This window comes from Musa acuminata, chromosome BXJ2-8 (assembly GCF_036884655.1).
Source record: "Musa acuminata AAA Group cultivar baxijiao chromosome BXJ2-8, Cavendish_Baxijiao_AAA, whole genome shotgun sequence".
Classification (NCBI taxonomy): Eukaryota; Viridiplantae; Streptophyta; class Magnoliopsida; order Zingiberales; family Musaceae; genus Musa; species Musa acuminata.
This window is the reverse complement of record NC_088345.1, coordinates 18,890,157-18,962,245: the sequence shown is the minus strand read 5'-3', so window position 1 is coordinate 18,962,245 and position 72,089 is coordinate 18,890,157. Positions and strand designations below refer to the sequence as shown.

At 36.9% G+C, this 72,089-nt stretch overlaps 3 protein-coding genes across 5 annotated transcripts; 1 reads left to right on the top strand and 2 right to left on the bottom strand.

The window, feature by feature from the left end:
- Positions 1-15,825: 15,825 nt before the first annotated feature.
- LOC103974105 (calcium-dependent protein kinase 16) lies at positions 15,826-37,823 on the top strand. Of its 2 annotated transcripts, XM_009388858.3 has the most exons (7): positions 15,831-16,661; positions 18,358-18,501; positions 19,199-19,351; positions 33,574-33,689; positions 33,802-33,969; positions 37,135-37,365; positions 37,442-37,823. In XM_009388858.3, exons 1-7 carry the CDS (start codon positions 16,007-16,009, stop codon positions 37,589-37,591), a joined length of 1,617 nt encoding a protein of 538 aa, XP_009387133.2. In that variant the 5' UTR covers positions 15,831-16,006; the 3' UTR covers positions 37,592-37,823. The 2 variants fall into 2 exon arrangements, with proteins under 2 accessions (XP_064977281.1, XP_009387133.2); XM_065121209.1 differs by lacking the exons at positions 37,135-37,365; positions 37,442-37,823 and adding an exon at positions 36,716-37,023 and having other exon boundaries at positions 15,826-16,661.
- Positions 37,824-38,330: 507 nt separating this feature from the next.
- On the bottom strand, positions 38,331-38,699 carry LOC135620376 (cysteine proteinase inhibitor 1-like). Its single transcript, XM_065123306.1, has one exon. It carries the CDS (start codon positions 38,697-38,699, stop codon positions 38,331-38,333), a length of 369 nt encoding a protein of 122 aa, XP_064979378.1.
- Positions 38,700-41,120: 2,421 nt separating this feature from the next.
- Positions 41,121-45,606, bottom strand: LOC103974106 (protein transport protein Sec61 subunit beta-like). Of its 2 annotated transcripts, XR_010489368.1 has the most exons (2): positions 45,193-45,606; positions 41,121-41,303 (listed from the first exon to the last, which is right to left on the bottom strand). XR_010489368.1 is itself a non-coding variant. In XM_009388859.3 (1 exon), the coding sequence occupies exon 1, from the start codon at positions 45,567-45,569 to the stop codon at positions 45,243-45,245; it is 327 nt and encodes a 108-aa protein (XP_009387134.2). In that variant the 5' UTR covers positions 45,570-45,603; the 3' UTR covers positions 44,957-45,242. The 2 variants fall into 2 exon arrangements, 1 of the variants encoding a protein (XP_009387134.2); XM_009388859.3 differs by lacking the exon at positions 41,121-41,303 and having other exon boundaries at positions 44,957-45,603.
- Positions 45,607-72,089: the final 26,483 nt, after the last annotated feature.

The window sequence follows — 72,089 nt, the reverse complement described above, 5'->3', positions numbered from 1 at the left end:
GTTAAACAATTGATATGTTAGACAACTTAGATTGCTTGTATCATAATTATTTTTGCCTTACCTATTGTAGTAAAAACTTTAATTTGAGTTAATTTTGGGAGAAATTATACTAACTCAATTAGAGATCAACTGGGCCCAAAATAGGGTTGAATTGGGTCGATTGGATGGCCCATTCTGCCACTTGGAGCCACGTTAGGCGATGGCATCGCCCAGACTAGTCGGTAGAACCACTTGAGGCTCGGCCTCCCAGGTGGTCTAGGCAGTGGTATCGCCAGAGCCTAGTTTCCGAGGGTCTGTCAAGCGGTGGTACCGCCTAGACTGGGTGGTGGTTCGGCTCAGTGTCAGTCTGCAAGCGGTGATACCGCCGATAATGGCAGTGGTACCGCTAGTGCCCCAAAAATCGAAGATGTGACATTTTTTGGCTCTATTTTTTAAGTCATTAGGGCCTATAAATACCCTACTCTTTCCTACATGAAAGAGCAACGAAAGTGGAAACAAAAGTCTTGAGATTTTGGGTTATAGAAGTGTTGAAAAAGTGCTAAGTATCCTCCTCGGCCTTCTTTAGCTTTTTGATCATTCTAAGAGAGGTGTAAGACTTGTAAAGGTTATCTCCTAAACCTATAAAAAGAAGAAAGAGTTATAAGAGGGTAGTTGGACTTTACCTATTGAAAAAAGACCATTAGTATATTGAAAAATCTTGGGGGCGACATCACATGCGCAATAGAAGAACAATAAAACAAAATCTCCAATTTTCCAAAAAGATATTCATCATCATGCGAAGATTGGTGCACAAAAATCTGTAAAATAAACTGCATATAGAATAAATTATGTTACCTACGGAGATCGTATATCCCTAAATCCATGCAGATCTCTAGGAGAGGGTGAAGGAGGTCAAGCGTCCTCCTCTCTAGCGGTGATCCACACAGCACGGCTGCGATGACGCTCCTCAAAACTCCAGACCTGCTCTGAGGTGGAGAGGGGGAGGAGAATAGGAGAGGCAAGCAAAGGCTCTAGCCTATGAACCACTGAATCCCTCCTATTTATAGAAGTCCCCTGTCAAACCCTAATGGATCCTCCCCTATTGGGTATTAGATCTTCATTCAATTACACAAGCATCTTAGATTAGTAGATCTCTATCTAATAATCTCTTATAGGCTCTTATTGGATCTCATCCATAGGATCCAATAATTCAGGGGCTTATTGGATATCCAATAAGTTAGAGTCTCTGGCGGATATTTCATATTCGAACCTCTACTCATCACAACGCCTACCACATATGTGTGACCCTCTATGCCCAATATCGAGCTGACCGTGAGTCATACCTATCAGAACTCCTTCTAACTCAGTGAATTATTATCTCCAAATAATTCACTCGACTCATCGACTATGGACGTACTAGGCCACTACGCCATAGTCCCCAAACGATATAAGGGAATCAAATCCATTGGACATGTCTGTCCTCAGCTACCGTGTACCTATAGTCTCTCATCCATCTAATATCCCAGAGACCATATATCGGGTACGGTGCTATCAGACTCATACGGTTTCTGCTCGAGTATTGCTCTAATCGGATTCTCCCGGAGAACTCTTTCTCTCTCAATCCGAATCACCTTGGCTAGGGATTTGTTTGAGCAAGAACACATAGGATATTTCTCTCATGATGCCGAGAGTGAATGATCCTCTATCAATACTCAATAGCCCTCGTAAGGTCTACTATAACTCCCAATGACCTGCTATACTAGATCTGGGACATCTAAACCTATAAGTCCGGTATTAAAGAATGGAGCACTCATACAGGACATCTTGGTGTCTCAAGTCTAAGGACCAGATACACCATTGAGACTACGAAATCGTTGTCTAACAGTAAGGCATCATCAACCATCCAGCATTTCGTAAGCCGATCAATCAGTGAACTCATTCTCCAATGATCACCTATACTGTATCCCTAGTGTCCCCACACGAGCAGCTATGAGACCAACTGCATCCATCATATGGACGGGTATACAACACACCAGTCTATCCGGTTATCTTGATGTCCCTCTCGAGTAACCTATGACCGAGATTATATAGGATCTATATTTAAAGATGAATCAGTCTCATTATCGTGTTCTCATCACGATCCGATTCCCATTGCACATATCCAAGGGCATCATAATATATACATGCATATATGCAATAGTCAATATAAAGTGATAAATACCAAAATATAATAAGCAAAAAGATTCCGTGTCAAGTCACACGTGCCATCACTCACGTGATTGGCTTGTTGGGCACCTATGACTAGCATAGTAGACACCAGTGGCCTCAACGGAGGAGGAATCGAGAGTGGACATAGGTCATGACGATCGAACCACTATAAATCTAGTTTGCACTTTCTTTCTATATTTCATTGCTATTACATTCTGAGTTAATTGCTTAGTTCATTTACTCTAAGTCAATCATGCTTTCATTATCATTTTAATCGAACGAAGATTTTCTAAAACCAACATTTTTATTGAAAGTACTAATTCACCGCCCCCCTAGTGTCGACTTGATCCTAACATAAGTAGCTTGGGTAGTTGGATGAAGATCTAATACCCAATTGAGTAAGCTCTATTAGGGTTAAATTAACAAATGACATCTATAAATAGGAGAGAATCAAAGAGCCATAGGCAAGGCCTCTTTTGGCTATCACCTCCTATTCTCCTCTCTCCTTCTCCTCCTCAGCCAGCAGCATCTGTTTGGGGCGTGTGAACAATAAGAAGGGCCGGCCTTTTCTTAATTGCATGGTGCGCACAATAAGGAGATTTGAGTAGCGATTTGAGGAGTATCTTCGCAGCCCCTACCATGTGGATCACAATTAGAGAGGAGGACAATTGACCTCCTTCATCCTCTCCCATAGATTTATAAATTTTCAGGGATATATGATCTTCCTAGGTAGTACATCTTTCTTATATGCGTAGTTTTTGATTTCGTGGGTTTTAGCACACTAATCTTCTCACGACGATAAGAGACTATTTTTCTGTGAAAATTTAGGATTTTTTATTTTTATTCTTCTGCTGCGCATGTGACGTTACCCCAGATTTCTCAACAAAAATAACCTCCACTCTTTGGCTTCCTAAATTTTCCTTGATCCCCTTTGGGGCCAAGATGATTCTCCTTGTTTTGCTTACCTTTGTTGGAATTCTTAGGTTGATTCACAGCAATTTTTACCTTTATTGCAAAAGAGTTTTCACTCGTGTCTCTCATCCTCAATTCCTCCTTGATTCGAAGATGTTTTTGAATTTGTTTCAAAGTAATATTCTTGGAGTTATATAAAATCTTCTTCTTATGAAAGCAACTTGACTATTATAGCCCCTACTTAAAAAGATTCAGTAAGTTCAATTTTTTCAATCTTCAATTGATTAACAATGACATGCAACACTTTCACTTGTGTTAAGATTGGCTTATCATCCATAAACTTATAATCAAAATATTTAGAAATTAAAAATTTCTTTGTACCTTCCTCCTCAACTTGATACTTGAATTCCAAAGCATTTCAAATTGCTTTTGCAGATGATTCTTGTTAGGATCAAGAGCGACACTAAGAAAGGGAGGGGGCGAGGTGAATTAGTGCAGCGAAAAAATTACGTCAATTCGAAAGACTTCTTATGATAAAAATCGGTTTCGACTCAAATCATTTGTTTCACTTTGAATAAGTAGAGAAGAAAAGGTTGGGCAATTAGTAATGTAGTAAAGTTGAAAGCAGTAAAGAGAATTTGCAGTAAGGAAAGAACACATCGGAATTTATAGTTGTTCGATCAGTGTGACCTACAACCACTTCCGATTCCTCCTCCGTCGAGGTCATCGGCGTCCACTAATGGTCTTCCTTTAATAGGTGAAGACTAACCGCCTCTTTACAATGCATTTTCCTTTTCACAGGTTTAGGAGATAACCCTTACAAGCCTCACACCTCTCTTGAATGATCTCAACTCTTAGAAAGGGAGGAGGAGGACTCTTACACTTTTACAACACTTTAACACCATAAGAATTCAAGATTATGTTAACACTTTCGTGCCCATTCATGCAGAAAATGGTGGGGTATTTATAGGCCCCAATGACTTTAGAATTGGAGCAAAAAAGTGTCACATCCCCAGATTTCAGGGTACTAGCGGTACCACCGCCATTATTGGGTGGTACTATCGCCTGCAGGCTGACACTGGTCGGTACCACCGCCTAGTCTGGGCGGTACCATTGCCTAACAGAGCTTGAGGACCGAGCTCTAATGGTACCACTACTGGCAACATTAACTGTCGACGGTATCATTGCTCAGACCACTTGGGAGATTGGGTCACCAAGCGATGCCACCGCCGGCCGTGACTTTAGGTGCTGAATGGGCTGCTTCAACCGGCCCAATTCAGCCCTGTTAAGGGCCTAGTTGACCCCTAACTGAGTTAGTGGGATTATCTCCCAATCTTAACTCAACTTAAGTTCTAACTACAATAATTAAGATATTTAACAAAGTATTCTTATTCCGGTACATCAATTGTTCTTCTGGTGAGTTTCCGGCGAATTTCTGACGATCTCTCAGTAATGTTCCGGCGGACTTCCGGCAAGCTCCTAGACTTTACGATGATCTTCTTAGCGAGTTTCGATGAGCTTCTTTGGCAAGCTCCATAACTTCTCGGTCAGTTTCGGCAGAACTTTTGATGAACATCCGAACTTCCAACGAAGTCTCGAACTCCCAACGAAGTCTCGATTTTGATTCCGGCACAACATTTGCTTTATGTCTTACTGCTATCGTAGTTGATCCTACACACTTTTCTCAGCATATAGATTAGATCAAATAATTTACAATTGATTTCATCATCAAAATCTGAGATTCAACAATCTCCTCCTTTTTTATGATGACAATCAATTGATGACGGAGTCAACCTTAACTCCCCCTATCTACATGTCATACTTGAGAAAAGAGATTCTTGAATTTAAGGCCTTTAAATTCAAGCATTAAACTGATAAATTATATTCATTTAAACTTATCAACATGCACATCATGATACTTATCATGATTTACTGATTTCAAAATACGATGTCACGTATTTATCAATAAAAATGATGTCGAGACATGATATCCATTTTCAAGTTAACATAGAAAGATGATAAACAATCATCATTTTTATATATGATAGAAATTTCAAATATGAAACTTTCCAAGATTCAAATTTTAAAAAATGACGATTCATCAATTCGAGGCATGATTCCAATACGAAATAAAGCATGGTAATTTGCATATTTCATCACAATGAAAGACATTTATCATTTTGATACGAAGTCAAGCATGATACTAGGAATGAAACATTTATAAGTAATCATGCTGCATTATGGTACATTTCAAGCAAATATTTGATATTTTTCAAGTATTTGTATTTGACGATACCAATCATATTTCAAGCATTTATGATAAAATACAAGCATTTACGATAAAATACATTGCATATATTTACAATGTCAATGCCAATTGGTCATCAATTTATCATATTTTAGTATCATTTCTCCCCTTTTATTATCAATAAAAATGAGAACAATTCAACAATGCAAGTGTGGTAAAAATTCAAGCAAGTTTCACACTAATTTATCCAATCGATATTGCATCGTTGCATGGTAACATTCAAAAGTTCTTAACATCAAAAGTTATCAACATTAAAGCGATCACAACAACATCAGAAGTTCTCAACATCAAAAGTTATCAACATTAAGGAGATAGATTCTCCCCCTTATCATCAAAACTTTGCATAAAGAAGAGGAAGAAAGGTAAGGAGGGAATCCATTAAGAACCAAATCAAATCGCCATTCTTGCAAGTAATCATCACACACTAAAATTCATCTTTCAAGGATTAAGATATTCATTGGAATTCATAAAATTCATCTTTCATGAGAAGAATAAGGAAGAATTCATGGGAGAGGAGCATCACATGAAAAATAAATTCACGAATAAAACTTCATAATTCAAATTTATTAAAAATTCATAAAAATAAAATCCATGAGAGATGTATTTGTCAATGAATTCCATGAGTGAAGGGACTAAGTATATCAAAAATCATTAAGTGATAGAGCAAGGATACAAAGTAAACTTGATATCAAAGAAGATAAAAACGAAATAAATTCATGAAAGCTCCATTCATAAAATACTTTAAGAGAAAGATAGTCCAAAAAGAAATACAATAAATTTATGCATTCGGACAATTTAACATCCCTAACTCTCTTCTAATGAAATCAAATTATTCTTCATTTAAAGGTTTTATAAAGATATCGGCCAATTGATGTTTCATATCAATGAATTCTAAAATTACATCATGATTATTAACATGATCTCGTATAAAGTGATGCTTAATGTCAATATGTTTAATTCTAGAGTATTGAATAGGATTTTTCATTAAATATATTGCACTCGTATTATCATATTTTATGGGAATGTTCTTAAGGCGAATCTTATAATCTTCTAATGTATTTTTCATCCATACAACTTATGCACAACATACACTCACCGCTATGTATTCGGCTTCTGGTGTAGATAATGCAACCGAGTTTTGTTTCTTGAAAGACCAAGAGACAAGTGCATGACCTAAGAGTTGACATGTTCTGGATGTGTTTTTTCTATCTAATCGACATCCAGCAAAATCTACATCAGCATAAGTAATTAATTCAAAGTTTTCGGATTTTGGATATCATAATCCTAGATTAGTGGTTCCTTAAAGATATCTAAGAATTCTTTTAACTACTTTAAAATGAGATAGCTTAAGGATTAGATTGAAACCTAGCACAAAGTCCTATGCTAAACATGATATCCGGTCTAGTTGCGGTGAGGTATAGTAAACTACATATCATGCCCCTATAAGCTTTTTAATCAAAGATTTCTCTACTTTCGTCAATATCTAACTTAGTGGAGGTACTCATAGGAGTATTGATAGCCTTTGAATTATCCATATTAAAATATTTTAGCAAGTCTAATGCATATTTTGTTTGACTAAGAAAAATATCATTACTAAGTTGTTTGATTTGTAAGCCTAAAAAGAAGGTTAGTTCACCCATTAAGCTCATTTCATACTCTTGGCAAACGATTCACATAGAGATTTATTTGTAAAACCAAAAATAATATCATCAACATAAATTTGAACAACAAGAAAATTATTTTCAAAAAATTTAATAAACAATATAGTATTGACCTTGCCTTTAAAGAAATTATTTTGGATAAGAAATGAGCTAAGTCTCTCATACCAAGCCCTTGGGGCTTGTTTCAATCCATAGAGAGCTTTAGTCAATTTAAACACATGATTAGGAAGGTTATTATTATTAAATCTGGTAGGTTGTTCAACATAAACTTCTTCGGAAATAAAATTATTAAGAAAAGCACTTTTAACATCTATTTGAAATAACTTAAAATTATTACTACTAGCATAGGCAAGGAGCATCCTTATGGCTTCTAATCGTACCGCAAGTGCGAAGGTTTCTTCATAATCGATATCTTCTTTTTAGTTGAAATCCTTGGCCACTAGTCTAGCCTTGTTTCTAACCACGATACCAAATTCATCTTGCTTGTTTCTAAAGACTCATTTAGTACTAATAACTAAATGGTCATTTGGCCTTGGAACAAGCTTCCACACCTCATTTCTCTCAAATTGAATCAACTTTTTTTGCATTGTGATAACCCATGAATCATCTTTCAAGGTCTCGTTAATGTATTTAGGTTTAATTTGAGAAATAAAAGTGGCATTGACACAATAATTTTTAAGAGAAGAACGAGTTTGAACCCCTTTTGATGTGTTTCCTATGATTAGCTCTTTAGGATGAGCATCTACTTACTTGCATTCCTTGGGTAAGGATGTTTCGGAAGAAGATGCATCCAAGTTGCTAATTGAAGGAGAAGATTCATTTAAATTCAAAGCATCAAAATTAGGATCATCATCAAACACATTTTTCTTAAATTCAGAAATTTTAGTAAAGACAATATGAATAGATTATTCTATAACAAAAGTTCTTTTGTTAAAAATACGAAAGGCTTTAGAACTAAAAGAATAGCCAAGAAAAATCCTTTGATCAAATTTTGCATCAAATTTTCCTAAGGCATCTTTTTCATTCAAGATAAAATATTTACAACCAAAAACTTTAAAATATGAAACGTTAGATTTTTTTTTGTTCTATAATTCATAAGAAGTTTTGGAAAGTAATGATCTTACTAGAACTCTATTCATGATATAGCATGCTATATTAATGGCTTCGGCCCAAAAAAATTTGGGTAAGCTATGTTCGTTCAACATGGTTCTTGTCATTTCTTTTAAGTTTATATTTTTTCTTTTTGCTACTCCATTTTGTTGAGAATTTCTTGGAGTAGAGAAATTATGGTTGTATCCATTAGATTCACAAAATTTTTAGAAATTATGGTTTTAAAATTTGCCACCGTGATGACTCTGAATTTATGATATCATAAAGCTTTTTTCATTCCGAACAGGTTTACAAAACTTTGAAAAGTACCTAAAGCAATTACTTTTGTGTGCCAAGAAGTATGTCCAAGTATATCTACTATAATCGTCTACAATTAGAAAGACATATTTGCTACCTCCTAGGCTTGATGTATCAATTGGTCCAAACAAAAATCTATATAGATCAATTGCAATGGTCTAGATGTGCTTATTTGATTCTTTGGTTTGAAACTACCTTTTATTTGTTTTCCTAGCTGATATGCATCACACACATTGTCTTTAATGAACTTAATGTTAGGAATACCTCTTACAAGTTCTTTAGATGAGATTTGAGATATTAGTTTCATGCTAGTATGACCTAATCTCATATACCAAAGCCAAGCATTGTCATTCAAAATCGAAAAATATGTTTCATTACAAAGATCGTTAATATCGATAGTGTATACATTATTTTATTTTAAGGCAATCATATATATGTTTTTGTATGATTTTTCAATAATGCGAGCATTGGATTCAAATCTAATGATGTATCCTTTATCACACAATTGACTAATGATCAAAAGGTTATGCTTTAAGCCATCAACCAACAACACATCTTCAATAAAAAAGTTGGATTTGTTACCTATGATTCCTTTGCTAATGATTTTACCCTTGTTGTTGTCTCCGGAGGTGACATATCCTTCGTCTAGGCTAGTGAGTATAGAGAATTGAAATGGATCTCCGATCATGTGCCTTGAGCATCCACTATCAAGATACCATCTCTTGCTCCTAGCTTGTGATGGTAAACATTTCTATAAAAAATGATGATTTTTAGGTACCCATTTGACTTTGTGTGCCTCAAAAATCGATCGACTTAACTTATCATTTTGCATAAAGTTCTTTACGGTTCCTTTAGGAATCCAAATCAATTTGTGTGGAATACATCTCTTAAATAGACATTGATAGGCAATATGTCCAAATTTGCAACAAAAGTTATATTTATTTTGGAGTGAAACATACAAAGTTGGGTCTTTAACAAAGATGGTTGGATTTTTATGAGTGTTACTCACAAAGCTGATTCCATCTCTTCTATGAACATGATTCTTGCTTGCAAGAATCATGTTTAGGGATTTGCTACCTATTTCAAATTTTTCTAAGGCTTCATGTAGTTACAAACTCTCCTTTTTAAGTGCTTCTAATTCATCATATTTTGTGCAAGGAGCTAAACTATCATCATGCTCAATTTTTAATCTATCAAAATCATTAACAAGAGAAGCATACTCATTTTTTAACAGTTTATATTTTTTACTAATTAATTTATATTAATCAAATAAGTCATGAAAAATATTTAATAATTCATCAAAATATAAATTTGCATATAATAAATTGCTTACCTCATCTTCGATAGCCATTAGTGCGTAGTGAGCAATTTGCTTAATGTTGGTTGGCTCCTCTTCTTCGGATGCACTTGAGTCATCCTAAGTTACTTTAAGAGTTTTATTCTTCTTTGGTTGCATCTTCTTTGCTTGGGGATATTCGCTTTTGAAATATCCCGGCTTCTTGCATTCGTAACATATAACTTATTCTTTCTTGGGTTCAAATTTATTTTTAATATCATTTTAAAATTTATTTATTTTTATGAATTTTTTGAACTTTCTTGTCTAGAGTGCCGAGTCATAATCATAGTCTTCATCACTTGAATTTTCTTTCAAGTGGTCTTCATAAGTTCTTAGTATCATATCCTTCATGTTCTTTGGAAGGTTGTTCTCAAGCTCTTCATGAGCATTGCAAGTCATCTCATAGGTCATTAGTGACCTGATAAGTTCTTCGAGAGGAAAGTTATTTAAATCCTTGGCCTCTTGAATAGCCATTACTTTAGGGTCCCAACTCTTTAGAAGGGATCTCAAGATTTTATTAACAAATTTAAAGTTCAAAAAACATTTACCAAGAACTTTTAAACTATTGATGACATCCGTAAAACAGGTGTACATGTCGACAATAGTCTTACTTGGCTTCATCCGAAAAAAATCACAAGTATGAACTAAAAGATTTATCTTCGACTCCTTTACTCTATTAGTGCCTTCATGAGTGATTTCGAGTGTGTGCCAAATATCAAAAGTCGTTTCACAAATAGACACTCGATTGAACTCGTATTTATCTAAAGCGCAAAATAAGACATTCATAACCTTGGTAATTAAAGCGAAAGTCTTCTTCTCCATCTCATTCCAATCACTTATGGAAGAAAAGACTTTTGAAAGTCATTTTCTACAAGGTTTCATAACTCAAAATCCATTGAAATTAGAAAAATACTCATTCTAGTCTTCCAATATGTATAATCCATCCCATTGAACATGAGTGGACATGTAATTGAATGACCCTCTTGGTTGTCGGCAAATGTTATTTCTCTTGGGTTTCAAACTAAATGAGAGTAACATTGCTCTGATACCAATTATTAGGATCAAGAGCGGCACTAAGAGTGGGGGTGAATTAGTGCAACGAAAAAATTACATCGTTTCGAAAGACTTCGTACGATAAAAATCAATTTCGACTCAAATCGTTTGTTTCACTTTGAATAAGTAGATAAGAAAAGGTTGGGCAGTTTGCAATGTAGTAAAGTTGAATGCAGTAAAGAGAATTTGTAGTAAGGAAGGAACACACCGAAATTTATAGTGGTTCAGCTAGTGTAACCTACATCCACTTCCGATTCCTCTTTCGTTGAGATCATCGGCATCCACTAATGGTCTTCCTTCAATAGGTGAAGACCAACCACCCCTTTATAATGCTTTCTCCTTTTTATAGGTTTAGGAGAACCCTTACAAGCCTCACACCTCTCTTGAATGATCTCAACTCTTAGAAAAGGAGGAGGAGGATTCTTACACTTTTACAACACTTTAATACCCTAAGAATTCAAGATTATATTAACACTTTCGTGCCCTTTCATGCAGAAAAAGGGTGGGGTATTTATAGGCCTCAATTGCTTTTGAATTGGAGCCAAAAAGTGTCACATCCCTGGATTTCAGAGTAATAATGGTACCATCGCCATTATTGGGTGGTACTACCACTTGCAGACTAATACTGGTTGATACCACTGCCCAGTCTGGGCGATACCATCACCTAATGGGGGCGGTACCACCGTTGGCAGCATTAATTATCGATGGTACCACCGCCTAGTCTGGGCGGTACCACCGCCCAAACCACTTGGGAGACTGAGTCACCAGGCGGTGCCACCGTCGATCGTGACTTCAAGTGTTGAATAGGTTGTTTCAACTGGCCCAATTCGGCCCTATTAAGGGCCCAATTAACCCCTAATTAAGTTAGTGAGATTACCTCCCAATGTTATGACGATCTCTCGCAATGTTCCGACGGACTCCCAGTAAGCTCCTGGACTTTACGACGATCTTCTTGGTGAGTTCCGATGAGCTTCTTTGGCAAGCTCCTGGATTTCTTGGTCAGTTTCGGTAGAACTTCTGATGAACATTCGAACTTCCGATGAACTCTCGAACTCCCAACGAAGTCTCGATCTTGACTCCGGCATAACATTTGCTTTATGTCTTACCGCTATCGTAATTAATCTTGCACACTTTTCTCAACATATAGATTAGATCAGATAATTTACAATTGATTTCATCATTAAAATCCGAGATTCAACAATTCTACTATATACAAATGATAAAGCTAGTCCAAAAGAGCATTAAGCATGTATCCTCTACATATAACTTCATCTTCATTTCTTTTCTTTCATTCAACCTTGACTTCATCGGTTTCATTGTTAGTTGAATCAATAATTGGCTAAAGATTTGGATCAAACACATAGAAAATCTTTAAAGTAGCCAACATGAACTTCATCTTGTCTTGCGAACGAGTAAAATTTGTTCCATCAAAATGATCCAAATGAACAAAATCTTGATTTAACAATTTGATGGTATTTGTGGTTTCTATCGTAAATTTGTATAAGCTCAAAAAATATCATTTATAAATTATTAAAAAATATAACAAAGAACAGGATGAAAAACACTATGGAATCCAATAACAAATACAACAATAACAAATACATTATAGGAAATATATTTAAGCTTGAAATATATAAAAATATTTTTAAAATATAATATTTACATTCTCTTCTCGACAAGATTATTATGGGTTTGATGTAAATAATTTTAATAGATATGACAAGCTTTTAGAAGATCTGTATTCAACAAATAATAAAGAATCTTCAAAAAGTAATTAAAAAATATTTAATATCTTCAAAAAGTAATTAAAAATATTTAATTTAATCGAAGAGTTATCGAAAGAAAAAAAATCTAAAAGAGATATTATTTATAATTTACTTTAAATACCCATTTATAGATATTTTTATAAAAATATAATATTTCAAAAATAACTATCAAAATAACTAGAAAGAAGATCACCTTTTCAAACAACTCTTTTGAATTTTTTTTTTAATTTGAACAATTTATAACATCTTACCTACGACCTCCGCTACGTGCAACAAACTCCATGCATCCGTCGTCACAGGTTTGAGTCCTCATCGACTGTAACCTTATCAGGCTTTCCTGTCAGATTTCTTGCCACTGTTTCTTCTCATGTTCTAAACCATTAAATGGTTGCAGGTATATTGAGTTGATGCTGTTAACAGAACCATGACGAAGTCACAAAAGCTCATAGATAGCCAGTTCTTAAGCCGCATGAAGTTAATGAAGACGTGAAGAACATAAAGATATCTGAATTCTAGAACCTGGAGTGAACATGGAATTCCTGGCTTCAGAGAGTGAAAGAAGAGAAGCAGATAGTAGAGTCCACCAAACAGTGAGATTACGCTGCACAAAAGCCATGTTCTTTGCTACCCTCTCTCTCTCTCTCTCTCTCTCTCTCTCCCTCTCCCGTTACGTCCCTCGAGACAAGAACACCAGTTCTACTATATATATTTTCCTTTGGCCTTTTTTCCCTCTATTAAGGACAACTCCTCTATATATATATATATATATATATATATATATATATATATATATATTCATGAGCATTCGGATATAATCATAAGTATGATTCGATTTCGTTGAAGTGTTCTAGAAGATGATCTGATGATAAATAAATGAGAGGCATTTGGGAGAAAATAGAAGGTTATAAGTGTCTCTCGTTTATACCACTTTTCCTTGGAGATTACTACTTTAAATTTTTTTTATGATCTCATCTTATGTTAAAAACTTTGAATATTTCTATATTACTCTTTTATAAATAGATATATATATATATATATATATATATATATATATATATATATATATATATATATATATATATATATATATATATCCTCAGTTTATAACTGAATTATAATAAAAAATTTCACTTCTTACCTATAATTTCCTTTTTTTTCCTCTTTTTTCTCTTCTTTTTCTCCTCTTCTTAACCATAGAGGTTATTTAAAATAATAAAAATTCAACATTCTTAAGGTTGTATACATTATATAATAACTTAAAATATATCATCTTTTAGGTCAGTTACATTAACTCATAATATATTATATTTCGAGCTTTTATGAATTGTTTAGTAGGGTGCACAAATAGTAGAAAGAGTGAACTGTAAGAATGAAGCTCTAAATAGTAAATTCCTTGATTTTTGTAAACAATAACTTATATTTTACCTATTAGACTCTAACCTCTTAGAGCGACGTTCGTATTTTGAATTTTTTTAAAAAAATAACTTAGAATTCAGCTAGAAGTCTATATCCTGTTATTTTGAAAAATATTCTTTATAAAGTCAATAGAGACCAATAGTCTTGTTATTTATTGGAACTTTGAAGAAGGGCAGGTATACAATACCTTTGAATTCATTAGTCAAAGATTTCAATATGATTTTGTGTATGTAAATATTGACTTTGTACTATCATTTTTTATGTCAATTTTATGATATTTAAAATTTATTTTCAGAATCTTAACAAGAGAAATAAAGTCAACGGATCAAAACAGAAAGTGCCACATGCTTTAGGGAGGACAAGTGGTTGATTGATGAAAAGGTAAGCAAAATACTCATTAACATTAGATTATTTTTATAATATTATCTTTTATGTTTTGTTAGGAAGAAGTTAGCTATAAATGATAATTTTATTATTAGTCATTGAAAAAAATGAGAAAATAATAATAGATGTGGATGCAACTATGTATCACAATTGGTCTTTTTATTGATTTTATTAATTTTTTAATCTTAATTTTTTATTTATTAAGACTATGTTTGTTTTTATTATAAGAACAAATGAAGAATCTTAGAGGAACTCACAATAACTAATATTTTAGTAAGTGACGATATCATTTTTCAAGTATTAGAACCAGAGAAATCAGGATGTGTTCGATATTTCGTAGTATCGAGATCATATTGTTTAAGATGTATCGTCACATAGTCTCAGAACGAGAAAGATGAAGAAATTCAACAGCTAAAAGAAATTTTTATAAAAAATATTAAAGATATAAAATAAATGCAAACTATATTTTTGGATCAAAGTTTATCGAACAATTAATATAAGTAAAATTAAAAAACTTCTTTTATCATATGATTTTATAATTATATTTATGCATCTAATTATTATTATTTACGTTAACTTTGAGAGAAGATTTAGTAAGGATATCTTTTATTTTATTTTATTTTATTTTATTTTTTTGATATCGTGCTCTTAAAAGCCTCTAAAAAAAAGTTGCTTTGTTTGCATTTGTATATAACATCGGATGCAGTCGAATATTAGTGCTATGGTTTTTATATAAATTGATGTGATTAATGGAATAATACTGCCTTTGAATTGTGAGCTACACAATCATTGTGGTTAGTGTATCATACATAGTATTTTGTGTATTATTATGGTTGTCTTTCTTTCATTGGATAAAAGTATCGATTTATGTAATTAGATACTTTTGCTTTGCTCTTTTGCTTGCAATCCACCCTTGGTAATGCCATGATTCTCTCTCACTACAACAAGAGGAAACTAAACTAGTCTCGTCGGATATGTAAGCGGTTTTAAACTACAGAAACATCAATAGCAAAGCCATCATCATCATCACAAAACAAATCGGATTACCGATCAGGAGAAAGCCTTTGATGAGTGAGATCGCAACAAAGAATGCAAATCCTGTGGTACCGATCGATGAAGTGGTATTAGCATTACATTATAATTTTGCTCTTGCGAGCAGCATTATATAATTCTGAAAACAAGAGCATGCCAATCGCCAATTAAAATCATAACCTACGGTGGAGACGACGACCCCCATTCCCTCTTGTGGTATGTTCCCTCCGTTACTATGCGCATAACATGATAACGCATCGTTCCTCTTCCGAAATCGTTGTAACAGATGGCCGTTATAAACCGACAAAGGTCTCAGCTTGCAGCAGACTAAAGCAGACCTTTCCTTAATTTATACTCTCTTCACCGCCTTTCTTTTCTCTTTTCTTTTAGATTTAAATTCCATTCTTGGAAGCTTGCTTTGCTCTCCTCCCTCTGCTCCGCATCCATGATGTGAGACCGACCTTATAAGAACCCTAGCTATTTTCTTCCTTGCTTTCTGTGAAGGCGGTGCAGGAGCGAAACCCTTGCCGGATCCGGCGACACAATGGGCAACTGCTGCCGTTCGCCAGCGGCCGTCGCCCGAGAGGACGTCAGCACCCACTTCCACCACGAGCTCTCCGCCGGCAAGAACAATCTCCACCGCGGCGGCGGTGGGGGGACCGCCGCCGGCCACTCCAAGCGGCTGACCGTCCTCAGCCGCGACGTGAGGTCGGCCGGCGGGATCGAGGAGAAGTATGTACTCGATCGTGAGCTTGGCCGCGGCGAGTTCGGCGTCACCTACCTCTGCATGGACCGGGACACCAGGGAGCTGCTCGCGTGCAAGACGATCTCGAAGCGCAAGCTCCGGACGGCGGTGGACGTCGAGGACGTGCGGCGGGAGGTGGCCATCATGCGCCACCTCCCTCGGAGCCCCAGCATTGTGACCCTGCGCGAGGCGCGGGAGGACGACGGCGCCGTTCACCTGGTGATGGAGCTCTGTGAGGGCGGGGAGCTCTTCGATCGGATCGTGGCGAGGGGGCACTATACGGAAAGGGCGGCCGCGGCCGTGACCAGGACGATCGTCGAGGTCGTGCAGCTGTGTCACCTGCACGGCGTGATCCATCGCGACCTCAAGCCGGAGAACTTTCTCTTTGCTAGCAAGAAGGAGAATTCGCCCTTGAAGGCCATCGATTTTGGGCTGTCCATCTTCTTTAAACCCGGTGAGTCTTCTTTCCCTCTGGATCTATGATTATATGGTACTGTGGGAGATTTCGTTGAATGCACTGAACTTCGTAAGACTCACTTTTGAACTGAGTCAAGATATCGAGCTTGCCTTTGTGAGAATACTGGCCCGGAGTTCAGGCTTATCAGTTGCAACTGTTCTTGTCCCGAATAAATGTTAGCTGGCAAATCTACTTGCCTGAGTTAGTTTGCTTGTCACATTAGAGCCACTGGAAACATGCAACACACTTATAGCCCGTGCCATTTTGTTTTAGACAGCAAATTTGCACTTTGGTGTGTCTAATAAAGGAAAAAACAGGAAAACTAGATCATTGATTTGTTGAGACTTGTCTCTTTTAATGCTTTTGAATCCAAGTTGTTGTGGAGAGGGCAAAATTGCACTTTGGTAACACTTGGATTTATTGTTGGTTTTTTGCTCATGAAATTATGGATATCGTAATGCATATTGTAACTTGTGAAGATAATCTAATGTTAGTTGTGGTACCAAGATACACCGAGATATGATGGTGGGTCTAAACTGTGCTCCTCATTCCCTTTTGTTATGAATATTATCAAGGGGATCCACATTGATTATTTCTACTTTTTCTTCAAGTGTGGCTTATTTTTGTGTCCCATCTTTGTCAAATTCTTTTGACCTCCATTAGAATATTGTTGCTCTAATGCTATTATGACTTTTGCCTCGGCGTGCTATGGTCGTATGACTTTCCAGACCAAGTTGTATCCTGCCTTTTATGTATTTGTCATCCTTCTAATTTCCTCTGAAATTTATTGTTGATAACAAATCATATCAGACGAGGTACATAGAGGTGTAAATAAGCAGTTCATTAAGTCATTAGTTACATTAGTTTAAGGCCTGTGTAGGCCATAATTTTTTTCAACAATTATATATGATCTCTAGGCTATCCTTGTATTGTCAACTATGTTTTCTTTAGAATTTAGATTAAGAACCATGAAAATCAATTCTTTCATAGAATGAAAATTTATTTGTGTTTGGTGTTCAGAAATGGTCAAAATGTTATTGCATTAATTGGCTGGTGTTGGTGTGGTCTTCCTTATTGAATGGAAAGTATGTCAAAGCTAGATAAAAATTATATGCATCGCCTGATTCCTGTAGATGTATCTCGTTGAGTCATATCTTCATGTGTGTATACAGCTTTGACAAGTTGTAGATCTCACCCATAAAGCTTTCATTTTGGTGCAGTTGAGTTGAATGGAATGTTAGTACCACAGTGGCTTTGTCAACTCTTTTACTTTTGTTAACTGGCTATTGCATTCAGCTTCTGTAATATTAATGACTTCTATGAAATACATGCATAGATACATTTTATTTTGGTCAAAGTATATGGAATCGTTTCGTGTTTACTGCTAAAATAATTTTCAAGGACCTTTAAATTTAATTAGAGAAGTTTTGATCCTTAAATTTTTCAACTATAGGATATGAAATTACATAGGCATTACTTGTAAGGTTTAGCATATGCTTTTAGTATTGAAGTATTTTAATTTAATTTATAATCATCTTTGTAGGATAATATCATCTAATCTAGTTCTTATGGGAATTCATGTAGATGTGTCAAATTTAGAACTATGCAGTAACATATGTAAATTTTCTTCCTTTTAACTCAACCACAGTGTTCAAATTTAGAAAGCCTTAAATATTAGATTTTGCTATTCCAGGTGAAAGTTTTTCTGAGATTGTTGGTAGTCCATATTACATGGCACCTGAAGTTCTAAAGCGGAATTATGGACCAGAAATAGATATATGGAGTGCTGGAGTTATTCTCTATATTCTATTATGTGGGGTTCCCCCATTTTGGGCAGGTAAGTTTATTCTTCTAGTGGAATCCAACCATATATGATTTTCTATCTTATGTAGCACTTGTTACTGCTATTTAGTTGCAAACTTATGAAATCCTCAAAATGCTTTTATCGTGTCCTAGTTTGTGTCAGACACTGACACTGGTTGGATTCTTCTTAGAACATATTGGACTGCTTCAAAACATACTAGGATGTCTATATTTACTTTTATATTATCTTATGCCTGTATATGTGGGATGCTTATATCATCTATGTATTTGCTTCTAGGTAATAGGTATTAGTGAATAATGTCAAAATATGTGTCTCTTGGATATTTGATACTATAATGTGAATTATCCTCAATATTTTGTGCAAGCTTGTAGTACTTTTGTTAAGGGCCATTGTGATTACATATATAATTGTCATAGTCTTTTATAAATTATAGATCATTATAGTTTAACATAGTCTATCAATATACGTTAATAATACTTACTAGTTTATGAATGATTTTTGTGGCATCTTTTCTACTTTTTCAAAAATTTCCTGTGTTGATGTGTCTGGATGATGATGTGTCTATGTCCATTCTTCATATTTGCAAACTTGCAACACAACTGCCCTCTAGGCGCTTGCTATTCTTTATTGGAGTGACCTCTGTTTTCTCTTTTTAGATTTGCATGTAAAATTGCTTTCTGTGATGAGGAATACAATGTCTAAATTGCAGAAACTGAACAGGGAGTTGCCCAAGCTATTCTGCGGGGGCTTATCGATTTCAAACGTGAACCATGGCCAAGTGTTTCAGAAAATGCGAAGAATCTTGTTCGGCAAATGTTGGAACATGACCCAAAGCTTAGGCTAACTGCAAAGCAAGTGCTTGGTATGGTAAATCTTGTAAATTTTTTCCACTTAAGAGGCTTTTTTGCCACTTTGCTGTTATTTGTGCACTTAAAATATTGTCTGGCAGATTCTGCTTTCTGAATCATCCTTATTACTTTCTCGTGCTAATAATTAAATGTTTTTTGTACACCTTATAGCCATGATTTTGAGTTCCATAAACAACTAAGCTAAAGCTAGAAAGGGAGGATATTTTTGAAGTGATTAGTGTCTAGGTAGACTTTAATGTAAGCTTTTCTAATAAAATTCTTTTAGTTCTAAATTGGAGGCCAGATTCTGTGAACTTAATTTTCATGCTAAGTTTTTGAATTGAAATTATATCTTAGAATTTAAAGAAGAGAGTGAACCTTGGTGTCACAATGAGGTTGCTTCTTCACAACTCAGGTGACCAGGGTCTGACTTTTAAGTGAGTAATCTGCTTGCAGGAGCAAGGTTGCATACACCTTCCTTGATCATGAGTTGGCTTGAGTCTTGTGCACTGGATTGTCTTTTTATTTTCTTAAACAATTTGCATGTTCATTAATCTTGATTTTTTTAATTTAATCTTGAGTTTTCTACATCCATCAACTTATATTCATCTACTTGAATTAGTTATTTCATTTGGATTATCGGTTATCAGTTTCTGTATTTAACAAACATAAATTTGTCAACTTTGTTTTAAAATTTTGATTCTATCAAATTTGTTTGCCACTTTTCTGCTTTTGTATTTTCTTTAGTCATTGCAATTGGACGCCTAGAGGTCAGTCTTATATTCTTTCTATGGAGTCCATGATCAGATTTTTTCGTTGTTCTCAACTTTCCTGTTGTGTTTTTCTCTTCAATAAATTCTTTTAGGAAGATAATTTGTACTATTTTGCACACACAACAAAACATTGCATTGATGATACATGCCATAAATATTATTATTTATCAAACAATGTGCATTACATTAAAAGAAAAGTTTTATATGACAGTTGTTAGACCAACAATACTTTATGGATCTGAGTGTTAGTTAAGAAATAATATGAATAAAGAGTTTGTATTGTTGAGATGAGAATATTGAGATGGATGTCTGAAGTTAATAGGAAAGATAGAAAAAGAAATATGCTTATTCGTGAACAACTAGGTATTACTTCGATAGAGGATACAGAGAGAATTGTTTAAGATGGTATGAACATGTATTTAGGAGATCGACGGAGGCGATAATTAGAAGAGTTGAGATGATTAATGTTAGTGGTATGAGGAGAGGTAGATGAAGACATAAAAATATTTTAATAAAAACTACAAGTAAAGATATAAATATTCTAATCTTAACCAAACATATGACCTTTCACATATTTCAATAGTGGCAAAAGATCTATATAACTGACCCCAAATAGTTGGGACTTGCGGTTTTGTTGTTGTTGTTGTATCAAATAATGTGCTTTGGATAGAAAGTGAAGTTTTCCATGAGCATGTGCTTCCTAAGTAAAACAAGTTTGATCTCATCATTCTAGCGGAGGAGTTCGAATATAGTTTGTTGGATCAAGTTCTGCAATCTCAATATCAATTACTAGCACAATTTCCTGACTCAAATATGAATCAGTCAAGGACTTCTTTTCGTTTCTAGACTCTCAAATAATTGAAATGGATTAAAGCCAACTATTTAATTACTTTCTCAAATAGTTTAGCATCGTGTTCTACTCTAAACAGTAGATATCTGCCGGTGAATTGGAACATACTATTTTTACAGGTGTAGTTAGTAATTGTTGATATGATGATTCTAGTGGCTCATCTTTGTCTATAGTGATGTTTTTCTCATTTGAAATAGGTTTTTGATTTTTATTTTCGACCCTGGTACTGTATATAGCAGTTTCTACTTTTTTCCCCCTTTTTTTCTCTTTAAAACTTTTAGGTTGAAGCATTGAGTATAAGTTTGTTTCTAATGATCAGCTTTAAAATCATTATCTTGAAACATCTGATTATTCCCAAATACCAGATTTTTGGTTAGCAAGAGTGTTTAACCGATTATATCATCTATAACTTAAGCATTTGGTATGTAGTCATCTTGGATTATGGGCAGATGCAATAACAAAAAATATGTGAGCTTCTCATATTGGTGAAATGGTAATTGAACTAAAACCAAGTTCTTCTAGAATATCTGTGATTTACAGATTAGTTTCCTATGAGAACAGTGAACTTTCAAGTCTGAAAGTAAGTGATTGGTACACTTAAAAATAAGAAATCTTCTGCTAAGTATTTTTTAATACAATACAAATTATGGGTAAATTGTGTGCCAAAATATTGCTATGACAGGTTAGTGATCCATATCAGTTCCTCAACTGTACATGGCCGATTAGTGGGCGTCAATAATTGGGGACAAAACACAGTGCCATACTACCCTTTCAGGAGACTAATGTGTGATCCTCATTAGGTTCCTGAAATTCCAATTCTTATCACAAAGATAGAAGGCTTTCTGAACAAGCAAATGAAAGAAAGATAAAAAAGAAGAGGACACAACATTATATAAGATGATGCACATCATAGTTTAATTAGGTTGTGCATTAGAGTAGATCCTAATTGCCATGTTGTGAAATGTGAAATGATTTTCTTCTCTCTTTGTGGGTGTTCCTCATAAACATCTGGGCTATCTGGTATCAGAGTAGATCCTGGTATGCATCTATGTAGGTTGTAAGTCTTTATATTGCACCAACAGGGTGATAGTGGAAAAGAAACGATTAGGATAGTAATGTTGAAAATAAATTGTTGATGAAGGGTTTTTCAAAAGAATCAGTACTATCCTCTTTGATGCCATGTTGTCCTTGTTTTACTTGAATTAAATTCTGAACTGTCAAACCAATGTTTCATCTGATATTGATCAAAACACAATTTCATGTCTGCACACATTGTATGTGGAAAGGCAGAGTAAGTTGAATTGGATTTATTACTTCCCTCATCGATTTTGTACTGATTAGTTGCCCAAATATCTAATATAAACCCTCCTTCATTGTAGAATTATTGCAGGTATTGAAAGAGAAAAGCAAGATAATAATGTGATATTTGAGGGACTAGCATAACTGAAACAATGCTTAATAAGTTCTCCTAAACATTGATTTTGTTGTACCATTCAAGGAACTCAATTTCAGGTCCGGACCCATTTCAGTCCATGGTTGGTTGGACCAGTATAGGTTTGACTAATGCTGGTGTACCAACACATAATATGTCAGCATGTACCACTGTGCTGCTACGAGGGTGGAAGAAGAAGGAAGCAGAAGGTAAAAGGAAGGAAAGAAAGGAGGGAGGAAGGAGAAGAAGGAGAATGAAGCAGGAGGAAGGAGAAGAATAAAGAAAAGAGGACGATGTTATGATCCCTTTTATTTTCTAAGTTTTTCTAGTCTAGTAAGAGTCGGATAGGAGCTTATTTGAGATTTATTTATTTTATTAGGAGTTCAAGTTCTGATGGACTCAAGGGTGGAACTCTATAAATATTGATGTATTTATTTCTTTTCATCATCTATGAAATAGTATTCCAGCTTATGACAAATCCTAGGAGGTCGATGCCCTCGAAGTGATCAAGGAGGCCAATATCCTCGAAGTGATCATCCCATTTCTTTCCTCTTCTTCTATGATAAAACCCTAGGGGTCTTATCATCTGGTATTAGAGCAGCAATCCTCGGCATTCCCATTGCAATTCCTCACATCATATCGCCGCCGTAGTTGTCATCAAGCCTTGCCTTCAAAATAACAACCGGTAGTAGCGCCCCATCCCACTCGAGTGAGAAAGGGCCATCGTCGCTGACCACCCCCACTCCAATCGTTGTTGTTTCCCAGCCAGCGGACCACCCTCTTGCTGCCCCTAGCCCTCGGCGACACTGCTCCCAACCGCGCCACCACCGTTGGCTCTCAGCCTCGGCAGGAGCCTTTCCTCCACACAGCGATCGAAACAGGGCAACCCCTCACGCCAATCACCGTTGTTTCCTTCTTCTCCACCGGCTTTGACAGCAGTCGTTGCAGCCTTAGCCCTCGACTGCTTGTGATCCCTTGGCGCCGCCAACGTCTCACCCCATGCAGCGCCAGAAACAAGGCAAATCCCCTATCGCCTCGTCACACCTTCTACTGTAACCGCCGATCACCATTGTTTCCTTCTTTGCTATCGGCATTGACAATAGCCGCTGCAACCTTAGCCCTTGACCGCTCACGATCAAGGATTGAAATACCGTACCGTACCGGTGTTTCGAGCTTGGCTTGGTATGGTACGGTATCGTGTACCATTTTGACTCTTTGTTGTGCAACCGTTCAGAGCTTATAAAGTTTGTTTGTAAGTTGCATTGGCTATGAAGTGTTTTCTGAAATGATTGCTTGTGAATCCCGAGTGAGGCGCTTTCTCTAACCCGTTTTCTTTTTTTGTAGGTCCTAAGGGACCATGAGAGGTTTCGTGGAGGCTGACCTTTGCGGACGAACACGCATGGGTGCCGCACGATTTAGGCAAAACCAACTAAGTCCGTGACAGATGGTATCAGAGCGGGACAAACACTCATAGAAACACTTGGCATGCAAACGTGGGGGACCTAGCTGGGCTGCGTTGAGGGCAGTCAACACACATGACTGTTTGGGAGAAAACGGGCATGGAGATGTAGGGAAAAAGGAGTCGCTCGGAGGAGCGGGCATCTGAGATTGACATTTAGAGGAATGGCCAACCCTTCGCGCAAGAGGCACCACGAGAACAAGCAAGCTTGGAAGAATGCGTAGCGCACAAAGGTTGGGATGACTGAGTTCGAGCTACGGCTCGACGTTGACAACTATACTTAATGGTGCTCAAGGCAAGCAATGCGCTTGGTAAAGGATGAGACCATGCAAGGTGGAATGAGTTGCTTAGCGACCGAAAGAGTTGTGCAAAGCTAACAGAGGTGAGGGAAATTGCTAACTCGAAGAATTCGGTACTCATGCAAGGGCTTATATGCGGACGATGGAATGTTCGCGGTCATCCCAAGGTGACCGAAACTCGGCGCCATGGAGCATTTAAACTTTCTCTTCGGCATGAGAAGGATACATCCGTAGGAGGTTGAAGTGTGCAGCAAGTTTAGCATGTTGCTAGGCCTTGAGTGGTGTAGCGGGGGCTGTATTAACGTGGAGTCGCAATCTAGCAAGTGCGTTTGTAGGAGGCAGAACAATGCACAATTTGTTCAGCAAGTCGAAGTAGTCCAAGGGGATGGTGGTCTCCGAAGTGGCGGGTCTTCCGTGCGTGTATCGAATTTTGTATCGGATGAAAGCCTTGGTCATCAGCATATGGGGCTGTGTACTACTGAGGGAAAAGTTCGAATGCAAGTACCAATGAGTCCCATGGGAGAGACTTGATCATGTAGAGGTATGATCAAAGCAGTTGGAGAGTTGGACTACTCCAGAGCCCATATTCGCTTAAGGTAGCCTGACAAGTCAGAGGACAAGATCGAGTAAGCGAACGTTGCTACCAAGGAAGCTAAGGAGAACAGAATCGGTGTAAACCCTACAATATGATGGCAGAGGCCATGCATAGGAGTTGCAGTCTGTCTTTCCATCGACCAAAGAGGAACTGTTTGGAGAACACAGAGGTGTTGAAGCAGGAGGTCGAAAAGGGTGGGGAAGTGACGACGAGTCCAAAGATGAGACCATGCAAGGTGGTATGAGTTGCTTAGCGACCGAAAGAGTTGTGCAAAGCTAACAGAGGTGAGGGAAATTGCTAACTCGAAGAATTTGGTACTCATGCAAGGGCTTGTATGCGGACGATGGAATGTTCGCGGTCATCCAAGGCGACCGAAACTCAGCGCCATGGAGCATTGAAACTTTCTCTTCGGCATGAGAAGGATACATCCGTAAGAGGTTGAAGTGTGCAGCGAGTTTAGCATGTTGCTAGGCCTTGAGTGGTGTAGCGGGGGCTGTATTAACGTGGAGTCACAATCTAGCAAGTGCGTTTGCAGGAGGCAGAACAATGCACAGTTTGTTCAGCAAGTCGAAGTAGTCCAAGGGGATGGTGGTCTCCGAAGTGGCGGGTCTTCCGTGCGTGTATCGAATTTTGTATCGGATGAAAGCCTTGGTCATCAGCATATGGGGGCTGTGTACTACTGAGGGAAAAGTTCGAATGCAAGTACCAGTGAGTCCCATGGGAGAGACTTGATCATGCAGAGGTATGATCAAAGCAGTTGGAGAGTTGGACTACTCCAGAGCCCATATTCGCTTAAGGTAGCCTGACAAGTCAGAGGACAAAATCGAGTAAGCGAACGTTGCTACCAAGGAAGCTAAGGAGAACAGAATCGGTGTAAACCCTACAACATGATGGCAGAGGCCATGCATGGGAGTTGCAGTCTGTCTTTCCATCGACCAAAGGGGAACTGTTTGGAGAACACAGAGGTGTTGAAGCAAGAGGTCGAAAAGGGTGGGGAAGCGACGACGAGTCCAAAGAGACTTAGCTACTCAAAATCAAGCATCGGTTAGAATGGAGGTGGACTCGGAAGAGTGTCACAGAGGCAGATCTATCGATCGTGAAGAAAGGGATGCAGATGTGAGGTGACGAATAGTAGGGCCATGGGCATGACAGCGTCAAGGTACCGCAGAGGCGGGACTTCCGTGAAGTCATCGATCCCTTGATCTCATGGAGGGAGAGCGCTTGGTCGTAAAAGAGGTCGAGGAGGTGGAGCATGCAGAGGCAAACTCTAAGTACCGAGACAAAGCTGAAGGACAGAAGCCAAGGAACTTCGTAAGACCGGTGTCAACGAGCTTCTCATCAAGATAGCTGAAAGTGAAGGGCTTCGGGTCGTGCAAGAGTGCATGACTAAGAAATGAAGCAAGTAGTACGTGGTGTTGTACCTTTGCTACTCAGGGAAGTAGACGATAGGGTTGATGGAGAAGACGGTACAATCCTAGAGGTGACCAAAACTACAAGAGACTTGCTCCAAGTTGGGGTGAAAACTTTTTGCATTCCAAAAGTTTGATGGCATTGAGAAAGTGAATCATAGTAACTAACTCAATGCAAGGAGTGCAAACACTTCGAGTGCTTTAGAAGTGTGAGCAAAGAGCATGCGAAGGTCAGTAACCAGCTCGATGCATGGAGTACAACCCTCGAGGAGGCGGGTGAAGTCAAGTAACCTTTGCCTTCTCAACTCTTAAGAGAATGGGTGAAACCGAATACCCTAATTCTCTTATCTATCCAGTAGAGGAGCTCTGTATAGGTTCAAAGACCCTTCGAAGATAATAGAAGACAATAGTTGTCAAATCCTCACCAATGGTGATCAGTGCTACTGAGAGTAGATTATCTGTTTTATTTCTCAATAGAATGCTAATTGAAAGCGGAAGTGATGCAAATCTACTTGGAAGTGACAACTAAGTGAAAGAAGAGTCGATGGGCAAATTTTATGGAGGAAGGATCCAAAACTTCAAAAGTTTATGAGGCGATGCTCGTTAAAGCTCCAATAAGCATCCACCCAGTTCAAGCAGTATGAGGCATTTGAGAGACTGACGCATAGTAAGGATGGTATTTTCCTTCATCTAAAGGATCCGCAGGAACCAACACGGATCAACACAACTTAGCCAACCCCACACTAGAGTCAGAGTCACTGTCGAGTTGAAGCAGCATGACGGATCAAAAGTTCGATTACTCAACAACAGCAGGGGAGAGCAACTGGGAGCCGAGAGGCGCATTGCAGCTAGAGCAGAAGATTGAAGACTTAGCAAAGGCGAGGAGTTGTAGTGTCGGCAAAGGCTTCTACGAGGACGTCGAAGGAATAAGTAGGGGAGAATGTCACGGACAAAATTCTAAACAGGATGTTTGTTGTAATGCTTATGTATGTCCGTGTCCTTTGGTTTGTTCATGCTTTGCACAGCATGTAGAGGGACGGTCGAAGGCTTAATAGCCTCATTTTAGTTGGGTTTGGTGGCCGTTTTAGGCTTGTAAATAAAGGTTGTGTCATGTGGATACTTGTGAGAGATATTCAGTCTGTAGTGGACCATTTTGACTCTTTGTTGTGCAACCGTTCAGATCTTGTAAAGTCTATTTGTAATTTGCATTGGCTATGAAGTATTTTCTGAAATGATTGCTTTTGAATCCCGAGTGAGGCGCTTTCTCTTACTCGTTTTCTTTTTTTGTAGGTCCTAAGAGACCATGAGAGGTTTTGGGGAGGCTAACATTTGCGGACGGACACGCAAGGGTGCCGCACGACTTAGGAAAAACCAGCTAAGTTCGTGACAGCGTGGTGGATTGGGGTCCTCGATCCTATACATCTGCATATCAATATGATATGTTTGTTGGATCCAATCATGAAATTGATCCCACAACATAGTGGATTGGTACACCGTATGCCATTGATGCATCAATGTGGTGATAATCATATGCTGATCGTGATGAATCACATTTGTCCAAGGTAGCTCCTAAGGCATATTTTGGTGAATGTCAGAGCTTCTACTTTCATTACTGATCTGCTACTCTGTATCATACTGTTGCTCAGAGAAGGATGACCAACTATCACTGTATTGCTGTTGCCCGTATAATTCTAAAAAATACGACAACTATGAATATGATGAGCTTCTTTCTGTGTCTACATCATGTAGGCTCTGTCGTATCTGCTCAAATTCATCCATTGCCTTCTCCTTACCCTTCTTCTTCCCCTTCTGTGCATAAACTTGACAAGTACCTTGTCGAGTTCCATGATCTAAATCTTGGGTGGCATGTGTAAAATATTGCTCCTCGGTCCATGCACCACCCTCAAGTTGTGTAGACGAGACCAACGACTGCCCGATATCACCGCCATCATCCATCGAGGTATTGTTGTCCGTATTGTTATCATGTCTCTGGATCGAGCGAGTTGCTGAATGTGATTGTGAAGGTGTCTCGTCGTCCGACTCGATTCTTTCCAACGATGTGACTGATGCTATTGCCTTCCCCTTTGCCTTTGCATGCTAGGCGGACGACTGTGACCGTTAGGTGTTTGTAGTTCCTTGAACAGTTTGACTCGATGTTGTTTGACTCCTGCCACGTTGTGATCGAGGGGGATTTTCCACTTGTTGGGGTTGTGCTTCTTCTTCTTTTATTGCCAAGGTGATAAAACGTGAAGGACGCCGAGGATCTCCCGCCTTATCAAATAGAGGATCCTCTTGGTTCTCTACTGCTTCAACCCAATCTAACATCGGCTCTGAATCTTCGTTGTTGAATTGGAGGTCGATGAGATCAATATCTTGTTCCTCTGGCTCTTTAATCCAGCTCAGCACATCACAATCTTAGCCGCATGTTATAATGGACATATACCAGTTTCTCTAACCGTCTGTAGGAGAGTTTGTTGCGGACCTTCGTGTGAATCAATGCAAACGTTGACCAATTACGTTCGCAACCACTAGATGTTGTCGTCTGTGAAAGTCCACAAATGATAACCTTCCTTAAATGTGTTGCATGCCCTCTAAATTATAGCCACCATTCGACTGTAAAAAGATATAAATAAGATTTTATTAGCATAACAAATAATTAACATTAAATATAATTGATAATCAATATGTGTAACTTTTCTTTACTAGGATCTATAGTGTAACGACACGATATAGCTACAACGTCGGAGAATGAACCAATTGTTTCTCGAAATAATCGACCCTCCATAAGAGCATCGGTTGCATTGGTAGTGTTTGGCAAGAGTTGATATATAACATTTCGTAGTGTTGTTAGTAAATCATTTTGCGTTCCGAAAGCATACTGATATTGAATTGTCGGATTTATATAATACGCTACAAGACATAATTTTGTTAGTATGATTTTTTATTATCTAAAAAATAATAAATTAAATTATTCTGTATATGAATTTACCTGTATTATGGATATCTTGATCCATATAAACTTCAGTCCGACAATAAATGATCCGTACGTATTGGTCTGCCTTAAAATCATCTTTGAATGCTTTTCTGATCTCCTTTCTTGCTGAAATCATCATATATTTAAGATACGACATCTATGGACGCTTGTCCATATCGATCTTACGGAGAACAATATAACGTGGTTCCACATCTTTTATGATTTCTATCGTGGTCTCCCAAAATCTAGAGGAAAGAATGAACTTTTTTATCTTCTTTCCATCGCTCAATCTCGAATATCTGGAATTAGACCACTCTTGTGAGGTGACCATTACCTTCAAGCCATGTTTTTTTTGCTGTAATGACTTTAATGCAATAAAATTGGTAGTAAACCGAGTAATTCCAGGTCGGAGTATCTCACCGTTTGCATACTTTTGCATTAAAGCGTGGACCTAATGATGATTATTTATAAACTTTGTAATTGATTGTGCTCGAGCTACACAATTCTTGACCGTCTCTAGCTCACCAATATCCTTCAATATTAGATCTATGCAATGAGCTACACATGAAGTCCAAAGCAAAGTTTTTCTTTTTTCTATCAATTGCAAATCGACCTTCTTGAAATTCGCTCCATCGTCGATTATTATTTGGACAACATATCGTTGTCTGATATCCTCTACTATAGTGTCCATCAAGCTCTCAATGTTGTTTGCATCTTGGTTCTTTTCAGAAGCATTAACTGACTTATGAAACACCACTCTTCTATTGCAATAAACAAGAAAGTTGATGATACTCATTCTTGTTGGTCCTGTCTAACTGTCACACATCAGTATCACTCCATATTCGTCTCATTGTCTCTTGAAGGATTTGATCCAATCCTTTAGTTCTGCCACCTCCTCATCTAAGTACACGTCGTAAATCCCCCTCGGTGTTGGAGATTGGATCCCCGTGCCATACTTTTGAATAAAAGAGACCATGCTCTGATAATATGGACCTTGGGCTGTGTTGGCTGAAATCCTGTGGAAGTTGAACCATTTTGAAATTGTCTTCCCGATATCCTGCTTCTTTTCTTTTATGTATGCATCGTCAATTCGTGTTTGTTTCGCTGTTTGTGGGGGATAGGCTTGCGGATCAATATCAACAATATCTAGTGTGGACCTCCTACCAAGACCTCTCATAAAACCATGGAGTCCACCATACCTCATGCTACTAGTGCGGCCTAACTAAGGAGCAGTTGGTTGCTTCATGCCGGTCGATCTTTGGATTCCACTACCACTGCCATGCTTCAATTGTGAATCAGGTCGTCGATGCCTCATTGCTTCGTTGACCATATACTGATGCTCCAACGATGCACGAATCCCAACTGTGAGATCCGGGTCGACTTGATCGTCGCAACCCTCATACTGATCATAAACTGGTTCCTGTGTAGCCCTATAATATTCTTCCTCAAATCTTGCCTTCTTTTTTATTGTATCTTCCTTTGCTTGTTGTAGCTTGTTTTGAAATAATTTACGGATCTTCGTCGGAATCTTCTTACATTTTGTAATATCAGGATATCCGTCGGTCAAATGCATCTTCACTCGAGTTATTCCTTCATCCTTACCAATGTAGTCACAATAAATATATTGCCAATGATGATGGTTCCATCTATCTTGCGTGCATGAACCCATGCATCCTCATATGGTTGTTCCTTTGGTGTCATGATCTTACCAAATTTAAATCAAATAAGTTATAAAGTATAAACATATTGAATTGACCAAATATCGATAAAAAATCACTAATCGCAGCATTAAATAATTTTATTAAAACATAACTAATTCTATTTTATTATCATAAATATGTTACATACATAAAAGAAGTATTAAATACATAATTTTGATCCAATATGGGTCAAATTATGATAAAATCATCATTAGATACACTAATCACCTAATTAACATAGTTAATTATCCACTAATTACTTCTCTTTCAACACTATAAATATGTCAAACACCCTAATAGGTATTAAAGACATTAAATTGATTTAAAATCGATCAAATTTTGATTAAATCATCATTAAAATAACTAATCGTAACATTAAATAACTTTAATAAAATCTAATTAAACATATTTTACCATCATAAATATGTCAAACACATAAAAGAAACATTAAATATGTAATTTTGATCCAATATAGTTCAAATTACGATGAAATCATCATTAGATATACTAATTACATGATTAACATAGTTAATTATCCACTAATTACTTCTCTTTCAATACTATAAACATGGCAAACACTTTAATTGATATTAAACACATTAAATTGACATAAAATCGATCAAATTTAAATTAAATCATCATTAAAATGATTAATCGCAGCATTCAATAACTTTAATAAAACCTAATTAAACTTATTTTACTATCATAAATATCTTTCAATATTTAATATGCACGAATATAAATATTTGACCTATTAAGTGTCTAATTTTGATTTAATCAATATTAAATATACTAATCATAATATTAAAGATCTTAATTACTCTCTAATTAAAGAAAGATAATGCATACCTCTTAATTAAAAAGTTCTTCTTCTTAATATTTCCAAATTAGCCTCGATTCAATTCATAAATCGTTATTTTGCAGAGTCTAGGAGAGCACAAATGTGAGAAAAAAAGAGTTTGAGATAGTTTAAGAAAGTATAAAAATGAAATAGAGTGAAATATGGGAGAAGAAGGGTTTAAAAACCTATGAGAAATGACTCCAACGGTCAATTTGACTGTTGGAGCACTGTTACCGAGCAGAATTGACCGTTGGAGCATTGTTACCGAGCGATAATGGTCGATTTCAATCGTTACCGAGCTTACACTATCACGAAGTGGAGACCCTACTTACTTGATCAACGGGTTGGGATGCACTGTAGATATCCTATGACTGAAGTGCTGAAAGAGAAGCTCCCAGAGTTTGATGCTACTCAGCCTTGAGGACAAGGCTAATTTGAAGGGGGAGGAATTGTTAAGATCCCTCTTATTTTCTAAGTTTTTCTAGTCTAGTAAGAGTCGGATAGAGACTTATTTGAGATTTATTTATTTTATTAGGAGTCCAAGTCCTGATGGACTCAGGGGTGGAACTCTATAAATATAGATGTATCTTTTTCTTTCATCATCTATGAAATAGTATTCCAGCTTTTGAGTGATCAAGGAGGCCGATCCCCTCGAAGTTATCATATTCTTTCTTTCCTCTTCTTCTATGATAAAACCCTAGGGGTCTTTTTATCAGACGATGAGGAGGAGATGGAGGGGAAGTACCGACCTGGCAATAGGCAGCAGCAGGCGTGTGGCATGGGCAACGCCCAGTGCTGCCATGCTCTTGAATGGCTGTGAAATGCATTGATATGGATCTTACAGAAAAAAATAAACTGACCCGGACCATCCAAAAAGGGTGGTAGGTGTCGGTCATTGCGGATCGGTCCAGGCGAAATCTTAATCCTTGGTTCTATAAGTTAACATGAAGTTCAAGATTAACTTCATGTTTTTCATGCCCATCTGAAGTTCAAGATTAACTTCATTTTTTTCATGCCCATCTGAAGTTCAAGATTAACTTCTATCTTTCAATCAAATATAAATTGTTGGTTAAAAGTTATAGTTTCTTAGCAGAAATGGATTGATAATTGGTGGATGTGAAATCTCTATCTCATGTCAAATTCCCATCCCAGGGGTATCCAGTATCGCTATGACATGCAGCTTTTTATTTGTGAGTTCTAGAAAGAATGTGGCTCCCATTTTGGACCTACAAGTCTGTGATATTATTGTTTATGAGAGTTAATCTCATTTTTATTATGCGTGATGGCAGTTAACTATAGCTGGTTCATCATAGCAGTTATTGTTGCCATGTGTCAGGACTCTGTGAGGTTAATAGATGAAAAGTAATGTTCATGCATGAAGGCATACATTTTAAAATGTTAATTTGCAACAGAAAGCATGTTCTACGTAAAATTATTGGATTTACTCATAAACTACAAGACTGTAGACCAGTAGGTAAACGGGGATGCTAGTACAGTGAAGATTGTTAAATAACAAATGACATACTATTCTATAAATGTCTCGAAGATAATTACAAGACTAAATATCTAAACTATGAGTTGCCTTTGTAGACAAATAACAAAATTCACTCATTGCCAACTATGCCAAACAGATTGTGTGCTTTAGTGCCTTGATTGCTTCAGCTACAATCTTGGCAATAATGCATGTGCATGGACATAATAGTAATGAATTGTCGTATAAAATGGTTTTGAAAGCACATGCATGTCACATTATAAATTGAAAATCACCGAGTACAGTGTGCATCAATTGCACTATGACTATTTTCTAGTACAGTACAGTGTTCTCCAAGTTGGTGACTATTTTATGTTTCTTCCCACCCACACATTATGTCGAAGTGATCCTTATTTATTCTTCTTTCTTGCAGAACATCCTTGGCTTCAAGATGCTAAAAAAGCTCCAAATGTACCTCTAGGGGATGTGGTTAAGTCGAGGCTCAAACAATTTTCAAGGATGAATCGTTTCAAGAGGAGAGCTTTAAGGGTTTGTTGATATTTTCTTAAATTATGTCATCAGATGTTTGAAAACCATGTTATGAGTCTCAGCTCTCCAAATCTTCTTCTAATTTTGATGGAATATTTTCTTGCAAAACTAGGTTATCGCTGATCATTTATCCACTGAAGAAGTTGAAGATATAAAAGAGCTTTTTAAGATGATGGATGTTGACAATGATGGTATTGTTTCATATGAGGAACTCAAAACTGGGCTTGCAAAATCCAGTTCCCATCTTGTGGAGTCTGAAGTGCAGATGCTAATTGAAGCTGTAAGTGTATTCAATTCCTATTTGTTTGTTCCTAAAATGCTTTTTACCCTAGGCACGACAACAAAAATAATGGTCGCCTGCCATGTATCAGATGCATTCAGCTTGACAACAGTGTGCTCCATTTAGTACTTGTTCCAAATCCAATTATATTTGATGCTTTGACTTAGAAAGTTCAAACTTATAATTGTAGTCTATCTTTTTACACTGGATTTCAGGCCTAGGTTTGCTGTGCAGTCCACTAGTTTGCAACTGAAGGATAAAGAGGTCACTAGTGAATAAATGTTTCATTTATTTTGAGTTCTAACTACATGGATTACCTAAATTCATAGATACAATAATCTTGGAGTTCTAAGCTCTTAACAATTCTTCAAAGCAAAGAAAAATGTACATCTTAGCTTTTGACCTGAGACATTCAAGCTTCTCGGCATCTTATCAGTCAAGACTGTACTGTGACAGATCAAATAGGAACAGTTTTATCTTCCCTTCTTGATCTGTTGGAAGATATTGTACTATATATCACAGATTGTTTAATTACTTGCTATGAACCTGACATGCAACTATATCTCTCAACTTGAGGCCAAACTGATCTGAATTCTTAAACTTTACGTTGAAAATGAGATCTATTATATCAGGTTGAACTGGGCCAGGTCAAGTCAAACAGAAACAAAATTAAAGAAGTTTCTGTGAAATGAGGTTTGACAACCTAAAAATGAAATTTGTATCATCGGATTTACATAAGAAGTGTTTGAGAAACGTCATAAGTCAAAAGTTATATCAGTCGGTTTTGTTTTTGAATTTTGGGTTCCATTGAGCTATATTCATTAAATTCTCTTTTTACCCCTCAAAAGTAAAGGATAAAAGAATGTTTAACATTGCAATAAGCTACTAATTTCTATTTTATGCTAAAACTCATAAAATTTAGTCAATCTATTTTGTTGCTATCACCTTGCAAGGTCATGCAGCAAACGAGATCCATGGAAACATTGGTTGTGGTCATTCTCCTTTGTCTCTTAACTAGTCACTGGAAAACCAACATCATTGAAAGACAAAATTGAAGAGAACAATGCTAATGTTGTCACAGCCATGAATTACATATATTGAATAATAAAATCCTAGACAGAGAGAATGGTTATATGGATTTGATTATTGTGGTATACTGACCATATCTTTTGAACTATAGGTCATGACATTGAAATCGGAATTGGAATCGACCAATGGTGAAAACTTGATATCAACAGGATCAGATTGGCAAGACCAGACTCAGTTGAAAATTAATTTAATCAGTCCAACTGAGTCTAATGGCATTTTAGGACACACCGTAGCTGCCAGTGCCTATATTGATTAGGTCCAAATTGGTTGCACTATATATATACTTCAGTATCAGTTCCCCTGCCCATTAGTAGCTTTGTTGTGCAATATTGTGGTGCCATTGTTCTAAAGAGCAGCAGCTGCAGTATGTAGGCAGTCAAGGCACTGTATAGTATATATGTAGTAAACAGTAAAATATCAAAAAATAACAACAAAGATATATGTGATTTAAATGTGGAACAATATAAAGTGACGCACTACAGAATCCATGTAAAAGTGTTGTAATTAAGAACTTCATTGACCATGTTAAATACTATCAATATAGTATACCAGAATAAATGATGATACCTAGGAAGATATGTAAACCTCAGATGGTAGCTATAACTTATTCATCTATATGTGAACCACATATCCAGTTCATTGTTATAGGTGGCTGCATATACGTGTCTACGCCGCTGTTTGTACAGATTTAATAAGCAGCCACATAAACATATGGCCACATATGTGATGAGAGTGCATCTTGAGGCTGCACATGCTCTATGAATTTGGTTTTGTGATATGGCCATATCACTGGCCACATATGCATATGTGGCCTCGTAGACCACATTTTAGAACACTTACTTGCCATATTGAAGTTCATTGATGCTTCAGCTAATTTCTTATACTGCATGTCTATGCCGCTGTTTGTACAGATTTAATAAGCAGCCACATAAACATATGGCCACATATGTGATGAGAGTGCATCTTGAGGCTGCACATGCTCTATGAATTTGGTTTTGTGATGTGGCCATATCACTGGCCACATATGCATATGTGGCCTCGTAGACCACATTTTAGAACACTTACTTGCCATATTGAAGTTCATTGATGCTTCAGCTAATTTCTTATACTGCATGTCTATGCCGCTGTTTGTACAGATTTAATAAGCAGCCACATAAACATATGGCCACATATGTGATGAGAGTGCATCTTGAGGCTGCACATGCTCTATGAATTTGGTTTTGTGATGTGGCCATATCACTGGCCACATATGCATATGTGGCCTCGTAGACCACATTTTAGAACACTTACTTGCCATATTGAAGTACATTGATGCTTCAGCTAATTTCTTATACTGCATATGTGGCCTCGTAGACCACATTTTAGAACACTTGCCATATTGAAGTACATTGACGCTTCAACTAATTTCTTAAACTTGTTTCGTTCCAAGTGGATTAGACCCAAACAGACCCTGATTGAGTCTAGACCAGGTTGACAAGTGCTGGACTTGGTCAGCCATATTATGGTCGTTTTAAGTTCTATTTGGGCCCTTTTTAGCCTCATTTTGTTATGTTTTGAGCCAGTTTAGGGCCTCTTTGAGCCCGATGTTGGTCTATTTTGAGCAACCAGCACTATTTGCAGCAAGGCCAGCTAATTTACTTGCTATTTTGACTTGAAGTTGATACGGACTGCAGTCAACAGAATTGTCAAGGCTCTGGACTGTCAAAGGTGCCTCTTATACCAATTAGGGGAGGTTCAAAGCCTACAAGACTAGCAGTTTACAACAAGTTGGAGGGCAACCAAAGGTTTGCTTAAATCCGAGGGTTTACTGACATGTTACGCCCACATCGTACTTGTGCAGTCTGGTTAGCTTATTTTATTTAAACTAGCTAAAGAACTCTTCATGCTCGGGTCATATATCTTGCTTGAGCAAATGAAGGTCCTGAGCTCATTGTAACTCCGTGAACATGCTTGACAATTTTGCAAAGGATGTAGGCACCATGTACTGCAATGTTATTGATTGCTTCCGTTTGACAATGCTGCTTGCTCAGAAGAGTAAGACTGCATAATCTGATTGATCTGAGTTTGACCAAACAGGTGGATGCCACTGGTAAAGGAACCCTAGACTATGGAGAGTTTGTTGCGGTATCTATTCATTTACAAAGGATGGCTAATGACGAGCATCTCAGAAGAGCCTTCTCATATTTTGACAAGGATGAGAATGGCTATATCGAGCCAGAGGAGCTTCAGGAGGCATTGGCGGAAGATGGAGCTGCTGACAGCATTGATGTGGCGAATGATATTTTACAAGAAGTTGACACTGACAAGGTGACCGATATATGTTATCGTTGGAGGCCAACTTACATTCAACCATTGACATGTATAATCTTTTTGTATTTTGCAGGACGGACGAATTAGCTATGATGAATTCGTGGCAATGATGAAAACTGGAACAGACTGGAGAAAGGCTTCACGCCACTACTCGAGAGGGAGGTTCAATAGTCTGAGCATCAGACTAATGAAGGACGGGTCTCTAAACTTGGGCAATGAGTAAATTACGTTTCCGAGGTCTTATCCATTTGTTGAGAATTGGTCCCTTCCTTTTCGGCGGAAGTCCTCTAGTTAGGTCAACCAACCACTCTTGATTGGCTTACCATGTAATTAGTTCTTTGACCCTCGTGATGGGTACCCGACTCTTGCATTGGATTTGATGTGTTGTACAATAGTGCATATGTTGTAATCTTAAATTGCACTTTTTATTTGAGCATGATGACTGTTGCTTTGAACGATGGATTAAATGGGCTTGTGAGAGTATATTCTGATGAAATCCTCCTGAGAGCAACGCTGATTGTAGTAGTAGTTCCCGCTGGGAGCACATTGTAGTAGTTAGTACACCTGTAAGTTGCCTGCTCTCTCATTGTTGCAGGCGCTACATCAACGGGAACGCCATATTGACGCTACATTAACTAAAGGACTCTAAGGGTAGGCCATGCCATCGTCACGGAATATAGCAATCTTTATAAATGAAACTATGACGTTTCTGCTGTGACTGATTATTATTATTATTATCATTATTATTATTATTATTATTATTATTATTATTATTATTATTATTTATTGTTATTATTATTTATTATTGTTATTATTATTATTGTTATTGTTATTATTATTATTATTATTATTTATTGTTATTATTTATTATTGTTATTGTTATTATTATTATTATTATTATTATTATTAAGGTACACAATGCAAGCTTCCATGACGAACACAAACCCTGCTGCACGTAGTAATTAGCTCTTGACCAGCTTGAAGGAGGTGAGCTGGCGGAAGTTCTCCCATGGCTTCTCCCACACCACCGCCTGGTACTTCACACGCGCGCCGCTTGCATCTTTCACCTGCAGCACCAGGCGGTAGTTCGTCCCGGCCACCACCTGCGTCTCGCCCTTCACCACCTTGCTCAAGGCGAGACTGGCATTCGCCTGCTTGTTGTGCTCGGCGATGGCGAACTCGGCGATCTCGCGGACGTGGGGGTCGTCGGTGTTCTTGATGGGGGTCCAGCCACCGAGAGCCTTCCGGGAAGACGGGGCGGAAGCGAGAGCGTGAGAGGTAGAGACGACGGCGGAGAGGAGGAGAAAGAGAAGAGGTACAAGGGGTCTCATGGTTGTACGCGTCGCGGTGGGGTGGTGATCTGGTTTGGTTTGTATAGGCGATGAGGCACGCCGAGAGGGTTAGGTAGCCATGCCTAAAGCATGCACTGTTTTGGTGCGGTGGAGGAGCCCATTCTGAGAGCTGGGAAGCATTGAAGCCAAGCATTCATTCCAATGATCCATTATTAATATTTGCTGGAAATGTACAATCTTATCCCAGAATCCCCCATGCATGATTGAATGAGGATGCCGGTCACAAGACATCATCATTCTACCACCTAAATCTCAAGCGAAAGGCTTGTAGGTGGAAGACTCGTACTAATCACTTGTGTACACACTTTAAGCTCAGCATCCTTTCAGCAACCATTGGATTCCCCTTCTCTCTCTTTGTCACTCCACCCAAGAAAGCTGCTTTGCTTGTTGAGGAGGCTGTAAGTAGTTCCCGCTGGGAGCACATTGTAGTAGTTAGTACACCTGTAAGTTGCCTGCTCTCTCATTGTTGCAGGCGCTACATCAACGGGAACGCCATATTGACGCTGCATTAACTAAAGGACTCCAAGGGTAGGCCATGCCATCGTCACGGAATATAGCAATCTTTATAAATGAAACTATGACGTTTCTGCTGTGACTGATTATTATTATTATTATTATTATTATTATTATTATTATTATTATTGTTATTATTTATTTATTTATTTATTTATTTATTATTATTATTTTTTATTGTTATTGTTATTATTATTATTATTATTATTATTATTATTATTAATTTATTGTGAAAATGCTCTAACATAATAAACTATTCCCAAAAGGGCAAATCCATGGTTGTGAGGTTTCCCTTGAAAGAGGGGTCGGGTCGGGTCGGGTCGGGTCGGGTCGGGTGCTTGTACCATTGACCGTGTTGTCGGTTCAGAAATCGAAGTTGGAATTTCAATCTTTGATCTTATTTATTAAGAAGCCGAATCGACTCTCAGTTCTCATGCCCAACCAGCGGTTCCATTGTCGACAGCGTTCTCGGCTTGATCTTTGTTGTCGGTTCAGAAAACGGAGGCGTTCTCTGCTTTCCCGATTAGCAGTGCTTGGCCATTGCCCTTAGCGAGTAGACGGTCTCGCTCGCTTGATAGATGCTTTTTCTTTTTGTTTTGCGTATGTGATTGGTTTTTCTTATTAGCACTTGGGCGAAGTAGTAGTATTAACTTAAAAAATAATTGATCGATCGTAACACCTAAAATAAAAAGGAATTGATTGAGGCAGATGGATCCAGTACTAAATTCTACAATATTCTTTTTTTTTTTTTTGTCCCCCCGTCATTTGTTCTTCCCATATGTGATTGATTTTCTTTCATCTGTAGTAGTGACTGTGAGCACCTTTATTTGGTTCGTATTTAGGAAAAGAATCTTTATATATATATATATATATATATATATATATATATATATAAAATAAATATCAACTAGTTAAAAAAAAAAAGAAAAACAAAGAATAAACTCTGCAAGATTTGGGAAGGATAAATATATGCAATCTTAATAAATAAAATTCAGCCAATTCATCTAGAAAATCTAGTTCTGTTAAGGTAATTAAGGATTTCAATTAGACTAAACTTACCCTCACAAGTCATCTATATAAACTCTAGGGGATCCCCTCCTCTATATGTTCTTGGTTTTTATGTGTTAAAGTTTATTATTGCTGAGTTAATATTTTTAAATAGTTATAGTTTTGTATCATGATTTATGAATCACATACATTTTTTTTAAAAAAGAAATTTTCTTATTACATTAAATATGACGTTCGAGTCGAACATACATAATATTAAATATCATACACTAATAATCCTCATGAAAGTTAAAAAAAAAAATTCAAAATTAAAATTATTAAATCATAATATTTATTGATATGAGCCACTCGATGCTCATGCAGTGCAGTGGATGAAGTATCTTTAATGACATGAACCACAGTTAGTATTGATAATTTGCAATAGAAGAAAGTAGGCATTATATTAAATTCCTTTAATCAAGAATTTGACTCCAACAGACATATATTTATTGATATCTATCTACATGTTATTGGGCATCTATTATGCCTTGAGATTATTCATGAAAGCTTTTAGGAATTATCTAAGCCTCTAACTCCAATCATATATATAGATTTTAGTTTACCACGTACTTACGAGAACCTCTCTACATCTTACAGAAATTATCGTTTCGGATATTAGAACTGCGCTCTCTTCGTACACTTATAGCTATGTACGTACGTGAGCACTATTCATCATAGAGATATTTGAGTTTGGAGTAGAAAAATACCTTCCTTAATCATGCAATCCACTTATGATTTCCATAAACCTCGTTTTGGTCTTTGTTGAGAAGACAGTTTATATTGAATACTCTTATTATTATCCCTGAACCAAAACGTGATGAATCTAATTTGAAGGATGATGATGGTGATGATGATGATGATAATAATAATAATAATAAGGTGAACTTTAACAAGGGAAGGAAGACAGTAGGTGGTCTAAACAGCAACGGCAACGGCAACGGCAACAGCAACAGCAACAGCAACAGCAACAGCAACAGCAACAGCAACAGCAACAGCAACAGGTTCTCTGGATTCTTCCAGAGCCTGCACAAAGATCAAACCAAACTGCACAAAGTAATTCCTGTTGTAACATTCCTCGTCCACAATCTAACTGCACTGCTGTCCATGTTTCTCACACTAAGCTGAGAAAGAAAGATCCAACTCGAGTTGCAGAGACATCCCAATCTCCATAAAATAAAATACATGGATTCAAAGCATAGAGACAAAAGCAATAATAATATTGTAGGTTCCAACTACCTTTGTTAATGTCACACAATATTACTACAAATAGTAAAAAAAAAAAAAGGAAAAGAAAAATATAACGGCTCAAACAGTCGTTTTAAATAAAAATAAATAAGTAAATAAATAAATAAATAAATCAATTATCACAAGAAACATCTTAGGCTTTTCCATCTTCTTGGTTTTCTTGTAACAATCTCCAATGTAGACAGGTCCAGAAAATTATGTTCAATTTGGGTCCAGAAGAGTCATTATCCACAACATCTTACTCCTTTTTAGATCGATCAGCATGAGATCATTATTACACAACAATTCTCAAGAGCCCTTATTCATCTTCATTAACCACACTTGTGTGTCTCTCTTAAAGAGGTCCTTGCTATCTATCATCACTAAATAAAATCAAGCACAAAGAAAGAATATCTTTGGGAAGGAAATATGCTGAGCTTTAATTGCAAGTTTTTGTCATAACTGATCTCCCATTATTGAGTTATCACACACACTCTAGACCTCCAGTTTATTCACCCTCACCACATATTTTGGCTCCATAGTCCCCTTCTTTTCTTTCTACTCGTGCTATTCTGATTTCCATGGTATCATCAACCAGCTTGAATTGATGTTACAGTAATCAGTAGCTAGGAATCTCATTGTCATACTGAACTTTATTATACAAATGTATATATCATTATATGTTGTCATACTAGATATGGAATGGATCAGAAATAAATCAGGCATGGGCTATAATATTCCAACCAACCAACCATGTTTTTAGGTTTGAACTAGATAAGGTTAAAACTCAGATATAATGGTTGCAAATTTGGTATGCACATCGACGTGACCACCGCATAGAATAGAATATGATAAAAGAGTTGTCAACAAATAATTAAATCATCACCAACTTAAACTGACAAAATTCTTAAATACGAAGATCTGAAAGCCAATTTGAGAAGAAAGGGAAGGATGAGAATAATAAAATTTGCAACACTATTTAGTTTGAAAACAGATTAAATGCTTCCTCCTCCTCTTTAGCCAAATTAGGAAATACTAATGTTTGAAGTATATTTAGACACTGGGTATTGGTAGATCTCAACTCATCTCTGCATCTCAGTCTCAAATATCAAAAAATCAGACTTTGCATGCCCAAAACGATTCTGCAACAGATACATATTCAGGAAAACTATATTTAGCTCCAATCAGATATGAAAACTTTTTCTGTTCCATTTACTCGATACCAAAATGAACCAGAACCAAAAATTATAATTATAAAAAAGAGATTTACAAATCCTACAAACCAGAAATTGACTTTGTTTCCTAAATATCTGACCTCGAGTACTGTTTAGTATATTATATTAAAATATAAGAACTTTCTGAGATAAACTTTTGCTATGCTACGTCTCAGCAACTCCATATGTAATTCACCGATTATAAGATTAAAGAGAATAAAATTTTCTATGCTAATCTCCTTTCTTTTGATGGCTGCAATGTTTTTTTCGCTTGATTAATCTTTCATCATCACAATAATGCGATTCAATTCAATTTAATGTTCACCTTACCACAATCTGTATGTCGTCATGACAACGGCTGAGCAAACATAAGTTCCGAAAAGCCAATCGGCAACCCAACTACTACCTTAATTTTTCACTTCAGACTTCCCAATGGTCTAAGCATTATTATTTCAAAATTTCCTCCCTAATTTCAGCTAATCATGTTGTTTATCAATAAATTCACATCCATATTCGATAACTTTGCGTTTGACTCATCCTTGTGGCATATAAAATCTTTCATTGCATCAAGTACTAACCTGCTTATTATGTTCTCAGCATCCCTTTTATATCCGTTTGCATTGTGAACCTGCGGAATTTCATTACCAATGAATAAAGATTTTGTATATCAATTATCAAGATAATCCATTTGATGTCATTGTCGAATGAGAATAAACTTAATTCTCCCTTTGTCTTTGACAAGATTATTTTCTCATTCTCAATGCAACATATGTGATAGTTTACATCACAGAAGCAAGTCATTACTTTTGAAGATATTGTTGCTACTCTGAAAAGTAGTAGATTTTGTTTGATAAAAAAAGTGTTCATGTGAGTTTTACTTTTTCAGTCCGAGATGGCAAGGCCGAACCCGGACCTGTCCTGTTGGTCCTGGTAGATCCATATGTCATGTGATACGAACACCAAGGGCGCATGATTAGACCAAAGTGGTTCTTTCTAAAATCAAAGCTTCAAAAAAGCAGATGCCACCAACAAAGAGAAGAATTTTGAAGGAAAAAAAAGGGGACAAACAGGGATGATCCAATGTTCGACCCATTAGATCAAGCCTCACAACCATGCAGGTAATCCAAGATGCAAGCTAAATTTTGCAAAAGCTTTACCAGTAATCCCAATGATTGTTTATTGTTTTTTGTGTGGTAGGTTCAGGTGTTTTCCTTCTCTTTCTTATAAAGATAAAACACAAGGAAAAGCAAGAATATGTTCTATTGAAAATATGTTATCTACAAACCAGATGTATTCTAGTCCAATAAAATAGACTACATCATAATCACATAAATGAAATAGGAAGGGACATAATTATCCTCACTTTCACCGACAAATTAGAGTATTTTAAAAATGAGGACCCTCTCCAAGAGACCAAGCTACACAAATACATGTAATATCTGAGTAACTCCTGGTTTCCAAACTTCACTAGTATCATAGAGTAAGAAATGTATTCTGTCCTCCACATTATAAAAGGACTACATAAAATTTTAATATCTGATGATCCTTTAATATCAATGTGCTTCTTGCTAGTTGCAAAATTGTATCTACCCCTTTCCATTCTCGATCCCATTCTGGATGAGAAGCTCATTAAGCTCCTCAGTCCTCACTATTTAGGCTCCATATTGAAGTTTAGAAGCTAAAGAAAAAAAATTGATAGTCCCAGTTACAAATTGCAGATCAGGAGAAAATAGACCATCATCATCTTCTAAAATGAATAGGTTAAAGCAACCAAGACCTTACTTTGCTGGCTACAAACTAGAAAGAGAGTATCGTGGATTATGTTTAGGCACTTGTAGAAAAAGAAAAATAGATACCAAAGTGATTTACCGAATGATGACGATGGACAGTAACAGTTAAGAGAAACTAAAATTTGATGGCGTTAGTAGTTAGCTTATTTGATGAAGATTGTGTCAGATCACCTCAAGATCGTGGGATGCCTTCACCACTTATAAATTGCAAAAGCACAAAAAAAAAACAAGTACTAAATTTTAGCCACAAAAAAATAAATAAAAAAAAAAATCGTGCAAAAAGATATAATTCAAAGCAGTGCAATTTTGGTGTGATTTTAGGTCATAATTCTTGATAAGATCCAACTGGGGTGTCAAGCATACCACTAATTGTTATTATCAGAGCACGGACCTCAGTCATACCTTCAAACGAACAATTAACAGAATGTTTTAAAGAAGGAAATCGATAGTCATGGAACCCTAAAACCCCAATCATCGAGGTAAGAGTTAACAGATTACTGCAGAAACGTTCAACAGCTACAAAAATGAGAAAACGGTTCTCAAGGTACAATTCCTTCAAACGATAAGATCAAAGCAGCAGCACCAAACAAAAGCACCCATAAAAGCTTAATAATAATAATAATATTATTATTATTAATATTAATAAACGATGATTCTGGAAAAAAGAGGACGAGATCAAGCGACCTTGACCAACAGCCACACCGGCGCGAGCCAACGGATCGGGGGGCGGCGGATCAAGAACCGCCGGCTCGGTTGCGGTAGAGCTTCCCGAAGACGTGGAGGGCGGTGACGAAGCCGATGAAGCAGAGGCTCATCACGAGCACCACCGTGGGCGTCATCTTAATCCCGGGCGCGTCGTCGGTGTAGAACCGAAGCATGTTGCTCCCGCCGGCGCCGCCACCAGCGAAGCCGCCGCCCCCGCCCCCGCCCCCGGCCCCGCCCAGCCGCCGGCGCCTCATCCCCGCCGCAGCAGCCGGCGTCCCCCGCGGTCCCAGCCCGGCCGGCCGCGCTCCGCCCCCCGCCGATGTTGTCGTCTGCGACTGCGCGCTCCCTCTCGCCATCCCCGGTCGTCGATTCAACAGGCTAAAAATTAAGACCGAAAAAATATTCAGAGAATTCTGCACATATATATATATATATATATATATATATATATATATATATATATATATATATATATATATATATATATATATGAAATGTCTATGCTGAGAACAATACTTTTCGAAAAGTCAATTATCTACCGCATTCTGTACCCGGACGTCTATTGGGAATCATCGTCGAAATTCTGTCGGGACCCAGCTACTGAACGCTCGTTCATTTATGGAGTCCATGAGGGAGGAATGGATGTGATCAGAAAGTGTTGAGATGATCTGTCGGAACAGGTTTAGGTATGGGGGCGGGGAGGGGGCGCGGTGCACTGACTCAGCGAATGGTGGTTTGGAAGAGCGTTGGGTCGACCGTGTCAAGAGAGGAGACGTGGAAGAACATTAATGGCGGATCCAATTAATAGTGTGAAAGTAAAATGGGATCAGGAGGTGCATCGGAACGGGGAATTCACTGCGTTCCAACTGCCTCTTCTGGTAAGCTCATAAAGGCCAAGTCGTTCAGAAACCAAAATCCAGACTTAAAATTATTATGTTGTTTGTCATGAATCATTGCAATAAAGTATACAATGGGGGATAAAGAAATACAATGTAATTTCGGAATTTGACTTGTTTGCTGATGATCAAAAGTTACAACACCTAAAACTCGGGCTACCACAAACTCACTTTAACTCCAAAGGCACTACTACTACGTTAACGGAGCAACAATTCCTTGTGATTGACCGTTTCCCTGTATTAACCAACGTGACTGTTAAACTAACATGATACTTTTTTTCATTAATCATAATATTTGATGATGGCAATACTTGTATTTTACTCCTTATCCTCCCTACCCTCTTCTTTTCATTTTTCTTTTCCTTTCAATTCGATATTATATATATATATATATACATATATATATTAGGATAAATTTTCGAAAAACGATTTTAATTTTAAGAAATTTTTACAGAGCATCATCCCGTTTCTTAAACTTTTCATAGAGAGTCTCAATTTTTTAAAATGACAAAAGTAACCTCTAATAAATTTTTTTTATTATCTTTTCTCATTAAAAACTATCTTTCTCTCTTCATCTTTTTTATGAATAACCCAGATAATTAAATCAATTCAACTAATCAAAATTAATTATATTAAATAATTTACTAATATATACTAATTAAATTTATTAAAAATATAAAAAATATATATCTAAAATTATATTAAATAATAAAAATAGAAAAATAATTTAAAAATAATTTTATCAAATATGAAGTAAAGAATAATATAATAAAATATTTATATATCTTAAAAATAAAATTTTCAAAAAGTTATATAATTTATATATAATTTTGACTCTTAAAAAGTTAAATTATCTAAAAAGGAAAATTATTATTTAAATTTTCAAAAGGAGAAATGTTATATATTTTCCATCTAAGACCAATTCAAATATTTCAAATCTAATAAAATTATTATTTAAATATCTAAAAAGAGAATTTTTGGCTAAATTTTATTTAAAAATTATTATTTATATTGCCATAAAAATAAAAAAATAAAAAATAAATAAATTGATCCAAGGCCTAGTCAGAATCCTATGAAATTTTCAGGACACTTTTCAATAACACCTAAATAGACATATATGTCACTTTTTTATTTTAGAATTCTTTTTATATTTTTCTGGGTTATTCTGCATTTGAACAATTTATCTCTTTTCTAATTTCTCCAATTTTTTTCATTTCCACCAAAATGTGATGGATCCATGCAACATTCTTTGACACTTCAGCTTCTAAATAGGTGGAAAACTATGATAAAAATTGATCTACAAAACTCAAACCCTGGAATCAAATACATTGTTTTGGGCCCATCTTAAAAATAATATAATTGATGCAAGGATTGGTTAAAAATAATATAAAATTTTATAAAATATTTGAATGACACCCAAATGGAATTTATGATATTTTTCATATTTTAAAGAATTTTTTTGTGTTATTTAGCATATGAACAGTTTATCTTTTTTCTAATTTCTTAAAAAAAATTTCATCACCAAAATGTGATGGATTCATGTAATATTGTTTAACAATTGAGTTTCTAAATAGGTGAGAAATCAATAGTAAAAATTTAATCCAGAAAATCGTATAAGATATATTATCTTTTCAGGTGAAATAAAAAAATAATATATTTGATATAGCAACTGTTGGGAAATCTTCGGAGGTAACATCAAATGCATATGTAGTGGAAGAACAGAAAACAAAAACCCAAATTCCCAAAGATATGTTTACCACGAAGATGGGTACGCAAAATCTACGAAACAGAAAACCACATGTGAGATAGATTGTGTTACCTATGGCGATCGTATATTCCTAAATCTCTATAGATCTCTAGGAGGGGTGAATGAGGTCAAGCGCCCTCCTCTCTAGCGGTGATCCACATAGTAGAGCTGCAACAACGATCCTCAAAACTCTAGGCCTGCTAGGTAGAAAGGGGGGAGGAGAATAAGAGAGGTAAGCAAAAGGCTCTAGCCTATGAACCACTGATTTCCTCCTATTTATAGAGGTCTCCAATCAACTTAATAATAATCGATCCTCTCCTATTGGGTATTGGATCTCCATCCAACTACCCAACCCTCTTAGATTAGTGGATCTCTATCCAATAATCTCACATGAGCTCTTATTGGATCTCATCCACAGGATCCAATAATTATGGGCTTATTGGATATCCAATAAGATAGGGGCTCCTGCGGATATCTCATATCGGAACCTCTATTCATCGCAATGCCTACCATATGTGTGTGACTCTCTAGGCCCAATATCGAGTTGGTCGTGAGTCATATCTGTCAGAACTCCTTCTGACTCAGTGAATTATTATCTCCATAATAATTCACTCGACTAATCGACTACGAACTAGGCCACTACGCCGTAGTCCCCAAACGATATAGGGGAATCCAATCCATTAGACCTATCTTTCCTCAGTTATCGTGTACTTATAGTCTCTTATCTATCTAATATTCCAGAGACCATATACCAGGAATGGTGTTATTAGACCCATATGGTTTCTACTCGAGTTTTGCTCTAATCGGATTCTCTCGAAGAACTCTTTCTCTCTCAATCCGAATAACCCTAGCTAGGGATTTGTTTGAGTAAGAACACATATCATATTCCTCTCATGATATTGAGAGTGGATGACCATCTATCGACACTCAATAGCCCTCATAAGATTGATTGCCACTCCTGATGGCTGGTTGTGCTAGATCTGGGACATCCAAACCTATAAGTCCGGTATCAAAAAGTGGAGCACTCATACAAGACATCCTTGGTGTTTTAAGTCTAAGGATGAGATACACCACTGGTTCATCTAACGCCTCGTTTGGCCCTTCGGCTCATCATCTTCTTCTTCGGCATATCGCCCAATCGGCGTATTGTCTTTTTGTAATATCTGATCTCCTTAACATAGTGTCTAGTCTTCTTATTCTGATACTTGAACTCATGGCACGAAGCCTTCTGCTTACACATCGATCGATCCTTCAGCTCGACGTCCAATCTTCTGATATGTTTCACTTTAGCTTAACATTCATTCTTTGTACTTTAATTAAATTATCTCTTAATAATCAAAGCTAGTTTTGCATCACCTAAAACACATATTAGATCACAAACTTATCAATTAATTTCGTCATCAAAATCCAAGATTCAACATATCTGACATATGGCCTTGTCAAAATATTATGAAATTTTTTTGAAGCTTTTGAATGGCCTACATGGACATTTATAATATTTCTTTATTTTAATTTTTTTAGATTTTTTAGATTATTTAGCATGTGAAAAATCTACCTTTTTTTTTTTTTTTCTAAATTCTTCATTTTTTTATTTCCATCAAAATGTGATGGATCCATAAAATATTTTTTGGCCAATTTTCCTTATAAAATACCCATATTTTGGGTATTTCCCAAAAGGTACTCTCTCTTTTATTTTTTTCAAATAATATCCCTAATTAAAGAAAACTCAAAATATCCCTTAGATGTTTTTCCATGAAAATTTTAACCATTTTTTAATAAATTTTTAACTATTACAGTTTTTTCATTTGGCTCATTTATAGTATTTTTTAATAGTGCTTATAGTGTATTAGTAACATATTGAAAACACTGTAAATATTATTGAAAAATATTATAAATAATATTATATAATGCCTATTTAATTGTCATAAAATATTATTTTTTTAGGCATATAATTAGTTCATTTCAGGTTAAAATTTTCTTTAGATCATTTATGGTGTTTTTTAAGTATGTTTTATAATAATTTTATTATGATGATCAAAACACAGTATCAAAACCAAAAATACTATACCAAGTGAACAAATTTTTAAGGGGTAGTTTCAGTATTTTTTTAAATTAAGGGTACTATTTGAAGAAAAGTAAAATGGGGGATAAGAATTGGAAAATACCCTAAAATATGGTCATTTTTTTCTGACGCTTCAGATTCTAAACAGGTGAAAAACCTATGATAGAAATTTGATCCAGAAAACCTAAGCCATGGTGTTAGACATATTATTTTTAAGAAAAATAAAAAAATATTGTATCAATATAAAGACCGGTCAAAATATTATGAAATAATTTTTGATATTTTCTAGATAAATTTAAATTTTCAAAGCTAAAAAATTAGTAAATAAAATATTTTAAAAACATTAAAATAAAAAAATTATAGACATAAGGACTTTCAAATTTATTTTTAAGTTTTATTTTTAAAATATATTTTTATTATATAATTATTTATTTATAGTTAATAAAATTATTTAAAATTTAAAATTTATATTTTATTTTCTCATTTTAATACTTTTTTTATATATTTATTATTTGTAATTATAAAAATTAATATAAAGTATTAAATTATTTAATATAATTTGTTTTGAACCGGACTAAGTTTTAGAATGATTTAGATTGATCGAACCGGTTCATGGTTTCTTGAAAAGATGGAGAGGGGAAAAAAAACAAAATATCGTTGGAGGGTTAGATTTATCATTTTGAAAAATTAAAGCTCTTTCCTCAGACAATTTACCCAATATATTATATCTATAAAAAAGATAATTTATACACATGCCATTGTGTGTGTATATATATATATATATATATATATATATATATACTAATACTAGTTTAATAGTATGATTGATTAAGCCGACAAAATTAAAAATATTAATTCAATTAAGTGTGTTTAAAAATAAAGATAAATCCAAATTAGTAATTGATAACACTGGCCCCGATTCTGATTGGGAGACCGCCGACGACGGACTCGCTGCTGTAAGGGTTCCTAACGGCGGTGGCAGGGGAGGGTGGGCGCGAGAAGGGTGGCAGAAAGGATCCGCCGACGGCAGCGAATCTTCCTGTGACGGATCGGGAGCGGATGACCGCCGACGACGACATATGATTTCTAACGAAGAAAAAAGAAAACCTTAAAAATCCCCAAAACAAAAGGGAAAAGAAAATAAAGATTATAATGAAAAAAAGATTAACATTGTACCTTAGGATGGACGATGGATCAACGCCCCCTGGTCAATGTTTCGTCTCTTGCCGTCCTACCGATGCGACGCCCTGCAGAGAGTGGATGAGTCGCGTTGGAGAGAGACAGATAGAATGGGGAGACCCAAAAAAAGCGCGTATATCTTTCCTTTAATTAACTACGTATTATCTATCTTTACTTTTTTTACGCTGTTTATTTTATTAATAAAAATATCATAAAATTTATTACTGATTATATATGATATTTTATCACTAGCATATTTTTATCAACAGAATCAATGACATAAAAAAATAAAATAAAACTATATATTTTACTCTTGTAAATATCATAATTTTAATATAATTCTAAAAAATATAGAGATTGAGATGCTAATGATAATTATTAAATAAAATTTACAATTAACCTCTTTCCTTATTACGACATTCCTTAATAGTCATTTATAATTATAAATTTTAAAAAAAATATATTAAAAGATTAAAATTAATATGGCTCATATCAAAACATTTTTAGCCGCAGTTAAAAGAAGTGCAACTAATATACTGTCAGTTTATTAGTGAAGTATAATTTTGACAAAGCTATAATTTTAATATATAACCCCTAAAATTTAAAAATTACATAATAAAAAATGGTGATATGTTTTGATCCTAATAATAATTGTTTTAGTGATAACAATAATAATACTACCAAGTAAAACATCAATTGTTACAATCATAATAAGATTCCTGTCAGAAAAATAAAAAAAAAATATAATTTCATGATTAATTTATAAATTTAAATTTATTATTAGTGATGATCTTTTAATGATAATTTTTTCTTCACAAATAATTTCTTTAGAGATAATTCCATCAATAATCACCTTTTAATAATAAATATAAATATATATTGGTAAAAAAAGTTATGATTAATAATAATTTTTTGTATGGTTATTGATGATACTAAGTGATGAAACATTTAATTTCCTCTTAGCGACTTGTTAATAGTCATAAATGATGAAATGTTCGTAATATAATGTTAATGATAGTGAATGATGAAGCTCTTCTTGGTGCTAATGTCATCGATGATAGCAAAGAAAGAAATCTTCTCTCTCTCTCTCTCTCTCTATTATTAGATCACTATTAAGATATAAAAAAAATAGAGAGAAAATAAAAAAGCACATAGCCAGAGATGCTGTTTTCCCAACGATTATTCAAAACATATAGTCTTAGATTCATCTATTACTATTAAAAATATAAGTTAAAATGATAGGTACGAGAATCATTGCTATTAGATATTTATAACTATGATTGTAAAAAAAAAACTACAGGCCCTTTTCCGAAACGTAAAGTCATAATTGTTATATAATATTTTGTTATTATTTTATTTGTTTAATTGGGGTATGATTGAGGTTAAGCCCTCCTAACTTTCTTTCATTTCTTTTTTTTTTATCGAACTAATTTGGATAGTGTAAGGATAGCGACAATCAGAGTTTGAACTAATGCATGTATTGAAGCTATAATTCTTGAACGAGATCTGAATGACTTTACATATTTAGAATTTCTTTTTAAAAAATAATAATCTCATTACGTAAGCAGCGCACAAAGATATTATCACATGGATTCCACATAAGACCTATCAATTAATGAACAATGATATTCCGACCACTGGAGTATTTTAACGAAGATGTTATCACATGGATTCCACATAAGACCTATTAATTAATGGACAATGATAGAGTGACCACTACAATGTTTCAATTATCACATGGATTCCACATAAGACCTATTAATTAATTAATGTACAAATGATACATTGACCACTAAAATATTTCAACGAAGAAGCTAGTCGGATTCGAGAACAAAGAAAAGGGAGAAGCTTCCTAGCCACCTATTACTGATTCGTTGGTTTCCTCGTAAAAGACACTTTGCCTCCTCTATGGCTGCAGTTGGCCACGTTTCATGTGCTAAACAGCTGGAGGATAATACATTAAGATTAATATTGATAACGTATATTTTGGGTCCCAATCATATCACCACCAATGTCATGTCACGCTATAGCTAAGTCGACAAGAGGAGTACTCCCACCCGTCGAGCCAGAATCCGTACCAAGACGTTGCTCGATACGTCCCATCTTGGAAAGCCCGGGACGACGCTGCATGGCATCGTTCCACGCGCTCCGGGACGGTGGCTGCACAAAGGTACCATCTCACCTCTCGAGGATCGGTCACTACGCCAAACCCGCGTACGACCTACCCTCGTACAGTAGTATAAAAACCCCTGGCCGACATCTGGCCCAAAGGGGGACAAAAAAAAGAAAGAGAGAGAGATCAACCCACCACTGACTTGCTTGTCGGAGGGGCCACAGTCGGTAAACACTCGATCGGGGTCTTTTGTGCAGGAAAGCAGATCTCCCCAAGGTGAGACCATCCCGATCGAGAGAGGTGTTTTCAACATTCCGACCCCAGCACCCCGTCCGGAGGGCACGAATGACCTTGTCAACCAGCCCACCCGACGGAAGACTTCCGACATCGACTCACGAACCAGGCCGTGCTGACTTATCAGCCACGGTGCATTAGTTCATCAACATTTTGGGCGCTAGAAGGAGGGTCATGTCGCAGGAGTATCTCATAGAGGCTCTCCCCGAGGGAGAACCACCGGGCGGCCACCCTTTTGTCGGGCCCGGAGATCAACCGCTCCCCGTCTTCCGAGTGTTGAATCTCGTATTTTGATGATGAAACCAATTGATAAGTGTTTAAGATTTAATCTGCGTTTTAAGTGACGCAGGATGCTTCGATCAGGGAGAGACATTTAAAGTAGGAAGAATCATGTTGGGCCGGAGAAACATATCAGAAGATTGGATGTCGTATTAGAGGATCGGTCGTCGTATTGACAGAAGGCTTCGAGCCATGGATTCGGGCATCGAGCCAAGAAGAGCGAATATTGCACCAAGGATATCGGAGTTGCGGAGGTCAACTAGCCGATTGGGCAATTGGCTGCAAGAGAGGATGATGCGTAGAAGAATCGGACGAAGTGTCGATAGACCAATGACATGTCGTACAACATGATTCATGTTTAGTATTAATTATCTAGATCAAAGTATGCTTTTCACATGTGCAGGATTAACTACGATAGTAAGGCATAAAGCAAAATAAAGTCCCGGAGTCAAGAACGTGATTTCATTGGGAGTTCGAGAGTTCGTCGGAAGTCCAGACATTCACCGAAAGCTCTGTAGGAACCAACCGAGAAGTCCAGGAGCTTGCCGGAAGAAGCTCGTCGGAACTTGCCAAGAAGATTGTCGTGAAGTCCAGGAGCTTGCCGGAAGTCCGTTGGAACATTGCCGGGAGATCGTCGGAAGTTCATCGGAAGATCGCCAAAAGAAACCAAGACCTAGGGACTTATTTAGCTTAAGTATGCCTTAGATTTCGTAGTTAGCATGTAATTGGGATTGTATTTGGGCTAACCCAATTAGGGGCCAGTTGGGCCTATGTAAGGACTGTGTTGGGCCCAATGAAAGGCCCAAACAATGACCCAAGAAGTGAAACCGTCGTGGCTTGTGGCATTCGAGACTGTGTTAGGCGGTGGTACCGCTAGTTTGGGCGGTGGTACTGCCCGAACCCAAGAAACCCGGGGTGAGATATTTTTATGCTCTAAATTTGAATTAACTTGAGGCCTATAAATGCTCCTCTCATCCTTGGTTAAACTACATAAGTATTGAGAGTAAAAAAAAAAAAAACTCTACTATAATCTTGTGTAAAACTCCTCTCAAAGTTCCAAGTGTTAGAATTGTTTAAGAGAGGAGTGAGTGGGGGTATAAGAGATATCTCTTACACTTAGTAAAAGGAGAAAGAGCTTTAAGAAGGAGATTGATCTTCGCCTATAAAGGAAGATCGATAGTGGATGCCGGTGGCCTCAACGGAAGAGGAATCGATGGAGTGGATATAGGTCACGATGACCGAACCACTATAAAATCGGTGTGTTCTTCTCTGGTTTGCATTTCTATATTTGAGCAATTTACTTTACTGCAACCTCTTAACTTGCTTTATATCCACTACGCATTTTCCATATGCTTTCAAGCTATCTTTACGAAAACGCTTTCAAGTTAACCTCTCTCCGAAACGGTTTTTGTTGAAATCAGTTTTTATCGTTCGAAGGTTTTTTGAACCGACATAATTCACCTCCCCCCTCCCTCTTAGTGCCGACTCTTTTCCTAACAATTGGTATCAGAGCCTAGTTTTTCTCATTTGGTTTAACACCTAAGAGAAATAGCTCTTTTCGGCTTTTAAGAGGGATTTTCTCTCATTCGTCCTCCCTTGTTCAATGAGATGGACTACACATATTGGAAAACTCGAATGAGAGTTTTCTTGCTTTCTTTAGATTTAAATTTATGGAGTATTGTGGAAAATAATTTTCGAATGTCTTCTCTTTCAATGAACCATTGGAATGATTTGGAGAAGAAGATGTTTTCCTTGAATGCTAGAGTTATGAATGCTTTATTTTGCATCTTAAACAAAACTGAGTTTAATCCGATTTCTACTTACGAAATGGCCTTTGACATTTGGCATACTCTTGAAATCACACATGAAGGTATTAGCAAAGTTAAATATTCGAAAATAAATTTTTTGATATATGATTTTGAGTTGTTTCGTATGAAACCAAGAGAGACTATTGGAGGCATGTACACCCGTTTTACAGATGTCATCAATAATCTAAAAGGACTTGGTAAAAGTTTTTTAAATTTGAACTCGTTAATAAGATTTTACGATCACTTTCTAAAAATTAGGATTCGAAAATAACGATAGTACAAGAATCAAAAGATTTGAACCATTTTTCGATTGAAGAACTAATTGGGTCTTTGATGACCTATAAATTAACGTGCAATGCACGTAAAGAACTCAAGAACAACCTTCCAAAGAATAGGAAGGATTTGAGACTTAGAACAATTGAAGACCACTCAAGCATAAGCTCAAGTGATTGAACTCCTCATGAAATTTAAAAAGTTCATGAAACAAAAGTTAAAGAACCAAAGTAAAAAGAATACAACTACTTGCTATGAACACAAGAAAAAGGAAGCACTTTGGGATGAATTAAGCTCATCCTAAGATGAGAATAAAATCAACAAAGGTGAGGTGACAAACTATGCCTTAACGGCTTTCGACGATGAGATAATCAAAACTCCTTTAATTTATTTTAAAATTACATGATGCTTTTCATAAGTTATCTTTAATTTAGTTAAAAAAATTATTTTTCTTAAAAACTACATGTTTAATAATGTGATGAAAATATAAAAATTGGAATCATGCTTATCATGCTAGTAATTTTGAAAATGATAATGATAATTGCATGTTTTATGAAAATATAATAAAATATTAGATTTAAATATAATAATAATCCTATGTATATTTTTAAGAAGAAATAATATATATCTTGATGATTTTTGATTTTGATTGAAATTGATTTATGTCTAATGAAATCGTGTTTGATGTCTTAATGAAAATGTTAAGAGGTTCGATATCATGCTTAATATGAAATTGTGTATACCTTGAAAACTTGAAACCATGTTTTGATGTCATGCCCAAAATAGTGATACATAATGATCATGCTTAATAAATTTATATTTCAAAATTATGCATGATGATTTTAGTGATTTATGGACTATCGATTTTTACTATAATGAAAGTGGCTTTTTCGGTTTAAAAAATAATACATGTTTTGATTTAGCATAAATAAAAAAGGCATGCTTATATGTAATAATGTAAGTATCATGCTTGATGATTTTATATTTAAATTATGCATGATGATTTGAAGTAATGATAAATTTTGGGTAATTTATGGTTTATTGATCTTGATGATTTCTATTATGAGATATACTCTTTAGATTTTAAACCACGATGTATTATTTTCATACGAAAAACTTGAGCATGCTTATATGAAACAAATCACATGAATTGAAATAACTAAAAAGAGAAAAGTATTTTTCTTGAAAATTTCATTTCCTCTATCTTATCGATTTTTCACTAAGAGATTAATAAAGTTGTTTATGTCATTTTAAATCTCTTGAAAGTAATTTTAATGATTTGATGATTTGAATTTGAATGAGCTTTATCTTGATTTTTTTTAAATTTATAACTTGAGATTTCTTATGCATAAATCAAGATATTATATCATTTGATCTCCTAAGAATTTTTTTCGTTATTTATTTAAGATGAGATTTGTTAAAATGAATCCTTGATATTCATAAATTGTCTTCATTATTTGTGTATCTCATCACCAAAATTCTCTTGATATTTTTCATGTGATGATATGAAATTATGCATGAAATACTCTTGATATTATTTTGATGCATACAAATACAAATGAGAAGTTATGATCATGCATGATATGACGTAATTTGACATTTTGATACCATCATGATTTAAAATATTTATGATTTGGAATGATGCATGCAATACTTATGATTTTTATTATAATGATATTGCATATAATATGTATCATGAATGCTCTAAATGATAAATGTTTAGTATCATGATCAAAATATTGATAAATGCTTAAAAATTTTGATGTTTCAGTATGTATGATATACTCAAAATAATGATTGATTTATTTTTAGTATCATGCATAAAGTAAGGATGATATGTAAATTTTTAAAATTGTGCATGTTGTAAATTGAAACTATAATGATGCACAAACATATTGAAATAATGATCAAAACATTGATGTAATTATGAATGATAATTTGATATTATGCATGCAATACTTCAACTTATGAAAATGATACATGAAATGATAAAATATTCATGATGAAAAATTATTTTGACATTCATAACTTGATTTTTCATCTTTGTTATTCATCCTTGTCATGATTTGAAAATTATTGTAAAGGAAAAAAGAGAAACAAAATTGTATTCTTCCCTTCTTTTTGATAATGACAAAGGGGGAGATAGCTAGCTTGCATAAGTCAAGAAGATGCAAATACATGCTAGTTTGCTCATCTCAAAAGAGAAGCAAAGATTGCTAACTTGTATATTTCAAGAAGCAAAAGTTGTTTTCTTGAACATCTCAATATTGCTAGCTTATATTTTTTTTTTAATGATGTAAAAAATTTGTTAGTTTGCATGATGTAGAAATTGCTATCTTGAATATCACTAAGAATTGCTAGCTTGCAATCTCAAGAGAAGCAAAAGTGTCATCTTGCATATCTCAAGAAGCAAAACATGCTAACTTACAAAATTTACAATCTTGCACATCTTCAAAATTAATGATGATTTGGTGATTATGCATGTTGTAAGGAGATAAACCAATATGCTAGCTATATATTGTAAGACTTGCATATTGTAAAAATTGCTAGCTTGAAATATAAAGAGAAGCAAACAATTGCTATCTCAAAAAAAGCAAACATGCTAAACTTGCACATCTTTAATTATTGCTAGATTGCATAATGATAAAACTAGAAATTATGTTTATTATACAATGACTTAAACTTGTATGTCTAAAACACTTGATAATTGAACTTTTCCTTTTTATTGATGACAAAGGGGGAGAAGTATATTGATGTTATGCATAATTTTATCATGACATGTTGCATGGATTTTTGAATCTAAGAGTTTAACTCAAATATACTATATTGATAGGGGGAGTTAAGGTTAACTCCATCATCAATTAGTTGTCATCATAAGAAAAGGGGAGATGATTGAATCTCATATTTTGATGATGAAAACAATTGATAAGTGTTTATGATTTGATCTGTGTTTTAAGTGACGTAGGATGTTTCGATCAGGGAGAGACATTTAAAGCAGGAAGAATCATGTTGGGTCGGAGAAACATGTCAGAAGATTGGACGTCGAGCTGGAGGATCGGTCGACGTATCGACAGAAGGCTTCAAGCCATGGATTCGGGCATCGGGCCAAGAAGAGCGGATATTGCGCCAAGGATATTAGAGTTATGGAGGTCAACTAACCGATTGGGTAATAGGCCGTAAGAGAGGATGATGCGCCGAAGAATCAGACGAAGCATCGATGAACCAATGACATGCTGGACAACATGATTCATACTTAGTATTAATTGTCTAAATCAAAGTATATTTTTTACATGTGCAGGATTAACTATGATAGTAAGGCATAAAGCAAAATGAAGTTCCAGAGTCAAGAACATGATTTCATTGGGAGTTCGAGAGTTCGTTGGAAGTCCAGACGTTCGTCGGCAATTCTATAGGAACTAGCAAGAGAAGTCCAGGAGCTTGCCAGAAGAAGCTCGTCGAAACTCACCAAGAAGATCGTCATGAAGTCTAGGAGCTTACCGGAAGTCCGTTGGAACATTGTCGGGAGATCGTTGGAAGTTCGCTGAAAAATCGCCAGAAGCTCGCCAAAAGAATCCAAGACCTAGGGACTTGTTTAGCTTAAGTATGCCTTAGATTTCGTAGTTAGCACGTAATTAGAATTGGATTTGGGCTAACCCAATTAAGGGCCAGTTGGCCCATGTAAGGACTGTGTTGGGCCCAATGAAAGGCCCAAACAGTGACCCAAGAAGTGGCATCGTCATGGCACAATCTTCGAGACTATGTCAGGCGATGGTACCGCCCAATGGCCCAGTGTCAGGTGGTGGTACCGCCTAGTGGTCCAGTGCCAGGCGGTGGTACCGCCAGACTAGGCAGTGGTACCGCCCAGTGCAATGTTAGTGTCAGATTGACATTGGCGGTGGTACTGCCCAGCACAGGCGGTGGTACTGCCCAGCACAGGCGGTGGTACTACTCGAACCCAGGAAACCTGGGATGAAATATTTTTAGGCTTCAAGTTTGAATCAACTTGAGGCCTATAAATATTCCTCTCATCCCTAGTTAACCTACACAAGTATTTAGAGTAAAAAGGAAAGAAACTCTGTGAAACTACTCCCAAAGTTCTAAGCATTAGAATAGTTTGAGAGAGGAGTGAGTGGGGGTGTAAGGGTTATCTCCTAAACCCGGTAAAAGGAGAAAGAGCTGTAAGAAGGTGGTTGATCTTCACCTATAAAGGAAGATCGATAGTGGATGCCGGTGGCCTCGATGGAAGAGGAATCGGTGGAGTGGATGTAGGTCACGACGATCGAACCACTATAAAATCGTCGTGTTATTCTCTAGTTTGCATTTCTATATTTGAGCAATTTACTTTACTACAAACCTCTTAACTTTCTTTACATCTACTATGCATCTTCCGTATGCTTTCAAGCTATCTTTATGAAAACACTTTCAAGTTAACCTCTCTCCAAAATGGTTTTTGTCGAAATCGTTTTTTATTGTACGAAGGTTTTTTGAGCCGACGTAATTTTATCGCTACACTAATTCACCTCCCCCCCCCCCTCTCCCCCCTCTTAGTGTCGACTCTTTTCCTAACACTGAGATGGGGGGATCCCAACCTCGACGCCGGATCGTTACTGGTACCTATTCAACGATCTGGGGTTGTCACCCCTCGGACTTACCACAGGACCCTCGGCTGTGTCGCCTGAGGCGTTCCTCAACCTGACCAAGCAAGTACAAACAATGGCGGGGATGATGTAGATGATCGCACAACTCATCCCCCAGATCGTACGACTAGCAGCTCCCCCCGGCCGACCCAACACGACAAAGGCTGAGCAGGTAGCAAGTGGGGACGGGGGAAGCCCAAGAGTAGACAATGGACCCGAGAGGTCCGCCTGAGTAGAGCATACCCGCACCCTGCCAAATCACTCCACCCCGCTCTAAGCCTGACACTATATCGTCCAACTCAGTGGATGACTTGTTCAGGATGTAGCTGTCCTAGGTCAACCGACGCTTGGACGAGTTCCAATGCGAGTTCTAGAAGTCATGGGGTGAGTCGGGCAAAGGCAGCTAGAGCGAATCCCCCTTTACTTAGGAAATATAGGATAAGCCTATGCCCCTCAACTTTAGATTGTCGGCATTGGAGACATACGACAACGGCTCTGATCCCACAGAGCATGTCGTCGCATTCCGGGCTCAGATGACCCTCTATGGCACCTCTGATGCCCTAATGTGTTAGGCATTCCTGACCACCTTCAGGGGACCAGCACGAGCGTGGTTCAACCGGCTGCCCCCATCCTCGGTCTCGTCTTTCGACCAGCTCACAAGGGAGTTCAAGCAGAATTTCCTCACCGACATGTGACCCAGGCCTTCCATGGCCACCTTGCTTGCGTTGTCCCAGCTCAAAGACGAGTTGCTCTCTCAGTTTGTGGCACGCTTTGCCACTAAAATCTAGGGATTCCTGGATGTTCATCCCTCTTTAATCATGTAGGCATTTCTGATGGGTTTGAAGCCTTCAAGGTTCTTCTGGTCGTTGATCGAAAAGCCGCCATCAACAATCCCCGAAATGCTCCAACGTGCCAACCAGTACATCACCACCGAAGCTCTGGTGGCGGGAAAGCGCATGGACAGAAAGAGGCCAAGGGCCGAACAGTCCCGAGGAACGACCTCAGCAGCCCCGGTGCAACCCCGCCAGAGGCCCGACCGACAAGAGCTACTGCTCCCGAGGCCCCCGCCTCTCCTTCTGAACATATCTTGTACCGAGATCTTTCTCCAAATCAAGGAGAAGGGTCTCTTGCGATAGCCCAACCCCATGAAAACTACTCACAAAGACTGGTCCAAATATTGCAAGTTCCACCGAGACTACGACCATGACATGGAAGACTGCCACAACCTCTAGAATCAAATCGCGGACCTGATCCAAAGAGGTCACCTCAGGCACTATCTCAAGGAACCCCAGGAAGCGACTCCATGCCCTAGAGAACCCATTGAAAGACAGATCGATGTCATCTCCAGAGGACCGGCAGTCGGCGGCAACAACTAAACGGCGAGGAAGGCCTACGCCCGGAGTGCAATCGAGAAAGGTCCCCGACCCAAATTCGAGCCTAAAATTGCTTTTGGAGTCGGAGAGGTCAAGCGCTCCCATCACGACAATGCTTTGGTGATCTCCATTCGAATCGCCAATGCTCGGGTCAAAAGAGTAATGGTTGACACCAGGAGTTCTACCGACGTGCTATACCTTGATGCCTTTAAGAAGCTCGGCTTGACCAAGGAGGACCTCATCCCCATGGCGTCAGTGCTCACTGGGTTCACAGGAGATTCCATCTCCCCGCTTGGGACCACCATCCTTCGTGTCACCATCGGGGAAGAGCCGAGGGCCAAGACAATAATGACTACCTCATGGTAGTCGATCTACCCTCGGCCTATAACGTCATCCTCTACCGACCGACACTCAACAAGTTGAAAGCGATGGTGTCCACCTACCATCGGGCCATTAAGTTTCCAACTTCAACAAGGATCGGGGAATCTTGAAGCGATCCGGGAGAATCAAGGCGATGCTATCTTACAGCGGTTACCCTCCCGAAGACGTTACACCCCCGTCAAGTCCCGGATCCCCGAGAAGGAGCTGTGGTGCCGATGCACCTAGAGCCCCTCGAGCATCTCACCGAGGTGCCCTTGAAAAGAAACCGACGCGATTTTACCGTGAAACTCGGGACGACACTCCCTAAAGCAAATTAGCTCCAGCTCATCGACTTCCTAAGGGAAAATGCCGATGTGTTTGCATGGCCCCCCAGGGAGATGCCTGGGATCAGCCTTGCGGTGACCCAGCACCAGCTCAACATCGATCCCGAGGCTAAGTCGGTGAAGCAAAGGCCGAGGAAGTTCACTCCTGACCGGTAGAAGGCGATTAGCGACGAGGTCGACCACCTTAAAGAGGTAGGATTTATTACTGAGGTAAAATACCCTCGGTGGCTATCAAATGTAGTCCTCGTTAAGAAACCTAATGGAAGCTGGAGGATGTGCATTGCTTATACCGATCTCAACCGGGCATGCCCCAAAGACAGCTATATGTTGAATCTCGAATTTTGATGATGAAGTCAATTGTCATTAGTTATCTAATCTATATGTTGAGATAAGTGTGCAGGATTAACTACGATAAAAGTAAGACATGCAGTAGGAGTTGCGCCGGAGTCAAGACAATGATCATGTTGGGAGTTCGAGAGTTCGACGGAAGTTCGGATAGTCGTCGGAGGTACTACGGGAACAAATCCGAGAAGTCCATGAGCTTGCCAAAGAAGCTCGTCGGAACTCGCCAAGTGGATCATCGCAAGTCCATGAGTTTGCCGGAAGTCCGTAGGAGCATCACCGAGGGTTCATCGGATGATCGACGAAAGTTCGCCGGAAGCTCGCCGGAAGAAGCGATTGACGCACCGAAGCAAGTTACAGTAAATGTCTTAGGGAATATCGTAGTTAGCACAATGATTAAGTTGGAAATGGGAGGTGATCCCATTAACTTAATCTTGGGGCAATTGGGCCCCTAAAAAACCCAAATTGGGCCGAATGGATCAACCCATTCGGACCCTGATTTTTGCTAGGCGGTTGAACCGCCCAAGCTAGGAGGTGGCACCGCCTGGGCTAAGTCTCCGAGCGAGACTGGGCGGTGCAACCGCCCCAGCCAGGAGGTGGCACTGCTTGGGCTCAGTCTCCGAGCGAGACTGGGCGGTGCAACCTCCCCTAACAGGAGGTGGCACTGCCTAAGCTCGGTCTTCGAGCTCTGGCAGGAGGTGCAACCGCCCCTGATAGGAGGTGGCGCCGCCTAGAGGCTCAGTCTTCGAGCTCTGCTAGGCAGTGCAACCGCCTCAGTCAGTAGGTGCAACCGCCAGATCCCAAAATTCTGGGAATTGACAGTTTTGAGCTCCAAATTCGAACTGGGTTGGAGCCTATAAATACCCCACCCTTTCAGCACTGAAAGAACACACAACATACACCGAAATCCTGATCTTGTTCTGTGATTTTTAGAGCTCAAAATTGTTGTAAAGGCCAAAAGTTCTTCTCCCTCTTTTCTTCCAAGTTCTAAGCTTTAAAGAGAGGAGAGAAAATTCTGTAAGGGTTGTCTCCTAAGCCCGTCAAAAGGAGTGAAACTGTAAAAGGGTGGTTGGCCTTCGCCTATTGAAGGAAGGCCTCTAGTTGACGTCGGTGACCTCGTCGGTGGAGGAAGCCAAAAGTGGAGTAGGTCAAGATTGACCGAACCACTCTAAATCTCGGTTTGCATTTACTTTGAGCATATTATCTTTACTGTAAACCTCCTCAAAAGCTTACTACTTTCTGCGCATATACGATCGGGTTTTAAGCTTTGCACCTTTCGAATCGGCGTTTAGACGTAAATCAGTTTTATCGTACGATCATCATATTTCAGTTTGCGTTTACGTTTTGATTTCTATCATAACTGCAAACTGCCTTTATATCCTTGCTTAAACTGCATCTCGCTTAATCAAGTGATTTACGAATCAACATTTAGACGTAAATCAGTTTTTTCGTACGAATATCATATTTCAATTTGCGCCTACTATCTGATTTTAATCATAACTGCAAACTACATTTATATCTTTGCTGCATCTCGCTTAAACAAAAGTTAAAGTGATTTACGAATCAACTTTCTTACCAAAATCACTTTTAACGAACGAACGTAGTTTTTGTTTTAATCGTAGAAGGTTTTCCATTGCACTAATTCACCCCCCCCCCTCTTAGTGCTCTTGATCATAACAATTGGTATCAGAGCGGGGTTAACTCTCAAACGGATTAAAACCCAAGAGAGATGGCATACGCCGGAAACCAAGAGGGCCATTCTATTACACGTCCACCCATGTTCAATGGGACGGACTACACCTATTGGAAGACCCGAATGAGGATCTTTCTTATTTTTATGGATTTTGAACTTTGGAATCTTGTCGAAAATGGATTTTTGAAGTCTTCTCTTCCAATGATCGATTGGAATGAATTGGAGAAGAAGGCTTTCGCTCTTAATGCAAAGGCTATGAATGCCTTATTTTGTGCACTTGATAAAAATGAGTTCAACCGTGTTTCGATTTGTGAAACCGCATTTGATATTTGGCACACACTCGAAGTGACTCACGAAGGCACAAGTAGAGTGAAAGAGTCAAAAATCAATCTTTTGTTACATTCTTTTGAACTTTTCCGGATGAAACTGAGTGAGACTATTGGCGACATGTTTACCCGTTTCACGGATGTCGTCAACGGCCTAAAAGGACTCGGAAAAAGTTTTTCAGATTTTGAGCTCGTAAATAAGATTCTAAGATTCCTTCCTAAGAGTTGGGATCCTAAAGTCACTGCTATTCAAGAGGCGAAAGATCTAAACAACTTCCCTCTTGAAGAACTAATCGGGTCATTAATGACCTACGAGATGACTTGCAAAGCTCATGAAGAGCAAGAAGACATCCTTCCAAAGAACAGGAAGGATATGACACTCAGAACTTTAGAAGATCACTTGAGAGAAAACTCAAGTGATGAGGACTGTGACGATGACTTGGCACTTCTAACAAGAAAATTTTAAAAATTCATTAAAAGAAACAAGTTTAAGAATGACACAAAAAATAAACTTGAACCTAAGAAGGACCAAGTTATTTGCTACGAGTGCAAAAAGCCGGGACACTACAAAAGTGATTATCCCCAAGTCAAAAAGAGAACATCAAAGAAGAAGGCGCTCAAAGTAACGTGGGATGACTCGAGCGCATCTGAAGAAGAGGAGTCCAACACCGAGCAAGTTGCTCATTACGTCTTAATGGCCATCGGAGAGGAGGTAACGAATTTAATAGATGCAGATTTATCATTTGATGAATTATTAAATGCCTTCCATGACTTATTTGATGAATGTAAAATTATTAGTAGAAAATATAAATTGCTAAAAAAGGAGCATGATAGTCTTACTTGTAATTTTGATAAGTTAAAAACTGAATATCATGATAGTTTAACTTCATGCATAAAATGCCATGATCTAGAAACTCTCCAAAAGGAAAACTTACTACTTAAGGATACCTTGAAGAAATTCGAGGTTGGTAGCAAGTCATTGAACATGATCCTTGCAAACAAGGGTCACGCTCCCAAAAGAAGTGTAATCGGATTTGTGAGAAGTCCTCACCAAAATCCAACCACCTTCATAAAAGGCCCCATCTTACATGTTCAACACTAAAGCAAATGCAACTTTTGTTGCAAACTTGGACACAAAATGCATTATTGTCCATTCAAGAAAATTAGTCCGAACAAATTAATTTGGGTTCCTAAAGGAACCATGATAAATTCTATGCAACATGATAAACAATGTAGATCTATTTTTGAGGCGCCCAAAAGCAAATGGGTACCTAAAGATTATCCTTTCTTGTAGAAACCTATACCATCGCAAGCTAGGAGCAAGAGATGGTACCTTGATAGTGGATGCTCAAGGCATATGACCGGAGATCCATCTCAATTCTCTAAGCTCACTAGCATAGACGAAGGCTATGTCACCTTCGGAGACAACAACAAGGGTAAAATCATTGGCAAAGGAACCATAGGTAACAAATCCAACTTCTTTATTGAAGATGTTTTGTTAGTTGATGGTTTAAAACATAACCTCTTGAGCATTAGTCAATTATGTGATAAAGGATATATTGTCAGATTCAAATCTAATGCTTACATCATTGAAAAACCACACAAAAACACGTCTATGATTGCATTAAAACAAAATAACGTATACACTATTGACATCAATGATTTGTGTAATGAAATGTGTTTTTCAGTTTTGAATGAGGATGCTTGGCTATGGCATAGAAGATTAGGTCATGCTAGCATGAAACTAACCACTCAAATATCATCTAAAGAACTTGTAAGAGGAATTCCTCATATCAAGTTCATCAAAGATAATGTATGTGATGCTTGCCAATTAGGTAAACAAATTAAGGGTAGTTTCAAATCTAAGAATCAAATAAGCATCTCTAGGCCCTTACAATTGATCCATATGGACTTGTTCGGACCAATCTCTACATCAAGCCTAGGAGGTAGCAAATACGCCTTCGTCATTGTGGATGACTATAGCAGATATACATGGACTTACTTCTTAAAACAGAAAAATGAATGTTTTAGATATTTTACCAAGTTTTGTAAACTTGTTCAAAATGAGAAGGGTTCTATGATTTCGTCAATTAGAAGTGATCACGGTGGTGAATTTCAAAACCATGATTTTCAAGAATTTTGTGAACTCAATGGATACAACCATAATTTCTCTACTCCAAGAAATCATCAACAAAATGGAGTAGTAGAAAGAAAAAAATCGAAATTTACAAGAAATGACAAGAACCATGTTGAATGAACATAGCCTACCCAAATATTTTTGGGCCGAAGCCGTAAACACTGTATGCTATATTTTGAATAGAGTTTTAGTAAGACCCTTACTCACCAAAACTCCCTATGAGTTATAGAACAACAAAAAACCCAATGTTTCATATTTTAAAGTCTTTGGGTGTAAGTGTTTTATCCTGAATGAAAATGATAACTTAGGAAAATTTGATGCTAAATCCGATGAAGGAATCTTTCTTGGTTATTCTTTGGTTTCTAAAGCTTTTCGTATCTTCAATAAAAGAACTTTAATTATTGAAGAATCCATTCATGTTGTTTTTAATGAGATTTCTGAAATCAGGAAAAGCGATTTTGATGATGATGTTAATTTTGATTCCTTGAATTTAAATGAAACCCCGTCTCCAACTAGCAACTTGATGCATCCACTTCCGAAACATCCTTACCCAAGGATTGGAAGTATGTAGATGCTCATCCTAAGGAGCTAATCTTAGGAGACACATCAAAGGGGGTTCAAACACGATCTTCTCTTAAAAGTTTTTGTGCCAACGCCGCTTTTCTCTCCCAAATTGAACCCAAATGTGTTGACAAAGCCATGAAAGATGATTCATGGATTATCGTAATGCAAGATGAATTAAATCAATTTGAGAGAAATGAGGTGTGGAAGCTTGTTCCTAGACCAACTGACCATTTAGTTATTAGTACTAAATGGGTTTTTAGAAACAAGCAAGATGAATATGGTATCGTGGTTAGAAAAAAGGCTAGATTAGTGGCCAAAGTTTTCAACCAAGAAGAAGGTATCGATTACGAAGAAACCTTCGCTCTTGTGGCTCGATTAGAAGTCATAAGGATGCTCCTTACCTACGCTAGTAGTAATAATTTTAAGTTGTTTCAAATGGATGTTAAAAGCGCTTTTAATGGCTTTATTTCCGAAGAAGTCTATATTGAACGACCTCTTGGATTTGAAAATAATAGCCTCCCTAATCATGTGTTTAGATTAACTAAAGCTCTCTATGGTTTAAAACAAGCTCCGAGGGCTTGGTATGAGAGACTTAGTTCTTTTCTTATTGAAAATAATTTCACGAAAGGCAAGGTTGATACTACATTGTTCATCAATAATTTTAAAAATAATTTTCTCATTGTTCAGATTTATGTTGATGATATTATTTTTGGTTCTACGAATGAATCTCTTTGTGAGTCTTTTGCTAAAACTATAAGTCTTGAATTCGAAATGAGTTTAATGGGAGAATTAACATTCTTCTTAGGCTTAGAAATCAAACAACTAAGCAATGTCATCTTTATTAATCAAACTAAATATGATATGAATTTGCTAAAAAAGTTTAATATGAATAACTCAAAAGCTATTAACACTCCTATGAGCACCTCCACTAAGTTAGAAATTGATGAAAGTGGAGAAAGCTTCGATCAAAAAACTTATAGGGGTATGATAGGAAGTTTACTTTACCTCACTGCAACTAGACCGGATATCATGTTTAGTGTAGGACTTTGTGCTAGATTTCAATCAAACCCTAAGATATCTCATCTCAAAGCAGTTAAAAGAATACTTAGATATCTTAATGGCACCACAAATCTAGGATTATGGTTCCAAAATCAGAGAATCTTGAGTTAATTGCTTATGCTGATGCGGACTTTGCTGGCTGTAGACTAGATAGAAAAAGCACATCAGGAACATGTCAATTTTTAGGACATGCCCTTGTTTCCTAGTCATCTAAGAAATAAAACTCGGTTGCACTATCAACAACCGAAGCTGAATATATTGCAGCAAGTGCATATTGTGCACAAGTTGAATGGATGAAAAACACCTTAGATGATTATAAAGTTCATCTTAAAAATATTCCCATTAAGTGTGATAACACAAGTGCAATATGCTTAACAAAGAATCCTATACAACACTCAAGAACAAAACATATTGATATTAGACATCACTTTATACGAGATCATGTTACTAATCATGATATAATCATAGAGTTCATTGATACTAAACATCAACTAGCTGATATTTTTACAAAACCTCTAAGTGAAGAACAATTTGATTTCATAAGAAGAGAATTAGGAATGTTGATATGTCCGAATACATAAACTAGTTAAAATTATTTTTCGGACTTAATTGAATGATCAAATCACTTGATTGCTATTACATGCCTAAATAACATGTTGGAAATTATATGATGAATACAAAAATTTCCATAACAATAAGCATGTTTTGTCTTCATGATTGTATTTGAAAATCTATAGCATAGTCTTGTCCGAATGCATTAAAGTATTAATTTCATTTTCGGATTCGCTTAACAATTGATATCCTAAAAATTGGATTTTCTCATACACTTATATGAAAAATATTTTTCTGAAATGGATTTGATGAAATGATTCCTACTTATGAATTCCATCTTGAAATATGGATGATAATGTTTTTACTTGCAAAGATTTGCTTCACATACATATCTTGATACCTGAAGCATGATTTAATCTCTCATCGGTTTTAACTTCACTCAAAGCAAACTCACAAATAGCTGGTATCACAAATGGCCTTCCTCTTTCATGCAAAAAAATTATAATAAATAAAAACGAAGAAGTATTCAAAGTAATCTACATATCATGATTTCCTTTATATGCTTGCACAATTGATTTCCTATCACTTACTATTGGAAAATAACATGAACCTAGTAAAGGCATGAATGACTATCACACTTATGCTCAAAATTTGCTTATATTGTTCTCCTAGTATCACAACTACCATGCTTTTTGTTGATGACAAAGGGGGAGAAATATATGAGTATTAATGTCATGCTTGCATCACTAAGAGAGCTATGATTGCTATAATTTGCATTATGCCTTGTGTGCATCGTGTCAAGATATCAAACAAAAAAACTTGCATCGTAATTTTATGTATTGATATCCTACCATGTGATGAAATGCAATAATTGCTAAAACATTTGAAATGTGTGCATCATGTATTGATATCAAAATCTTACTTCGTAGTTTTACATGTTGATATCTTACAATATGATGAATTGCTACTATTACCAAACTTGCAATGTAAAATTTGAAAATGAATGTCAAGCCTTGATATCATCTTCAGAGAGATACATCATGATGGGAATCATGATGAGAGTATTGATAAGTTTAAATGATTTTAACTTATCAATATGTCTCTTGAATTCAAAGGTTTTGAATTCAAGAATGACTTATATCAAGTATGGCATATAGACAGGGGGAGTTAAGGTTAACTCCATTATGTTAGGACTCTAGCTAGGAGAGTCCTAATTGAGAGGGACATTCCGTTAGAACTCTAGCTAAGAGAGTCCTAATTTAGAGGGACATTCATGTATGAGTTTTTTCTTAGAGAAGAATTAGGAGTTGTAAGGGAATAGGAGTCTTGAGTAGGAGTCCTATTAGGAGTTGGTTAGAAGTAAGAGTCTTAAGTAGGAGTCCTATTAGGAGTTAGGGTTTAGAAGCCCTATAAATAGCCATGTATTCCCTCTCTTTTCTTAAGCAATAGATGAATCTTTTTTGCAGCCTTCGAGCAGCAACTTGGAGGGAGGAACCCCTAAAGAGTTCCAAGGAGGCCGATCCCCTAAAGAGATCAACCCCAAGTTTAGAATCTGCAAGGGTTCTATCACCTGGTATTAGAGCAGCGTTCTTGGCATCTCGCTGCCCTTCCACAGCCATCCATCAACCCTCCACAACCATCCAAAGCAATTCCCACAATTGCTTAAAAGATCATCGCCAAATTCCGCCATCATCTCCACCACCGCAGATCATCCTTTGATCTCCCCATGAATTGCAACAGGTTCTGGTTTCCTACCTTACTGCTGCTGCAATTTAGTTATCCCTATTCGAAAATCCAAAAAAAAAAAAAATTCGTTCCTATATTGCTGCAAATTTTCATCGTAAGTTGCTGAAATTTTTCGACGAGAATTCTACTATCGCAACTTACACCAATTTTCTTACTGTTACTGCCAAAATTTTCTGGATTAAATTAGACATCCTTACTATCATATAAACTGAGATATTGTTGTCAATTCGCTCCTCAAATCTCTCAAATTTTTTGTGGAGATTTCGTCGAGAAACCGCTATTTCTTCAACGATAATTCTGCTCTTACAAGACAACATAATTCTGCAGCAAACTTTTACTGATTTCTATCAAACCTACACATGCCTTTAACTCATCAACAAAAGAGAGATCTTAACATCACAGATTTGGAGTCATATACTATAGCATATGAGGAGGCAATCAATGCTAAATTTGAAGCCTTTGAGGCACGAATGGAGGATAAGATTCGGACTCTCCTTACCGAATTCAGTTTGGGCCGACCACCAAGCCCAAAGAAATCACATCAAGGAGAGAGCTCTAACTAATCACATCATGCCCAAAGAGATGACTTCCAAGAGAGGGGAGGCTCTATGACCGACCCCAACTATTCGCGCATGAGAGTGGACTTCCCTAGATGGGAAGAAGGGGACCCAATTGGTTGGATCTCGCGTGCAGAGCGATATTTTCGGTACCATAAAACTATGGATGCATCTATGGTGGAAATTATAGCTATACATCTTGAAGGGGATGCCATAAAATGGTTTGACTGGTTTGAACACACTTATGGAGTCCTTTCATGACGACAATTCAAAGAAGGACTACTGATCCGCTTCGGACTAACTTATTACGAGAACATTGATGGACAACTGGCAAAGATCCGACAAACCTCCACCATTCAGGAGCACCAGACTAGGTTTGAAAGGTTATCTAATCAAACTCGTAATTGGTCTAAAAAATAGTTATTGGGGACCTTTATTGAGGGCTTAAAGCCGGAGATCCGGGGAGAAGTTAAGGCGCGACAACCTTACACGCTTATAGCAGCCATCTCTTTCGCACGACTTCAAGAGGAGCGAT

Coding starts and splice junctions, on each gene's coding strand:
- LOC103974105 (XM_009388858.3), top strand. CDS start 16,007: ATGGGCAACTGCTGCCGTTCGCCAGCGGCCGTCGCCCGAGAGGACGTC. Junction 18,502..19,198: donor GGTTCCCCCATTTTGGGCAG/GTAAGTTTATTC, acceptor TCTAAATTGCAG/AAACTGAACAGGGAGTTGCC. Junction 33,970..37,134: donor TGCAGATGCTAATTGAAGCT/GTAAGTGTATTC, acceptor TTGACCAAACAG/GTGGATGCCACTGGTAAAGG.
- LOC135620376 (XM_065123306.1), bottom strand. CDS start 38,699: ATGAGACCCCTTGTACCTCTTCTCTTTCTCCTCCTCTCCGCCGTCGTC.
- LOC103974106 (XM_009388859.3), bottom strand. CDS start 45,569: ATGGCGAGAGGGAGCGCGCAGTCGCAGACGACAACATCGGCGGGGGGC.